Source organism: Galendromus occidentalis, unplaced genomic scaffold, assembly GCF_000255335.2.
Source record: "Galendromus occidentalis unplaced genomic scaffold, Mocc_1.1 scf7180000076525, whole genome shotgun sequence".
Lineage (NCBI taxonomy): Eukaryota > Metazoa > Arthropoda > Arachnida > Mesostigmata > Phytoseiidae > Galendromus > Galendromus occidentalis.
The window spans coordinates 1-51,033 of NW_003804514.1; the positions used below are offsets into that span (position 1 = coordinate 1).

The following is a 51,033-nucleotide window of genomic DNA, read 5'->3' on the forward strand; positions in this document are numbered from 1 at the left end:
ATGTTGGTCATGTTCTCGAATGTCGGAGGGTCAGCTACACCCATCGGAGACCCGCCAAATGTCATCATCATTTCAAACTTGAAAGTGCTGGCCAGTGAGTTCACATTTTTCTAATTCATTGGTAGGATGCAAGATGTCTGCATCGTCTGTTCCCTCGCTCGACTAGAGCAGGGAGGAATATTTTCTCCGTATGAATGACGCATAAATCATGGGTGATACGCCTCATTCCCACCAAAGTAATATTTTTCTTCTGGAACTCTGCAGGCGGAATAAGTTTCACCACATCCACTTTACACTTACTGCCTGGTGTAATCCTCAGTGCTTTCGGTGTATACTTATTCCTGAGAGTGGCGTACAGAGATCCCCGCAGTCTGCGCAAACAATCTCGACAGGTAAGAACGATGTTCCTCTCAACGGGTCCGCAGAGGTCTTCAGGCGTAGGTGGCGCGACACAAATAGAGTACGAAGGAAAATATGACTTGCATCTTCCGAAGGTCGTCGACGGACAGCGCGGAACGGACCCAGGGCATCAAGCGATCCATTCATCGCTTGGCAAGTCCCGAGGCGAATCCTTCGAGCTCTCAAATGTCGGGAGCAAGCTCTCGCAATCAGAGTCGAACGATGCATCAGACCTGGATTTCGAGCGAGTCCTTGAGGATCTTTCTTCCAAGGTGAGCATGCGCTTAGGGGATATGTTTTTCGTACGACATGGGGCCGCCAAACGGGGTAGACCGGGAATAGATGTGGCCTTGGTGTAATCTTTTTCTCGAATTGCAGTACAAGATACGGAACCGACCGTTGCTTATCAAGAGCGTGATCGACGGTGATGTTGAAGATCGCGGTGTCTCTCGGTGAGAACCAGGTCTCAGAGTTTCTCGACACTGGATATTCTCCGGCAGTCGCAGAACATGGGCAGCGAGGCGAAAATTTGTATTTGACTATACTTTCAGGCGAATCCGAGGACCTGAATATCCCCATTCAGCCTCTGATATATGCTCTCGCTTTCGGGGCTTGTTTCGGCGTCTTAGTCATAATAGTCAGATCCCCATCACTCAACATGATCGTCGGTACTGGAGTCGACAAGAAGACGGCGGAAGCCCTTGCCCGTAGCAGGGAGTTCAATCGTGGTCTCCTGGAGTACTTTTGTGAACACAAGCCCTCCGATGGAGAAAGACGACTTATGGATATCCAAAGACTCGTTGACGAACTTGAGTTCTCTGTTGGAATGAGTCATGAAGATGCTACGACCGCGGCCATGGAAAAATGGCGCACCCTCAATGAGGAAATGAAGGATGTATACCTCGAGGAAGATTTCTGCCATTGGCTTGATCTTCCATTTGGAGATGAGGAGCGCGAAGAGGAGCGCAATGTGGCGCGCCTCCACATGCTTAAACTTCTCAAGACTCGAAGGATGCACCGGATCGAGGTCAGCGTACTAAAGGGGCTTCTGAATGACGCGCAGAAGCGTGTGGCAGAACTGGAGGAGGAGAAGAGAGGACAAACAACATAGATGACACTGACTGGGAACCCTTATCGGCGCATCGGCCAACGTCGTCTGCGCCGGAGTGGCAGAACACCATGGTTACAGTATATCGTTCATGGATTTCTTCAGGTTTGTCGACTACTTGGATTATTATTGTCCAGTCAGTCGGGTCGATCACGAGAACACCCCGGTGCACCTCGCGAGAGGCAGCGGGGTTTCCTAGAATGGCCCTCCGATGATAGACTAACTTAGGTCGATCGCTCAATTCCTTTGATGTTTATTTGCAGGGTCGGGTTTCCGGTGATGGTGGTATCGACAACTCCTGCGTCGGCTTGGTTGCTTCTAACTCACATCGGTATGGGATGGTATTGAATATTATCTATCCGATTCTGTGGGCACATACCCGTGTGCTCATGAAAAGTGTAAATGATGAAGCTGTAGGTATCTGGAGTTGTGCGTCAAGGAATAAATCAGGACTGTTAGAATGAAGCAAAAGGTTATTGTATTCGAAGTTGTGTATGGAATAGTGAAATGATTGAATTTGAGATGTGTATAAAGTATTGAAGTTATTGCGTTACAATCTGAGAATGAATTATTTGAGTTTTTTTAGTAAGACTTGTGCATAAGGCAGAGCGAAGAAATGGTCTCGGAACTGTGTCTAAACTCAACAAACTCTTGTGAACAAATATTCCCGAGCCGGAGGCATCGAACTCTAACGGTCTCTAAGCAATGCAATGCCTTCTGCAATCCCGGCCTTCTGCGAGTCCTTCTGAAGCTCTTCCGAGCTGGACCTACGGAGGTATCAAGAGAGAGGTTTCCCCGCGAATGAATTTCCTCTGCTCAATTCTTGTCGTACTGTGGCGCACGATAAAACTCGGACTTGTCCGGAAATTGAAGGCGCGAAGCCACATAATCCGGTTGAGTAATGCTGTTCGAGGCTCCGCCCTCAATTGGGGAACCCGAGTCTCCTCCCTCGCTTGGGGAACCGGAGTCTCTACCCGGATATCGGAGAAGAATCCATATGGTTCATGCTCCCGATTCCTCGCCCCACGGGAAATTCAACGTTTCAAGCTCTTCGACATGGAGAACCAGGCGGTCGAATCATCGTCGAGAAAACGTCCGCCGATCAGGGGCCCCTCGCGAACCTACAGGAGAAGTAACGACTGCTCTCCGGACGGCGTAGCATGTAGGCGTGTCTCAAGTATCCTGTCCCGAATGTCTGATGGGACATTTCATCGTGAGTCTGCCGTGATGCTCGCGCCAGAGGTGACACCAGACTTGTGGTTAGCTCTGGAACAACGCGAGAGGAAGAACCGTACTCGGTGAGCAGAGACTTTGAGGTTGCTTTGTGGGGAGAGGAAGCGTTTTGTTATGTGAGTTCGATCGACGGAGCATTAATTGTGATTGGCGCTGAAGGCTCAGATCACTTGCTAGCAATTGCTTCCCGATTGGCTCTCCTCTGTTGGCTCCTCTGCAGACAGGGTTCGTCGACTGTCCAATGGGAATCTTGAAGTGATACTCTCTTCTCACTGGAACGATTCCCTACCTGAGTTAGGCGCTGCCTTTCGGAAGAACCCGTCGCATGATATGCGCAAATGAGTCATGGAAGAGGGTCCTCCGGAGTAATGATCGGGAGGACTAGGATCCTTTGCCTTCTGCCTTTCTCCAGGCGTGATTCAGCGAGAACCGTCAGGAGAACTTCCGGAGAATTGACTCTCAGGCCGGAAAGAAAATTCTGAAACGAAGGCTCCCCTCTCGGATATCGACAGAGTTTCCACATTACTTGAGCTCGTTTCACGGGTGCCGCAACAGATTCCATTCCATCGAAATGAATGAATCCTCCGTGCCGTTTTTGGCGTCACTCGGTAACTTCAGAGCGTTCGAAGGGATTCTCCGAGACATTGCTCTCTGAGACGCGCAGACAGCTCTCAAGGTTCCGCGGCTCCCATTGCAAGGAAGCGACATCAAGATCGCGAGAACGCCGTAGCTGATCCCTGAGCCTATATATACAAGATTTCTGAAGCAGGGATCCTGAGGAAGCTATGGATGAGAAGAAAAGTGGACTCGGACACAAGGCCTTATGAGTGGGATGGCAACCTCCACCTGCCGTTCGCTTGAGAAATCACGCAATCTTCTACTGCTGGATAATCACAGAACAGGCTTATGCTTCCGGTGGTCCGTATGACTTGTGATCATTTACCTACATAATTTATATTCCTTCTCGTCAGGGACGATTTCTCAACGAATCACTCCGGTTTCGTCCTCCCATGGTTGTAGCCGCGGCTGCGTTCGTTTAAAGTCTGTCAACAGCCCAGGTCTTGAAGGAGTCCTGCTTCTTCTGGTCGCCAACATCGGGAGGATTGCCCGTTGCCACCGATCCGGTCTCAAAGCACTCATCACGATGAAGTACCTGATTTTGCTTTGGGCCGCTCTCGCTCCGAACGTCTACCATCCTGGTTCGCCCATGATGGATCCGTCGGCGATTTTGCGAACCGAACACCCACCAGCCCGCGGCCATTCGAATTCTCCCAAGCTGTCTCGTGAGCTTCCTGATGACATGATTTACTGATGAGGTGTGTGTACATGGCTCCCTCCGTTCGAGGGAAGACTTGGGTTCTCTGATCACAATGCTTGCGATGCGACGTTGAGCGTGGCGCGTCCTGAGTTCCGAGATGTGGCGACTTGGGGTTTACACCGAATCACAGCGTCGGCTATAGATGCGTCTTCCGAAGCTGTCAACAGTCGAAAGATATTTCGGAGCTCTCATCCGCAGGATTGTGTCGACTCTGCTGAGTGAGACTTGATCGCCGAAGTCTCTGCGTACGCTCGTAGCACCGATCGACAGCTGATCGAGTCAAGGTGCGCGAGCTGGTATACCTGTACGTGATCCAATCGCGGAAGCGAAGACTAGGAGCTCATATCTCACGTTCCGACTCGCCGTCGGCTTCACCAGACTTGGGCTCCTCCTTCACCGAGAGCCTCGGCGAAAGCGCCAGAAACTCGCTCCGATTCCCAAGAAAGATTTACGAGCGTGCATTCGGACTTGTCGCCTGTGTCCTACCCATAACATGGCTCGTGAGCTGCGATGATTTATCGGTGTGCAACTCAATCAAGACGAAGGCGGGGCTTCTCGAAGGGTACTGGGCTTTTCCCGTGGAAACAGGGCCGTAGAGATATCAACATCATATTCGTCACGCTTTCCCGGTGGTAGGGATTTCCGTAGATTGAATTTGAGGAGATCTTCTGGAGGCCTCCGCGGGCGGCTTGGTCGTGGTGAACTCAGGTAAAGCGTCCAGTCACGAATCACCCTCGGGATCTATGCATCTTCACTATCGTTTCTGTTCTAAAACAGTCCAGGAGGGCGATGGTCAATATCACCCATATCGAGCTCATCAATCATTATTGGATCCTCGAGTATCCCTAACCGGGGCGAGGAATAATCCCGGGATATTCTTGTCCTCGGTCGTTCACTTGCTGTCTGAACAGGCTCCTTTCGGAAGGCGATCCGAGCAAGACGACGGTAGATCGCCGAGAGTTCGCGGTTTATGGTGGAAAGGCAGAGATATATAACATCCGTAGAGAAGAGCCTTGGAGAATGCCGCTTTTCAGCCCTGATTCCTTTCCCAGGTTACGATATAATTGCTGTGGATATCCAAACGTAGTTTGTTGCGGAGACTTCGAATCTCGTTGCCCCGACGGCACTGTCTGCCACGTCGAAAACAATACCTGCGTTGATACGAACGGTACGATCCTCCCCGCACTATAAATCGGCTGGGTGCGAGAGACTCGACGGAGCCCACGCATTAGATATCCGACACTGTCCGAGCAATTAGATCAGGAGCTGATAATAAATCATTGATATTAGAATGCGAACTTCATTGATGAATCATCGGCAGTGGAGGTTTCGAATACATTTCGAATCATAGTGCATTCCTCTGACTCGCGGTATTTGTTGAGCTACGGGAGGTATCACTACGATTGATGTCTATCTCGGTTCGAGGTGAAGATACCTATCATAGGACCAAACGTGCTCATCGCATTAATCCGAGTCCATTTCTTCGAGTGTACCCGAGTGAGGAAGCCACGGCACGTCTTCAGATGCACTGTCTCTGCAGGAGGATGTCGACGCTTCCGATTCGAGTGCTCCTCCTAGACCCACGCAGCTTCTGTCAGACCTCTGATGGATTCTACCGAAACCGTATGAATCATATGCATATAGTAAGAAGGTGTGGATAGGAACAGACTGAAGCTGAGCTTCTTTATTCCTCCTTCATAGATAGCTTACTCCCTACACATGTCATGTATCACCACTGTTCGTCACCGGCTCGCTGGCGGGGGAGCCTTGAGGATGCTCTGCAAGAATCGAGAGGGGTTAGTCGTTAATATAATTTCACGGGGAATAGAGACGGGATCGCTCTTGTAACGAGAAGGATCCGAAGACTCGACAGCTCGGATCACGCAGACGTCTCATCATTCGGTAATCAAGTAATCAAGACTGTAGGGGAAATCCTTTTCGTGGCGGAATAATCCGAGACATTTGTTACCTGGTACAATATCGAATGTTCGCCGGGAAATCTGCTGCTCCCAGAATACGGCCGCTTTTCTTCTGGAAACGGGAATATTCGTATCATAATACTCTGACCTCGATGTCAGGAGCTTTGTGCACCGATTAGCCCTGCGAAAAAGCTCACAGAGGAGTTTCCGGCCGCACCCCATGAAATGCTGGGGAGGGATCGCTCCCTTGGCGCACTTGATCCCCGTCGCAGTCGATTCGATTTTTGAAACGTACCATAACAGAAAATGGCGTTCGAATTACGACAGTGCGAATCAGGACCTTCGATGATCTTACCGAGCGAGAAACAGTGGTTGTTCCGATCATTCAGCTGAAGGGAGATTGCATGGACCCACTCATTCGCGAGATCCGACGGAAATCTCAAAAAACGGAAATCAATCAAGGAATCTCAATAAGATGCCCCCCCCCCACAGAAGATCGAACAATACTATCTGATTACGGAGCATCTCGCAGAGGGTGGTTTTTTCGGCTTCTCCACTAGTTTAGACATCTCTCGGCCATTCCGCACGCATCTTCTTGCCAATCGAGCCCGGCAATCCGACTGGCCCATTGTGAGCTAGTCATTTTTCCTCTCAATTACAGTCTTTTCCGTCGCTCACCTTGATTGCGGAAACAATAGCTCTCGCATATTGTGTAATTGAGCGTACGCCCATTGAGGAATTTTCTGTGATCGAGTTATAGCTCGAATAGTTGGATAGTGTGAGCACCTATCGATCCGTGATTGGTTCGGTGGTCAAGCTGGCACGCTCTTGCGCGCTGGGTAACGGTGCTCATTTGACGCAACAGACGCGTTGGACGTTCGAATCAATGAGCGTATGTTTCATTTTAGAATCTTCCGTGCCAACACCGGCACCGCCGCTCCAAAGTCAGCACCGAGCTCAATGCTTTCCGACGCGAGGGGCAGCCGCATGATTTTCTCTACGGGGCCCAGAATAATCGGCGGCAAGCAATTACCTACCATAGATGGATCGATTGTGTTCGGCAGGAGGCGTTTGAGGCATGGGAACGAGACATTACTATCAAGGGACTTACGTCGTAACTCGGCATCTCCAAAATCGATTGCTCGCCGTTTTCTGCGGTGTTTGAATTTTTTGTCTTCTGAGAAATCCAAGTCGCCTTCGACGCTCTTCTCGTACCGTCGCACTTCACGAAGCGGTGGCCTGGAAGGGAATCTCATCCTTGAAGCTTATCCGCGAGACGTCTTCGAGCCTGAGCTTCGCAACCGAGGCAGGTTTCTGAGCTCACCCGAGAGGCGCTTGTAGTTGACGAAGGCGCTCCTCGCGCAACTGTTCTTCGAGCCGGATCTCGCGGCTCGCATCTAGGGAATCGTCATCGAAGAAGACCCTCGGTGAAGTATATCTGCCCTCCTCGATTTGGAGAGCCGCTATATCGTGTCCCGGGCCCAACTGGAACGAAGTCTGTATTTCATTTTAGCATTCTGCTCTCCTTCGAGCTCCTCTCGTCTTGAATCCTATGGTCCCCTGTGCAGTAGCCCCGAAGGGACGAGCTACAAATTTGTGTCTGGATTCTCGGCAAACCAAAAAAAATTATTCCTCGTCGCAGTCGATATTTCCAAGAAAGCTAGGGAGCACATCTGCTCGAATGTTCGTGCGAACAACGCTGTGAATATGATCGTTACGAATTGAAACCTCGAACGGAGTGAGACACACTCGAGAAAAACTCTCCAATGAGCCGTGCTAGCGGTCTCTTTGAACGCGATTCGCTACGGTTCGTTTTTTTCTTCTGAATGCTAAGGACCTTGCTCTATTTATGCTATCCGAAGCAACCAGAATGTTCCCCGCGACACAGAATAATTCCACGCGCCCGTTCACGATAAACATTTTGGGCAGAGAAAAAATCCGGGCAATTACTTGATGGACGGAGGTTCTCGAGAGGCTCTACCCGCATCCGATCCCTCATCAAAGACAGCTAACACCAGAGAGTGGAAAGGCTGGCCTTGACAAGAAATTGCTCCTGAATCCTCAACGACGCGCGAAATCTCTAGAGCTGGCCGGACCACTGTTTCACTGACTGAGCGAGGATTCTCAAGAACGAGGGTCGCAACGAGGTCCGGGGAGGCTCCAATAGGTGAAGGCGTCTGATAGGCTTCGTCAAACTCGAATGAATCGCGTGTACAGAATGAAGTATTATACTCACGTCGTGCTCGCCATAAACGCTCGGACTGTGGTGGTACACGTAGTGCGGTTGAGCCACGAAGTGACTTGCGGGCGTCGTGGTAGCGTAGTGGGGATGCAAGACCTGCAGCTGTAGCAAACCCAGGGGTACCAACAGCGACATGACTCGAACAGATCCTCTGTCGAAAATGTACGGTATTACCGATGACATGTACTGGTAATCGCTTTTGGAAGAATGGAACAAAGGATGATGGACGGGTGTTGTTTCTGGCGAATCGGGGAAAACCTCAGAAAGAAGAAGTTGCCAAAGGGAGTTTTCTGTGACCATTGGATGGCAAGAAGTGTGTGAGCTCAGCGAACATCAAATTTCTCTTTCACGTGAATCTTCTTGGAGTGATGTGTTGTGCCGGTCGGAGCGACGGGGAAAAAGCAGAAGGGCCGAAGCCGCGACAAGGGCTTCGCTCGTCTCTTCGGCCAATTACCCTCTTGGAACTCATCTCTTCAAGGGAAGGGACTGAATCGTCAGGCTGAGCTCTCGGAGGTTCCCCGAGCCTCTCTGACCGGTCCCTCAACGTGCTGACTATTCATCCGTCCATGAATTACCAACAGGTCGATGGAAAATCGACGCTTCCATATTTGGAGATGGGAATTACCGGAAATACTCACGGCTAGCTCACTCTGAATGACTCCCGGACGCTCAAAGCAGCTCAATGAAGTTCACGCTCCCACTCGGTGTAACTCCCTTGCTCCCGAAGGGTCAGACATGGAAATTCTGAGCGTTCTTCCAACTGCGTCACCAGCTTCGATTTCAGTCCGAAATAGAACCGCCAATGTCCGTGTCCTCCTTAGGAAACAGATACTCCTCTAACTCTCCTCGTCCGTAGAGGGGACGTCACCGAAGTGCGTTGTATACAAGCGACAAAGTGATTCAACCATTTGCCCCGTCCTTTCCACTCGGATACCGGCGAGGGTATGTCGAGCAGCGCACGATAGCGGATAATTTCACAGACTTATTTTCATCTTCGCGGCGTCGCTTTTCCGTGCGAAGGACCGAAGCCCTATGTTTGCCACTCTACGAGTCAACAACCCACGGTCCGCTGAGATCCGCATCCGAGAGTTCCTGCTCCGGAAACATCTTCCGACGGACACGCAGGCGTTTTTCGTCGAGTTGCCGGCGACGGAAGACGTTGTTGAATAGCGCTGAGGTTTCCCCTAAGCGAGCCGGCCGTCCCCAGAAAATACAACGAGCAGCACCTCAGCGCTCGCGTCGGCAAGTCCTCGTATATAATCACGCGGTGTCATCAAGAAGAAATCGTCTCCAGAACCGAGCGCAATTCTCGACTCGTTCACAGATCCAACTCCGAAGAGGAGAACAAATCGCGACCGATTCTGAACTCCTTCCCCGCTCGGTGCGCTCTTCGTCGTCGGAGCGGAATATTCGCGATGGACGAACTTCGGTAGGAACAATGTGAGCGCTCGTTTGACGGGTACCTTCCAGATGGTGCTGCTCCAGAATTCTGATTGCATGCGCCATGTTTATTTGTCCGACCTCCAAATGAGACGCGACACGATCTGCTTATCAAGTAGCTGTCGATCGTTGAAGCTCGATTCCGGTACGAAATACAAAAGATAGGTGCAATAAGCTGGAGCTATGAGCCGTGTTGCACTACACGCTCAGACTCTCTCGCGGTGATCCCTCGTCCAACACGGAACCTTGACATGCAGGAAGACGGAATCGGAATTTTCTTTCTCTGCCAGACCGGAGTTTCCTGGTCTGACCACATGATCGACAATCAGAGACTGCTTCGTAGACGCGACTGAAGTATGTGTCAAGAATGATTCGGGGTGGCCCTTCTGCCCATTGCTGACACGAAATGGAACGAGATTGATGAAAGAGGACCGGAGCTCGCTTTGAACTAGATGCTAAGTTTCGGGCGGAGCTCCCGGCGCGACCAGATCTGGTCCCGCCGCGGCGGGACAAGATCTGGTCCCAGGTGCTCCCAATGAGCAACTCAAGTACAAGAATTGTTCCCGAAGAGGAGTCAATCAGGGCAAGCTTCGAGAGCGGATCCTCTCGGAGGCCTCGGATCAGCGAGGGAACCTCCCTAAGGCCGAGTGGTCGAACTTCAGGAGAGTGACCTATCTCTCGGACGGAACGCAGGGTACCGATACCCATTGGGACCCTCACCAATGTGTCCCAGATAAAATTATTGAGCAGATCAAGGCTGCCCAAGAATCGGGCCCTATTATCTTCTTAGAGCACGGCGAATCTCTCGTACCAGGAACGAAGGAGTATCAGGAACAGAGGTTCTTTCTGGAACCGTAGACCAGGAGGCACGGGCGACGTAGCGAATGTGCGAGTGGGTTCTGACTTGCCTAGGCGCCGGTTGTCTAAAGGAATTGAATCGGTCGGTCGAGATCCAGGCACTGGGCTGACCGGGTCAAGTGCAGGCGAAATCACGACTCTCTTCAGACCGGAATCAAGGACGCCACTCGTGTCCCCTCTATCATTCAGAGACTTCGGACATAGACGGTCCGAATCTAAAGAACTCAAGCGAACGGCGACGCCGGCGCCATGAAAGGTCACCGGTCGAGCGTCTCAAACGTATCGTAAGAGGGAAATCCGACAACTGAATTCCTTGCTCGAAGGAAGCAGTCTCCGAAGTTGGCCGTCGTCCACGCAGCTCCATCATCCGTCAGTGCGGTGGCTCTTCCCCGAAGCATCAAGCAGAACTTGGTCCGCTTTTCCTCCGCGTCGACTCATCCCACCGTTGACCAGCGCGCTGACAGCAGCGTCAGCAGGCGTGAAGCAGCCGGTCGAGACTCGTCGGAAAGCGAAAGGCGATGCTGTCAGCTCAGTCTAGACTTACTCTCCCGCAACCATTGGTGTCCTGATGACGCTAACTAATGGTTCAGGCACTTTCTAATTCGTGAGCTTTCTGAGGTCAACGTCGATGCCAATGCCCATCCGAAATGTGGAGATTCTCCGCTCCAAGTCCCGATCGACGCGCTGGCTTCGCTATCCGAGGCCTTCCTGGCATTCCACTGATCCATCAGGTTTGAAGGACTCCCAGGTCGAGGATTGTCGCCCGCGAGCTCCTCGACGACTCTGGTTCATTTCGCGTCCTAGGCGAAATGAACCCAACCTCGCCCATACCTTAAGGTGGAGCACATTCACCAATTGACAATCAGGATTGACCCTGGTCCATGCACTTGAGGATGGCGCTTCTCACCCACAAGATGACTGGTGGCCCCTAGAAATTCCTCGTACGAGCTCTCAATATATGACTACCTATGTGTGAATGTACACAGAGTGATTTCTCAGTAATTTCTGATCGGTTCATAAGAATCAATTCAATCCCCCAGAGGATGTCGGACAACGAGGTGATGATGCGGACATGTCATGGCGATGTCAAGGACGCTTGGAAGGAACAACCGGTCCCCGAGGATCTGCGTGGAGAGGCGCAACGAACATTCAGTGAAATGCAAAAAATCCGAGAATCGAGTCAGACCTGTCGAGAACCAACAAGAAGTCTTCTCTCGAGTTTGGAGGTCGGCTCCTCTCTCACTAACTTGAAATGCGACAGTGAAACGGCCGCAGATAACGCGATCCATGCTCAAGAAGTCTCACTAAGCATCATTCCCAGGAGGAGAACTCGTTCATCGAAGAAAGGCTGCGAAGCTTGAGTGCTTCCATGGACAAGGTTTTCAGGATCGGCAAAAACATTAGATCGAAACTCGCTGACGAGCGAGCTTTCTTCGAGACCCTCGCCGACTTCCCCGATCTACCGCAACAAGCTAAAGATCTCGTTTGCAGATCGTATTTCGAGCAAACCGTAATAATAATTTTAGACTTCGCCTTCATTGCGATGATCGTATCAGCGATCATTCTTCATCTGGCTCTATGAAATTCCTCTCACCAGGTGCTCGATTTCCAAAGCCGCCTACGCGACTACAGAGAGCATCTGGAGAACATCCATTCGATCTACTCGCAAACTTCCCGGAAACCTAAGAATGTGGGTGGAGTCATAGAAATTCTTGAGAAACATCAAGAATCTTTGAAAGCGGCTGCCGCAAGAGTCTACGTTCTTCATGAGAAGGTTTATTCCCTTATATTCCTCCTAGACATTAGCTGACGCCGGATAAGGCCGGCCATGTCTTCATTGTAATTTATGGCCGAGAATTCCGAGTTTCGTTAAGCTTCGATCTAGGAGATCAGAGTCAATTTGCGGATAGCAGAGCCGCCAGTCTCCAGATGGATGATGATAATCACTCGTTATGGCTTATAGGTGCTAGAGCTCGTCCAGGATACCAATCCGATGACACAATCGGCCCGGGACCCGCGGATACGACGTTGCGAAGGCACCGCAGAACCTCCGGACTTCCCTGACCTTGAGCGGTGTTCTCTGGACGACCTTCCCCCTCTCGAGACTGTTGAAAATGGACTCGACGCAGCACGTAGAAGACCGAGCGTTCAATGCTCGGACAGGACGAGACCGTTACCGGGACTCAGCTTGTTCCGGATATAACGAACTCATATCTGAAATTTGAATGTCCGGCAAGGCTTGAGCCCCGTAGGTTTTCTTTTTCTGGTGTAAGGAAGGTGGCGAATAAATTGGGCTCACATGAATCGTCCGTAAATTGTCGAGAATCAATGACTGCCCGAGGTTTTTGGGCACGCTCATCACTCCACTCAGAAGAGATGTACCATTCGAAGACTCCCGCAGAAATCTCCGCCCTCCTCCGCGGTTCTCCTTGAGGCCCTCCCCCACCTGGCGCCCTTGTCTCCCGCGTCCCTGTGAACTCTAGAGGAAAATCCATTCCCCCCAGATGACATTCACCTGACCCACAGTAATGAAGACCGTCTTCTTCGGGTTTCCAACCATGATGGGTAAATCATCTCGTGGTACTTTATACACACATCCGCTCATAATGATTACAGGTCCAAACAGATACATATTTTTTTCTCTCTATATAACGATCTCGTAACCCCTCACAGAATGATCACGCGCACAAAGGTCGTGCGAGAGCTTATCTAGTATCAAAACACATCAAATATTCCTCGTTCAGACTCCAGGCTCCCTATTCTTTCTAGTGCATATTTTCATGCCCAACACGACTCCTTCACTATGGTTCACCTCCCCAGACGGTATACGGCCGTCCTATGTACAGAATCATCATCGTGGATCGACAAAAGTGGAGGAACGGAGACAAGGACAACTGGGATCACGACAAATGATAGATTCTCGACGTGAGGTTATGCTCGCCACTGGCCTCGTAGGTAGATGACAACTCACTTTCATGGAAGAAAACTCCGTCTAGGAGAAGGTCATGAGGTCGGCGCTCCTGCGGGGCGGCGATCGCTCTTCGCCGCAGGAATCTGCAGAATCTGAAGAGATCCCCCAGGGTGCTCATAAAGTACTCCATGCCTCTCCCGGACGAACTCATCCCAGACATTTTACAACTTGAAGACTCCCACCTCGATGAGCTGCATACGGGTCGACGGATCTCGAACCGGCAGCTTGAGGTCGGTACTCGAAGACCGAGTCTCGAATATTCATAGAAATGAATACCTACTATATATAATGTGTTTATAGTCAAATCGTCACAGATGATAGCTTCAGTAATGCCCTTCGTTCCTAACGACGCACCGCACTGCCATTGTTATGCTCGTTGCCGAACAAGATTCAAAGAAAATTCTTGAGCAACGATGAAAGACGAAATCGAGGAGCGATCGGCGTTGATCGGAGGGTAAATCTGTGACACGATTCCATACTGCGAGTAGCTTATAGTACCCCCTCTACCGATCATAGCTCGAATTCTTCTCGTATCTCCCTTTCGAATTGAACCTCCAGTGATGCTTGCCGTTCTGGTGATAATTGCCGTTGTGATCGTTGTTCACGCTGTGGCTATTGCCCCACTTATGAAAACGATTCTTGAATTTCGACGGATGCTTCGAATCTTTGAATGATTTCTTATGCATGATGGAACCACCACCGTGAGCCTTATATCGCATATCCTGTTCGCGCTGGAATGGGTTCTCAGCCCTGCGGTCACCGCCCTTCCACGGATGTCTGTGCTTCATCTGGAAGGGGAAAAAAAACAGTGAGAGGATCGTCGGCAGATTCGAAAACAGAGCTGGCTATCGACAGTTCGCGAACTCGGATGTACATCTTTCAATTTGATCAAACAAAGGCCTGATTCTAGCTGCGGCTCGTCTGGGCTCGAAAAAAATACTTCGTCTTCTATTTTCCTTCCGCCCCGACAGAAATGCTTCGCGCACCTTTTTCTGGCGACCTCGGTCGAGATCCTCGTCGTATTCGTCTCTCTCCGTCCTGGATTTTGAAGAATCGATTGAAGCTCCCCAATAAGTGAAACCATTTGATGCACCGTTTTGAGGGACATCGCTGTGCTGTGTCTCGCCACCGGAGTAGTTTCCGTTGGTGGAAACATCGGAATTTCTGCTTCTATCCAACGGGTATGCCCTCTGTTGTGCGGCTACTGATGCCTTCTCAGTGAAGGATCGGGATTCGGACGTTCCATTCGTATAAGTTCTTTCCTGGGAAATTTTGCTCGATGAGCTTGTGCTGTGTTTATGTTGATTCCGAGCCGATTCGGAACCGTGCGACGAAGAGCGTGCGGCAGCCGTGGCCGGCCCCGGGGATGCGAGCCCCTTAGAACGTTGTTCCTCTTTTCTGCGAAGTTCTTCCTTCTGGAGGGCTGGGGGCATCTTCGGACAATATGACACAGTGGAAACTTTTGGGGAACGCTGAGTTTTCGCTGTGCCCTTACTGCTGCCGGCTTGCGCTGTCGGTGCTGGAGACGAAGCTCCGTGCGGACTTGTCGCTCGAGAGGGGTCGGTTGACGAGACTGTCCAACCCGGGCTCGTGCCGTGAACATTGCTGTTCTGGGACGAGTTCGAAGTGACGGATGGGGCGTCGTTGAGTTTGTCCACGACCCAGGTCAACGAGCTCGAGAAGCGTGACCCATTATTCATGGGCCCATTTTGAGGCGGAACAGTTCCTGAAAGATCGAAAGGCGGCCATTTTAGAGAAATCCTCCCCGGTTCGCGATATTCGCAGATTACTCGGGTGGGGCTACTCGCCGAATCATCTTTGCGGATTATACTCACTGTTCGACACGATTTCTTCGGCTTCATCTTCGTCGTCGTCACTGCTCTCGTAGGGAACCAAACTCTTCTGGAATTCGCTCTGATCAGGCGGCAAGTTTTTCAGCATGATCAGCTTCGACCCCAGGTTGGTGAAAATCGATTTCTTCCCATTCTTCTCCCGGTGTTTCTTATGGGAATTTCCGTTCCCATCCAAAAGAAGACTGAACGACTTCGAACGAACTGTTGTTGCTTTGTGCGGCTCGTTACTAACAATATCGGCATCCCCGACGTCCGTGCTTCTCTTAGTCGTATCCGATGTACCAGTTGCCGGAGTAGGCAGAGCTGGGGTCGACGTTGGGCTCGTCGCCGGAACAGGTGACGTGGCTGCTTTTGTCGGCAGCGTAGCTAATTGCTGCTTCCCATTTGAGAGTTCATCCTTCGCATCGGTAGCGGCACTGCTGCTGTAACCGCTGCACCCGGGCTCGTTGCCGCCGGTGGGCTCCAACCTTGGCAGTTCGAGGTCCAACTTTCGCGGCGTTCCTTTCGGGGTGCCGTTCGTCTGGTACTTCGAGATTGTAGAAGGAGGCGAGATGGTCGACAATGCTTCGGTGGATGTCTGAAAGGCAAGATGTCGGTTGCTTTAGCCGATGGAGGACTCTCACAAGGAACTCTCAAAGCTCTGCTCAAGATTTCCTCCGCAGGACACGGAACACTCAAAATACCTTTCGCATTTTGTTCTGCGGAGCACTCGCCGAAATAATCGGACTCGGGTTCGCGACCTTCGTGGGGAGTCTTATCGTTCGTATCGCTTGATTTTGTGAGGTATAGAACAGCAGATAAGCGTGCTTCTGGAGTACCTCCTTCAGGTCTATGGGTCGAACCAACGTGTCATTCAGGTAGAACCATCCCTCGGTTTTTCGCAAATTGCAATAGTTTTTGCAATACGCGACGTAATGCCCATCCGTCACCGATTTGCCCCAATGTTCGACCACACCGGTGAGCTTGTAAAGCGAGTTTTGGTTTTTCGTCAACGGATCCATACAGGGACGAAGATCTAGCGTCTCAGGGAATTGCACAAATTGGTTGATCTTATGCGAGATGCCGTCCATCACGTAGAATCGTTTCAGCATGACCACGAGAACCATTGGGAGATCTCTCAGGACGCGCTTCATCGTCGGCCGAGGCGTCTGAAGTGCATGAGGAAAATGTTAGACGCCCGCGTTCCATTCCGTGTCAGGACCAGGATCAGAGGGATGGAGAATCGACATCTGGAGATCCTTCGACTCACCCGAGCTCGCCCGCATCCATTGCACGTGTCCTTCGGCTCAGTTAACGTTTCCGCTAGTCCATACTCGACTCTGAGACGGTCTTGAACCGAGCGGCGGTCCCCATTTATCAAACCGAGAATTATCGTGGGCTCGATCATTTTGACGACAGACGCTTTCCCACACAAAGAACAAGCATACTGCTGCTCGACGACTGTTCCGAAAATGTTGAAAATTGGTGTTTGGTTTTGTTTACAAGAATAATATTGCATCTCTCGCTCCCACATGGAATCCATCATGTAGCTCATAATCTCATCGGCTGATTGTTGCGCGTGTATCTTCCAACGACGAACGGCTGTGCGGAAGACAAATCATGAATTAATGAAATCGTATGTGTAGCTTCCCGGATGCCCGCCGGCGCTCCGAGCACAGACTGCTGTATACTGCCGTGGACCTACCGCGGCAGAAAAATCGCGCAGAGAGCATCTGCGCGGATTCGATGGTTCTCACCTGTTCGCATTTTGACCAGGAGTTCCCGTAGGATTGTGCCGCTGATTACTTTTTGCGAAGGATTCACGGGGATGTGGTTCACGCAAAAGTTCTTCAAGAGACATAGCACGCAACCATCATCTGAAAATGAATATTCATGCTGACTTAGCGAGCCGCCTGAGGAATTCGCGATTGATACCATATCCTGCTGTATTCCTCGTCACAGACCAAATACTTACTCCGTCGACAAACGTTTTTATCATGAGCCTCGCTCCGGATATAGTTGTAGAAAGGCTTGCAGTTGGTCAAACACTGCAGCATGGAGTTGAAGTAACAGGTGTTTCCGACATTACTGAGACCCACCTGGGCTCTGCTGCCTGAATTCCGCAGAATCACCTACGGGAAATGTTTATCGTCATCGGGGAGATCTCCATAGAGCCCGGTCGTCCCAAGCATCGATTTCCCCAGAGCGCTCTGGATGAGGGATTGGCCATTGTTTTATAGACTCGCCTGGGGACCGTCATTCTCGTGGTCGCTGAAACGTTTCTGAGCTTTCTGTGGGACACTGAAGAAGCCGATGGAGATTTTCTCCCTTGAAATCAAATGGAAAAGTGCCGTTAGCGAACATCCTCGGGATCCCCTCTCCTCCAGAAACTTTCAATAGTGTTCGAATCACTTACGAGGAGCCATTTTTGCCGTTATTGAAGCAGTCAGCTGTACGCAGAGATTCCATCGTTTTCAACCACGGATCGCTCTGCGGTCCGCTCTTCTCGAAGACGATGTCTTCCGAAAGCAGGCCTTGAACTCTGCTAGCCGTTTCCAGCTGTGAACATCGAAGCATCGATAACTACGAGACTCGGAAACTACAGTCGGAACGGGTTTCGGACCCGAACCTTCGGGAGGATTAGGCGCAATGCAAAACATCTCGATTCGATTTCTTCCCAGGGGGATTATCAGGCTCTGTGCTCGAAAGCGTGGGCCTTCTGAAAGCTACTCACACTATCCGATAGAGACTTCTTCGATCCTGAAGGCAGCTTCTTCGACAGATAGGACGACACGAGGGTCTCCATGGCGGCGCTTAATCAAATTCCTCTAAGCTTCAACGCTCTGAAAATTGAACTCACGTTGAGAGAAGATCGTCCCGGCCTTAGAAATTACCCGACACGTCTTGGCCGGAGTTCGCTCATTCCTTGTGGTCGAATCAAGATGGAATAATCGAATTATATGAAAATGAGGAGCTCTATGTTCACACGCGGGGTCTGATGTCGGATATACCTTCCGACTCCATATCGACCGACGCTCACTGTAATCCATGATCGAGCATTCCACTGGTCGGCACCGGAGCGCTCGAAGGACTTCCGCGGATCACAAAACACTGCGGAACGGTTTTCATGGCGTGTGCGGTATACTTCTGTGCAAGAGCAGCGTGACCTTCGCTTGGTGGCCATTTAAAATTCAGCGCTTAAGGGAATACTGTATTTCACCGGGACTTCTTTATAAGCAATCAGAGGAACTCGGCGCTCATCGACCGGCGAGACGGAATCTCGACGAATTGCTTTGGGCTGTGATGGTCGAACGCATTCCATAGCTACCAGCTGCGCGCTCCACGAACGCGCGCACCGAAAAGAGCAACAAGTCCGACGATCCGGCACCCGAAAATCGGGCGTTCGCCGGATCGCTGTTGCTTGCGTACGAAAACGGAATCGGGCATGCTTACCGCCGGAAGGCATGCTTCTGCTGACGGAAGATTCACTTCCCAGGATCATTCAGTTCTGACCGGTGACTCTACGATCAAATATTGGAGCTCATAATCAATGGAGTGGTACCGAGATCCGGCCTTCGGAAGCAGTACCGCGCCAAGTTCTCTGTACGGAGGTTTATTTACCTCGATGACGGTATCGAACATGCGCGTGGCTCCGACGGCTTCGAACGCCATGCCCGAGTCGAATTATCTTGAGGCTTCTCGTAACAGAGCGAACAACAGCGGATCGATCGACGATCCAAAACTTAGTATCGATGCGGGGAAAGTGATTTAGATACTTTGTCCGTCGACAACACCAAAACGTCTCGAATCACACATGGGATTCTTGTAATATCCGTGACCGAAATCCCATGCTGTGATCATTTATTTATGACCAGCGCACATCTCAGGAGTTCTTCGAGCCAGGTGGAGAAGAACACACGTGAATGCCTCTCTGTCTCTTGTTAGACAACAGTTGGCCTTCGAAAGGGAAGAACCTTACCTCTGGAGCACACGCTTCACCTCTCGGCCATCGACAATGTTCTTTCTCAGCGGACAAATCACACCGCACGGTGGCCGCCGCCTCCGAGGATCCCGTGTGACGACACTTTGACACGGTCCGAACGCAGAGCGATGACGACGAGAAAAACCACGACTAACCGCCAAGTTCTCACTCCTCGCCGTGTGGGTATGAGTGCGTTCAACAACACCACCACCACCACCACCGCTGCTGCTGCTAGCACCTCCGCTAGAGGCGGCTGCTGCCGCTGCGGCTGGCAGGGAACATGCTGTTGAACGGATCCGGAACCCGGTCTCTGATCTTCTGAGCCAAAGTCCGAGTCCGACGACACGAAAGATGAAGATTGCGTACCATTCACCGCGAGTCAAGTCTTAGGGAAACCCTTACAAGGGGTGTTGAACACAAAATTCATTAGGAGCGGAATGTGTTGCTGTGAGAGGTATGGCATTGATCCCGATGATCTTTGCTGAAACTGCAAGCGCCGTGGGGCGGTCCATCGCATTTCTCCGTCAGGCTTTCTGATTACGTTGTTGAATATGTCTTGGGTCTGGAGCCATGGCCTACGACGGGGATCATAGCCCGGTGGGGCGCTTCCGAACTCGCTCTATGCTTCCGCTCGACGACGAATCATCGGGAATTTCTTGATTGCGAGGGATTGGATTCAGGGACGCCTAGGAGCATCCTTTGGAGTCAGAAGCAGTGCATTAGGCTCAGAACTTCGGACGTGCAATGACAGTGGCTCTTCACTCGATCGAAAACGAGAAGCGATCTGCGCGCTTATCTCATGTTGCTGGGTGGATGCTGCATAGAGCAGCGCTGCCGAATTGATGGCAAGGTCTCGAAGGACAGACCGATCTAAAATCTGTGCCCCGAGAGCGTGACACTTGGGCCCGAAGAAACATGGAAGCAACGCCGACCCGTGGACCCCGTACCGCTCCCCATGCATTTCGGATCGGAGTTTTGCTGATCTCGGACAGCTGAGCTCGATCGGAGGGTTCCGCCGGAGATCGCTTTCTTCCGGAATAATACTTCGAAGAATGCTCAAGCTTCGCTGTCGGATCTGACGGAATTGTTCCACTCGGAACTCCCCGAAATATCCGGAGATGCAGGAGATCTTCGGGAGCTTCGTCCCGAGCTTGTCGGATAGAAACCGCCTGATGTTAGGATTATGCAGGCGGGATCAAGAAGAGGGAGAAAGCAGAGAATGATGCTGGGAGAGTTTCTCTAGCTCGGAGGGGACGGACAGCCTCGGGTCTCGGTACAGGGGGCAACCTGCATCCCGGGATTGATTTCCGGGCCCCTGGATAAGAGATCCGCGAATGATGAAGGCCTGGTGAGAGGAGCATGCTTTCTGTGGATATGAAGGCGTCTGGGGCTGAAAGAGCCGTTTCCGAACCCATGGGCTCGAGGGCTCCTACCGGGCTCCTCAATGCATCAGGAGAATGGAAAGAAATGGCCTGGTTCTTACCCACGAAGAGCAAATATAAACGATAGCAACAGGAGACTCTGGAAAAACTCATGCGAGATGTCAGCCCGTCGCTGACTTCCAGCAAGAGGTGCTCACTCCTCATTCATGGGCGCACTCGGAGCGCGTCAGACCGCCCCTGTCCGAAACTTTCGCAATGCATTCATCCGACGCGCTCCAGAAACCGCGGTGTTGCTGCTGCTACCGCTCGTTCTTCGCTACTTGAGTTCCTCGAACACCGAGCTTCGAGAAAAGTGAGAGCTCATTCCCTTCGGTCGCTCTCCGGAAGACTTCCCTGCTCGTTCTCGCGTCCCGAGTGGGCCACTCTTGGGAGGAAGAGAATACAGCCCGTTGAAACTCAGAGGAGCTCGGAACTAGACGTTCACCGGCCTCGCGACTGATCGTTGTCAGCAACAGCAGAGCTGTCGAGCTCTTCCGTATCGGAAGTTGCTCCCTCGCTCGTGAACCTTACCCGAGTAGCTGACTCTTCTCGAACACACGAGAGCGAGTGTCCGAGCCCTGTCATCGTAGCTGCACCTCGACCCGCACTCCGGTATTCGAGATCAGCGGCGATCGACTGTCGCTCATCGAGCTCCGAGATTCGGAACTTTCCGCCGAAGTGTCTCAACCGATCTTCGAGGCAACCCGACCGGTGAGTAAGCTGCGAATGGAACCAAACTAAGTGAGAATGACGCGAAAAAGTGGGTGCTGTCCGTTGTCCGCAAAACCCAACAGTTGAGTAGTCGCCGGTGCGGCGACGTAGCGCTACGCTCCGGGTTCGTGTTTCTCGTTCGTTGGTGGGCAAGCGATCTGGATATGTGGACAGGGGGGCGTTGCAAGAGCTACGAAATTCGGAGAAGGTGAACATGCTTCCGGAGGTAGTCCGCGCTCCCGCCGGATCAGGATGAGCATGAGACGAGGCAGGGTATTGACGACGGGAGGCCGCTGCAGTTGGACGGATCCTGTTTATCGTGAGGATGGAAAATTCGATGCCGTTCGATGTGGAAAGTTCGATCCGAATCGACGTCGTCATCATGCTATGGAAACGCTGATGATTCTCGTTCTCTTCCAGAATGGCCGCAACGGCCGACTCTCAAGACTGCGCCGAGGTGGGAGACGACCTTATCGACGAGCAAGTTGTCGAGACCAGCCAGCTCGAAGATGAAGTCGTCATAGGAACCAAAGGTCAGTCCCGATGAGGAGTCTTCCCGGAACAGAAGTTTCTTCCGCGGGAGTTCACTCCCCACGAGAGATCCCATCTCCCGGAGGAGAATGCTCGATTCCGAGATGAACTGACAACTGGCACAATACTACCTCGCCGAAATCCGGCGACGCAACCAGACGAGCTTCAGGACCAGGACGAAGTCCATCAGACGAGGAGCTCATTCGTACGATCTGAGCAGCGAGATAATACGTGAGCTCTAACTCTTCTTTCCGTTGCTTTCCGCAGAAGCGGTGATCGACGAGTCTCCGCTGGATGAAGACGAAGATGAGGAAGTGCAGCCGGTGTTGATCCTTGTAAAAGACTCGAGTCGAGCAGAAACTCCGGAGGGAGATGCCGTCTCAGAAGACAACGAGGACTCGATGGATGTTTCTCAGGTGGGCCCCATTCTTTCGGTCTCCGCAGTCGAAGCAGCTCTGTATCCAATGAACGTGTCCATGGCTCATCCGGTCGCGTCTGGATTTCAGGTAGCGGATAATGTCCTGCCCGATAGGAGCAATTCGAGAGCTGAAAGCGCGAAGAAGAAAAGAGGTCGATCAAAGAAATCACGAGAGGCTTTAGACTCCGAGAAACCGAGGAAGAAGTCGAAAAAGTCCCTGGACGCCGCCGAGGTACGTGCGGCCCTCCATGAATCCGATCCGTTCGACGTATTGCCGGCTTTGTCATCGGCTTTGCGTTCCTCTCGTGCCGGTCAAGACCGAGAATTCGAGATTGGGCGGTGCTGAAGATTAACGGAAATTTCCGGGTTGCAGATCCGGAGATCCGCTCGAGAGAGGCATGTTAAAGTGTACAAAGACTTCCTCGACGACGACGATGATGAAAACGATGAGGGTGACGGACTCACCGTCGACCAACGCGCGAGTCTCGACCGCCGATTAAAGGCAATCGGCACGACGAAGACCTGGCGAAAGCAGATCAGAGGTAGATACGCTACGAGTCGGCATGGATATTCAAGTACACTACGTGGGGTCCTCCCAGCTCAGCCGACTTCCGGATTATTCTCTCAGTAGAGAAGAACGCCTCTGCCGCGATGATTTCTCGCGAAAATATTCCTGAGTCTGCGCCTCGTTGAGAGAGGTCTCCTGGACTCGCCCGAGCTAAGGGGCTGATAGCATGGTGGGGAATAATCTGAAATCCGATTCCGCCCCGTAGTTATCGTTGGTGAAACCGCTAAAGGGAGGAGAGATTACGTTCGGAGACTTCAGGCTGTGCCCGTGCTCGAAATTGATGTCGAGCCCTCGCGACCTTCTCAGGCGATCATCAAACGTTTCGTGCCGCTCCGAGAGCTGGGAACTGCTCCAGTTGAGGGCTGTAAATTCCTATTCCGGTGAGTGATGAAATCTCTCGGACTCTCTCTTGTCGATCGCTCCGTGTGAATTCCCGCGTCAGAAAACCTCAAATTCGTCCCCGCCAGAATCGCCGTTTTAAATCATGCTCCTTTAATTGACAAAATAGTCCTCGGAAAAGTTCCCCCCGCAGGCGGGACTCATCTGATTCCTTTCGTGTTGCTGCTCACGAATTCTCTCTTTCGACACCAGATGAAGCATCCGAATATTTTCTTCCAGTCCGCAGGACACCTTCGGGGTCGATATGGCTGACAAGGGTGGATGCGACGATTACACTTGCGATAAGTGCCAATTCACAACGAGCCGCATCAACAACATGATTCGTCACCAGACGAAAGACTGTGTCTTCAATAAGGATTTCTTCTCGTGGGAGGAAGATTCTCTGTTTGAGGTAAGTCTGCGGCGTCACGATTTCCGCATGCCGTGGGTGAGCTCAGTTCGCCCTCCCTAGATAGAAGCTCAAATTTCTTCATCAAGCTCTCACATTCGTAATCGAAATCGCTCGAATACATCGTGTTATTGTGGCGAATCGAGCCGACTGAGCGGAAGCCCGGGCACTCGTCGATTGAACAGCACCCACTAGGACGTTCGGCGAAGATTTGTTCGACCTACGAGGAGAGAGAAGGCTGTGGACTATTTTGTGGAGTTTCTTTATTCCGAAATATTATTCTGTTGCCACATCGTGTGCGCACCATTCTTCTAAAGAGAGCTATCTCCGGAAGTTGAATCAGCCCAATGCCGAACATGGATTCAGTATCGTCATCATTACTCCCGGAGACAACAATCGAATTTCACACCACCGAGGTCAGATCCCGTCGGTTGCTCCGATTTCTGACAGATAAATTCCGAATCCGCGTTTCGGCGCTACACTCTTGATTCAGCTAGACCTAGTATACACAATGAAATGAAACTTCCGTATCGGACGCCACGCTGTGTCCGTCCCATCGATTTTCACGGAGAGCGGCTTTCCATTATCTTTAGTGCTCCGTAATCAATTTCACCGATTAGAGTGAGGGCGGGATGCAGGTGTCGCATACTTCGGCGAACTGAGTCTGAACACTCTCCGCGTCAGAATTGAAACAGAAGCAATACGTAGACCGGTTCATATTCACACGAAAGACGAGAACCTATTCGACATTGAGGAGCCGCCGAACTTGTTCACAATGAGGCGTCTCGTCAGTGTATTGGTTTTACAATTCGGGGAGGTCAGGGCTTGCCGGGCTGGCGTCGAGAAGCTCCTCGTCAGACCGTGAAAGAACTTTCTGATTTACATCATGGACTACGAATAATATCCAGCACGGTTATTTCCTAATCGCAATACACAAGAGATGACTTCTGGAAATGACCGAAGCACTCCGCATTCGTCCTCATGTAAAACATTTTTTGGAGTCTGGACGTTCGGAAACCTTGTCGAGGACGGCGGCGTTTCCGGTTTATCGGCATTCGAACGGTCGTGAGTTCAGTATGCGAGAACGAAGACCGGGCTCCTAAAGAGCCATCGAGAGCCAGCCGAGGATCATCAACATGCCTCCGTACGGGGTCAGATGACGAACCCGATTGTCGTTCGTCAACGCGCGGTAGTAACAAGTTCCGCAGAAGACAAGCGTTCCGACAGAGAGCAGGGAACCAGTCTATAGATTGGAGAGACTTCGATTAGTTCTCGAGCCGCAGTCGCGCCGAGGGAGGACGCGTAACCTCCGACCGTATTTCTTAATATTCCGCCGGGACAAAATTCAAGTGAACTCACCACTACTGGCCTTCTGCATAGCGGTACTCCCAGGAGAGCGAGGCTATGAATGAAGTGATAGTTGTTGGTCCTGTCGTAGATTTCTTTACGCTGCTCCTCGATTTCTTCATTGCGATACACAACTGTCAGCATCACAAGCAGAAAAAAAATGTTATTGGGAGTCTCTATGCCGAGACGCCTCCATCCCTCCCAGCTTGACGACGTATCCCCACGACCAAGACAACGAATCCTAACGACCAAGACAACGGCAGAGAATCGCAGCGGATTTCTACTCACCGTGAGCACCGTATGCTCCCAGGGCAACGGCTAGCGCACCCGAGAGCCCCGCGATCCCGATGAAAGGGCTACCAGTTTTCGCGAGGCCTCGCATCGCTTTACTGATTGCGCGGTCGACTTCCGTCGTGATGGTCTCAGCTCCCGATGAGGAATTGCCTGTAACGGCGGGGAAACCACTCAATCCACGAGCTCCTTAGCAGTTTAGAAATCATGGACGAGGAAAAAGAGGCAGGTGGTTGACGCTCTGAGATGGCCGTCGTCGGCGGAACGTGGCCTGATTGATCTCGCTCTGACCGACCGACCGACTGAGAGAGCGGAGCTCCCGCTCGCGAACTCGGTCGGATCCACTTACCGGGAACGCCGCCCTTGAAGAAGCCGTAAACGCTCCGCGACACGACGTTCTCAGTCAGCGCGTCCTGCAGCTGAGAAAGGATCGACATGAAGGTTTCTCGAGCAGCGCAGAACACGTCTTGCTCTTCAGAGATTTCTGGAATCAACACCGTCCCGATTGACATGGAGGCCCGTTTCGGTGTCGGACGCGGATCACAGGGTCGTTAGTTTGGATCGAAAGCCGGAGTTTAAGGCACGGCAGACGGCGCTGACTGTTCCCGCTGAGAGAAGTTGATTCGCTCGAGTCGCAGCCGCGGTTCTCACTTACACACATATAGGGAGGTACTTCACCACCAACAGCAGCAGGCAACAACCACACACACACAGTCGTCGCATACAGCAGCTGATGATGACGAGTGATCCCTGGGGTCTTCTCTCTCAGCATGGGCACGACGACAGCGCCCGCGCCACTGGGAGGTCTTTAGCTGAGACGCTCGAAAGAAGCGCGAGGGTCCTTTTACAAAATCGATCTCAATCAATTTGCTCTTTGTGGTCGCTGGGAAAATGATTCAGCTCGTGCTGGCTGTTGCAATTGAATAATCCGGACGGTCTGCTCCGCTGATCTTCGAGGATTTCAAGGATCCGAGATCCGCTATCCGATTGAAGGAGCCGTCGACGCAGAGCTCGAACCGCTGGAAGCTTGAGCGAGAGTGCAGCGTGTGTGGGATCCAGGCCCTTCGTGCTCACTTGACCAGTTGCTGCTGCTCCGTCAGTCGGATTGGGTTTGACTCTGATTGCTCTGTGTGTTCGACTCCTCGGAATCAGTGCTTTGGTTCGACCGATCCGATTCGGCTCGCTTCGAAAATTCTCATCGAGCTGATACTGGAATCAGCTCGTACACTCCGACGTTCTGTCACATACGGAACGCCTTTGACGCGCGGGGACCGTGTCAGTCTCGACCAGGCCCCGGGTAGGGGCCCCGAGCTCGCGAACCTTCTGTGCTCAGAATTGAGGTGTCTACGAGTAGAGCTCAGCCCCTTGATCTTCCCGGAGTCTCCCGATGAGAGTTATTCAGAACATTCACGGGATGTCTGGTGCGCGAATCCTCCCCCGACACTGACAGGAAGTCGTTTCGTGTTCGTATCGTGTCGTAGGACTTGAGAGACCCCGAAGGCTGACGCGGGAATCGCTTTCCGCATCAGGCCGGTCCTCGGAACCAGTCGGGCGAGGATGTTTCCGATCCTTTTGCCCGGAAGTTCTTCCGCGAAACTCCTGTGAAATCCAGAGTGGAATCGAGTCCCACTCGATTTAGTCGTGATCTTTATCGAGTAGGCTTTTTCGGATTTCCCCAAAGCCGATGCGGCGCCCCATGCTTTTTGTGGCGGATAATTCCGCCGGAGTCGAATCGAATTCCCTCTGATCTCGAGTTACTCAATTCCCGGACATCCACAAGTGCTACCGAGTGAACAGCAGGGCTTCTCCTCCTTCCCCCCTTCAATCGCTCTTCTTCTCCCACACTCTCTTCTCGCTCCGCCGAGCCTTAATGGCCCTCCAACGGTTCTCCGAGTTCTCGGATTGTTCTCGCATCTCGTGAAGTTTCCCGGTTTTCGCCGAGCGCCAGGTTGAATGCCGTATTTTATCATGGCGGCGTGTGGATCTGCGTGCGCATCTAAAACCTGTTGCAGCAGCACCACGACCTCAATACGGCAGCAAGCCCTCTCTCAATGCGCTCCTGAGAACCGCTCCCGGGCTTCGGAAGCTAGAGGAGTCTCGCGCAAGTTCGCGAGACTTCTTCTTCCCTGGAAGTTCTAATTTTAGCAGCGGTAGTAGCAGCTGGACATCAGGAGATTCACTTTCGTGGCTGATTTCATTGAGTCGCTGTCCCGCTCCGACGCTCAGAGGAGCGCCGAGTTCCTGCCCGGGAGTCGAGGGCCGTCACTCGTCCATATTCCATGTACACACTTAGGTCCTTCCGTCCACATGTTCAACAGTCGTTGAAGTCGAATGAACTTGATTTTGCTCCGGGAGATCCGGGGGAGGACTCCGGTGCAGTCTCCGATTTCGTCCGTCGTCTGACGATCATCTCGGGTGCTCCTCCTCTGTCTCGGAATCGCTCCGATCGGAATCCTGATATTTACTTGGGATAATGCGGGGCTCTCCTCTCGATGCTGGGGAGGACTGAAAATCCGGGCCTCCATACTTGCGGTATTTCCCGATTGTCGAACTTTCCAACTTTGACGCTTCCTGTCCGGACCCCTCCAATTCTGACGGTATGACAAACCGTGTCTCACCATCACGGGAACTGCCGCAATCGGAGGGAGGTTGTAGGTATTGAATCGCATGGAACCCCGTGAGTCTCGCTCGGCAGCAAGAGAGCGGCTCGATGACGATTTATCTATTGCACAAGCCTACAGTAATGAGCGTGTGCGTGGCATAAATCGTAATTGAGCTGTTCCCGATCAACGAACCGAGCTCCAGACTCCGTGTCCTCGGCTACGATGAAGCTGCGAGAATAAGAGGCCACATTCTTGAATGGAACGCAATGTCCAGAAGATCTGCTTCGCACAAGCCCATGTCTTATTCTTGGCGAACCTCTGGTCGAGAAACGTGGGACGCTCGACCCCTACCCGAACCCTAATTGCCGATACTTTCACGCTTCACACACAGCACAGGCTCGATATGAGGTGCGTGTGCGTGTGACAAGCGTGAGTGTGAGGTGTTTTCTCAATCTGGGTAGAGAGTCCCGAGTAGCTCGAGCTGTATGAGGTCCAATTCAGATGTCGCGAGCGGTAAATGACAAGGTACCGAGTTGTGAGTCTCCAACGATCGACCATCTAGTTAGAGGCTTGCCTGCATGTAATGGTGATGTGTGAGCGGGGATTTATCGCGTTGACCTCTGCACAGTCCCAACCAACTCCCCGGTATTCGATCGCCTAGGCTATACGTCTTTCGAGAATGCGATACGCTTCGGTATGGCTCGCGGTTTCGATTGGACTTGCGTGCTCATCTCAAAATTGCCTCTGCTGCTTTTGAGTCATACATATTTAGAAACCGCCACTTCAGCTTCGCGTGCACCTTCACATAAGGCCGCTTTTCCTCCGAGAAAGGCTTTCGGTTTCTCTTCCGTATGTATCGGAGAAGGCACTCCCGCGGCTCGCCCGATTCCTGATTCCTTTCCCCTACACGTGCATGGTTCGAAGTATTTTAGTAATTTCCTCTGATTCGGATTCGCTTCCTCAGGCGACGAATTCGATTCTTTCTTGATTGAAATATGAGCTATCGCTCTTTGAGTGCTTCTGCTGCTGCTCTTTCGAACCAGGGAGGCTTGAGTTCTCTCACCCGATCCTCGACTTTCTGTCTCGATCTGTTCTTTTTTCTAACAAGCATGCTTCTACGATACGCTACCGCCCTAAGCATTGCACAAGCTTGAATTTCTAAATCGCGTGTGCGTGTCTTAAGGTGGAACTGTATCGCACATTTCAGCGACTAATCGAGCGCGGCGCGAATGCATGGCGATAAGCTGATCGGAAACTTCAGAATCCTCTACCTCTGATCCCTCGGGCTTCTCGGAGGTCCTCTGAGGTCTGCACCCCTCGAACTACCGGTGCCTTTCGATTCCCCGTCTCTTTGAATCCGAGAAAACACGGTGTTGCGTGAGTTGGAGAGCCTCTGCCACTATGATTGTCGTCCTGAACCTCCCCGTTGTGTCATATGGAACTTCCACATTATCGTCTTTTGCTCCAATACGGTGCAGCGATCGCTGAACCTTTATTATCCTTGAGTCCGCACACTCTTCCCGCTCCCTGCATCCGCAGGTCTCCCGTGAAATGCCCACCTTCAATGTTAAAATTTGATCGTAAAGCCCCGTTTTTAAGCTATGTATATTTATCGTTTGCTCCCCGGAGCATTCCTCTTTCTTATGACTCAGGCGATACACCACGCTTTAAGCATTGCACAGGCTTATCGTGATACTGCGTGTGCGTGCCTTAAGTGTCGCTGTGTCGCTTCATATCAACTAACACCGGGAGAAAAATCAATGAATAACCATATCTGTTCTGTATCCGGTGATTGTCGGACGTATGAGGCTGTCTCACGCCCCATGGCCGACGAACACACGCGAGAACTATTTCTGTGTATGACGCGGAGGAGGCTTTTTCAGCGTAGACTCTTACGCCGACGCTTTATGCATTGCACAAGCTTACCAATGGCATTGCGTGTGCGTGCTATACCAGGGGTGTAAATATGAAACGAGAAAATTTTTCAGAAAAGGAAAATTTTTTAAAAAAAAAGTACAACTCGTAATTTATTCGAAGTAGGCTCCCTGATTAGATATACACTTCGACCACCTTTCTGGCAGGTTGTGGATGCCCTTGTGATAAAAGGCTTCATTTTTCGAATCGAACCATCCGACCACCCATTTTTCGACTTCTTCAAAATCGGTGAACCGCTGATTATTCAAAGCGTGGCTCATTGATGCGAAGAGATAATAATCTGAGGGGGCCAAGTCTGGAGAATAGGCAGGGTGTGTCAGAACTTCCCAGTTCAAAGCGCTCAAAGTTTCCTGCGTCGGCTTCGAGGTGTGACACGGAGCGTTGTCGTGGAGCAAAATGACGCGATTCCGAACTTGGTCCCAATTTGGTCGTTTTTCTTTGACCGCACGGTTCAGATCGATTAACTGCTGTTGGTAACGGGCAGTATCAACAGTTTCACCGGGTTTTAGCAGCTCATGATAGATCACTCCTCTTTGACCCCACCACACACAGAGCATGGTCTTCTTTCCGAAGCGATTCCTTCTCACTGACTTCTCTGCTGGTTCTCCGGGACTGACCCACGATCTTTTGCGTCCAGGATTATCGTAGTATATCCATTTTTCATCACTAGTGATGATACGATACAGAAACGACTTGTTTTTGTATCTCGAGAGCAGTTCCCGACAGACTGTCAATCGCACCTCTTTCTGTCGTTCACTGAGTTCGTGTGGCACCCATCTGCCGAGCTTTGAGATCTTCCCCATTTTCTTGAGTCTTATGGAAATCGCTTCACGAGTAACTTTCAGCTGTTCTGCGAGTTCACTTTGAGTTCGCGTGTTGTTCTGATCGAGAAGAACTTGCAAATCTTGATCCTGGAACTTTTTTGGAGGTCTCCCCCGGGGTTCGTTCTTCAAATCGAAGTTTCCCTTCGAAAAGTTCTCATACCACGCGTAGCAACGAGATTTGCTAAGCGCATGATCACCGAACGCTTCCACAAGCAGAGAATGTGCCTCTGATGCACTCTTCTTCAAGTGAAAGCAGAAAACCAGCGAGGCCCTGAGAATCTGATTTTCGGGCTCGTAGAGGGACATTTTTGGCAGGGTGTCAAAAAATTTAGAAACACAATTTTCGAACTCTATCGACCATTTCGTGTGACCGCGAATGCGATGTAAACAACGCAATTGATCGGGCGCGAAAATTCAAACTGCAGCTTGAGCTAACGCCCTCTATCGGATTTTCTCGTTTCATAGTTACACCCCTGGTAAGTGTCACTGTGGGGTGTCACCTCGGCTGGTGATGCCTTTCCACGTGACAGCGCCTTCCCTTCCCGAATGTGTGTGGAAGCATGTCGTCTCAAGCCCGTAGCCAATTCTCTTCGTAGTACCTACCGATCCTGATTCGTAGCGGCAGGACTCGGGGGAGTCTCGACCGGAGTCTCGACTTCGAGTTGACAAAAATTGCTCGGAATTTCTTTCTGCGCTGGAAACCCGGCCACCGCCTGGCTCGTGAGAATCGTCGACCTCATTCCTTAGTCATACCCTTGATCCTTCAATAAAACATAAATCGTTTATACGTTGTACAAAAAGCCCTAGCCTTTATTTCCTAGGCTGCGCATAATTTATTGAGTAGTCTCTGACGACTGAATGAGGAAAGATCGGGACAGAACGTTAAGATGGAAGATACGGTCGTCCAGATAGGAGCGCAATTATTCACCGCCGTAGAGATCCTATGAATGAATGAGCTTCTCAGCGCGGAACGATTAGAAGCTCTCGGAATCCGGGCGCGGAAAATCGATAAGGTAGAATGGGTCTGTCAAGGAGCAGAAACGAAAGACAGACTACCACGGTCTGATTCCCTTGTTTCCAGGCTACTTCGAAAAAGAAGAAAACCGTGAAAGCCAAGACCGAGATTGCAATTGAGCTCGATGAGAAGTCTGAGCTCTCCAAAACAAAGGAAAAGTCCCCGCTACCTGGACCCTCCAGCGCCAGCGAAGCAACGGCAACGGTAAGATATGATTTTGTTCCCGGAATTCCTCGCAATAATTCGCTGCAGAAGTCTCTTCGACGATATCCGTTTGCTTTATTCACGGCATCCACGCTTTGCAGAAGACTCTCGAGCCCCAGCTCAGCTCCGAAGAGGAAGACGAGGAGGACGAGGCTCTCAGTGAGAGACTCGGCATCAAACGCAATGACATCGTCTGGGTGAAGCAGGGTCAGAATGTATTCTGGCCCGGACTGGTCCTGAAGGTGAGTTCTCCTCTTGCAGTCTGGACGCTGTTGAGGAGCCAATGAGCTGAATTTGAGGGAGAAAACCTTAGGAGCTCATTTCTTGGCATACAGCATGTCCGCAATCGCCGCTTCTAATCTCTATTTCGATACGTGCAGATATTGAACCGGGGTCTGCGAGGCAAAGCGAGGACCAATACCATTCAAATGCGAGTTTTCCTCATACACAACGGCGTGAGTATTCTTTGAGCCCTGTTGCGACCTCTGGAGGCAATGGCCACCGAGAGGACGCATATCCCTCTCGAACGCGGGGGTAGAGGGCAGAAATGAGCCTACTCCGGGGTCGTGGAAGTATCTTGCGGCAAATATCCCTTCTAAAGCGGAGTCACATTACTCCACAGTCAAAGCTCACCGTACAATCCACTAAAGTGGAGAGTTTCGATTCGCCGAATCGCAAAGAGTTCCTCGAGACCGGCCAGAAACAAAAGGCCGCGTTGGCTACCGAGCACGCCCGAGCTGCTCAGAAAGCTGACAAGTTCCTACGCGAGAGAGTCTTGGGTGTCAATATCGACCCAGTGCGTTTCTTCTGTCTCGGGGAAACGAAGGTCATCCAGGAACACGAGAGCTCTTCATCCGAGGACGACGAACCACCGGAAGAGCAAGTCGGAATTCCTCAGTGGGAATTACCCTCAATTGAAGATCTCTCGGCGGCCGAAAAGAAATCGTGAGTAATTTTCGAGGCCCGCCGCGGCAGCCCATCCTGGCGTTCACGATCCTCCTCTTCACAATGAGTTTTTGCCGATTGCAGGAGTGCCGCGCGACAAGCCTGGATAAAGAATTCGAAGGATTCTCGTAGAGCTTCCAACCAAGCGTTGGTAGAGTTCATCACCGGAGGCAAAGTTGGAGCCCATCTTGTAGGCCTCTACCGAGGAACCGTCCCGTCTCGGAGGCACGACCATTACACGAGTGAGGACAATGATCTCCGTCAAAAACTCAAACGTAGCTCCTGGTGGGGTCCGATCGATGATCAGCTGCAACAGGTGGGTTCCGACTGAGGGACATTCTGGGCAAGCCCTCTCACTCAGGCTCATTGCTCAGGATTCAAGGAGGACATGAAGTAGGTTCTTCGGCTCGAATAGAATCCTCAACGTCAAATTGAGGAGCCAGCCGCGAGACAAAAATTAAGTCGCCGTATCGTTTCTCTCCCGAAATTCAGGAAGCCATTTTCGAGTACTGCCACGATGTGATCGAACGTTCTAAGGAGGTTGGAGTAGTCAAAGGGTTGGACACGATCAAATACGCTTTCGAGGTTTTCTGTCCTGAGGCCATTACCAAGGCGATCTGCAAGCTTGCCATGGTCGATATGGAGACGGCTGCAGAAATCTTCGAAAAAGGTGGGTCTAAGCAAAATTCCTCGCTCTAGCGATGCAGGATCCCGTTGAATTACCTCTGAGATCCCCCCGAGACATGCATCCACCAGAAAAAAATGCAAGCATTCCTTACAGGTGCCCAAATCGTGAGGGCATGCGAAGCTCTCGAACAGCCTGAAGCCGAGGCTGTCGAACCCGTCGAAGAGGAGAGTCTTGAGCGAGAAAAAGCCATTGTTGAAACTGAGGAGGAAGTTCCGGGACGAGAGACACCGGCCGCCGAGGAAGCTGTCGTCGATGAAGTCCTCGAAGGAACGGTCGAAGCCGAAGAGACCGTGAAAGCGGAGACCGAGGAGAAGATGACCGCTGAGCCTGAGCCAGATGTTGTCCCAGCAGAAGCCGAGGAGGGACCATCAGAGAACCTCGATACAGGCGAAGTTGTTCGAGAAGAGCTAGAGAGACTGGGTGTGGACAGTGATTTGCTCAAGGAGATCGAACAGACATAATCAACGCGCTTCCCCCTGACCGGAAGCACACGGAGCGATCGAGCGGAGTAATGTTGTTGTAGATTTATACGTTGTGTGACATCCCAAAGTCGTGAACGAGGCATTCGCTCTGTCCTCGACCGATTCGAATGAGCAACTATAAGATCGGCTGAACTCGGAATCTGTTTTGCGAAGTCGACTGTAAATTGATGATGGGGAGTTAAATATGTAATCCAGCGCACAGGGAGATCTCTCGAGACAACGGTGATCATGAAAAAATATCGCTGATCCGGGAGGTCATCCGAGACCCTGAAGGCAAGGCATCTCGAGGATATTCGAAAGCTATAGAGGAGCATTATGTCGGCGCGGTTGTTGAGTGTGACCGGATTCAACCGACGGAATCATACTCCATCCACTCGGATATGAGAAAGGTTTCCTTTTCTCGGACTGTGGGGGCTTCCAAAGTGACGGCCCGTCGACAATAGGAGGAGGGAGCTATTTGCGCGAGAAAAAATCGTCGCATTCAGATAAGCAGGCAAGGCATACGTTAAACCGGCCGAGCGGACGCGAAATTTCTCTGAAATGTCTTTATCCCATGTATTCGAGGTCTGGGAGAGATACCGGCAGGAGCGAAGTGCAGACAGCACTAATGTCTTCAGAACGGCGGACTTATGATATGACTTATTAATGATTCTGGAAACCTTTATACCCATTTATCTTCGGACACTGCTAGAAGGGTCCTGTCGCGTCTATTATTATTGGAAATCCACATGTGTATCGAGAGGACTATTTTTGGTTCAATCTCTCCGACGAGTGGCATCAAGTAAACTACATACATATATTGTGCAAAGCCATCCTAAAATGCAAGCAAAATGTTTTCCCGAACGAGATGCAGAGTGTTGTCAGAGAATAAAAATATAGAATTCTCCAGACTGCTGTGATCTGTTCATCTCACACCCCACTCGTCCCCACTCCCACGATCAACAGGTAGAGTAGCAAGTCTGGTTGTTTCTCCCGGGATTTTTTTGGTGCAGTTTGGAACGCATATCAACCAAGAGCGTAACCATCCCAAGAACCATAAAGCGCTTCTCGGAGTTGAACCAGTGAATCTCAACTCCAAGCGTACATTCAAGTGATGAATGGATTACAGTTCTCATTTATGAGCTCATTTAGCATATGGAAGGAATCGGACGGCGGTCCGCAATCGATCTAATCATTTCGTGTCTGCTCGAAGGGGTGCCTCGTTCTCCGAACTCTCATAATGACTTCTGAAAACAGCGGGGATTTCGATGAGGGTCAGGAAAATCCAGGAGCCGGGGACGAAATTCATTTTCGCAACACGGTTTACCACGGAGGGTCTTGAACCCATGGAAGCGCCCCCTGAAAGATCCTGGAAGTATTCATACTTGCAGCAATACACATGCGAGCCGCGACACAGTACCCTCGATCGCGACCATGTGAACGCGATCGCCCGCTCGCGAGTCCCATTATGAGCATGAGGAGTCCGTCTGATCGAGCTGTTTTGTTTGATGAAGGCTGGGGTCTTTCCGGCTCCCAACGGACAGCTTAATGAGCGCAGGGTCCGCTCAAGCGCCCGCCTCATCAGGAGCTCGATCCAAGAGTCATGAGGATCGTGCCGTAGCATAAATGCGTACCATGTGCATTTCGGCACGCAGCAAAGTCGAGATCTCGACGGCAGGGTCTTTCGATCTTTCGCAGTAACTTTGCGCTTGAGTTTCTAAATTACGAATTTCCGTCCAAAAGAGACTTCCCCGGTCACGAGGCTCAAATCATATTCGAGTTGCGAGTAAGCCGGGAACGAGATGGGAGTGCGAATTCGACTGCTACTACATGCATTCGGCTCGGACCAGATCAAACCCCACCCCGAAAGCGTTTTCTTTTGAACTCTTGCCGACAAACTCGAATCTGAGATTTGCACCAGGACACTTCCCGCTGACCCGATCGAGGGGATCCCTCTATCAAATGAAAGGGCCCACAGCTACAAGGAGAGTATGCCTCGCCTACTACACTCTACAGGATAAACAGATGGATGGATAGACGAACGGGCGGATTCATCGACCTACTGGCCGACCGCCGATGGACCAGGAGCTGAACACTCTTGCGAGGTCTGTCTAGACAACAGAGCGAGAGCCACACCCGTCAAACAGTTTTTGCGAATTATTCTCAAGGAGAGAGAAGTGTGCTGTCTGGCCGCGAAAAAAACTTCATCCACAGACCTGGCGACTCGCTCTGGCTCTGCACTCGGGTAGCGAGCGGTGGTGGGCATTGCTCCGATGTGTGGATCCGGCATCCGTTAGCTCTACAGCCGTTTTCTTAGCGAGGACATATCTCGCCGTCGACACGATACGAGTTTACATCCGGCTCATTGATAGCCACATGAGTGGCAGCACATTGAAACCACATGACGTAGTCAGGGCAACCCGAGACTCCGAACGGAGACATTAAATGATTAATCTGTGCTGCATGTGGGGGTTCACCGTCCTTACTTCACTTCCATGCAATCCGGCGACTGCGCCAGAAGGGTACCGAGACTGGTTCTGGGGGACGCCCTGATCACTGATGTGTCCATATGCGTGCGGGGGGGACCGATGCTTAACCTTATGCCGGAAATTATCCTCCCCGGCAGTCGATACCGGTCTTGCGACATCGTTGCCTCGTCTCTGTGAATCCTTGAGGACATCTTGCTCGAGCTCCAGCTGCTGAAGCTACCTGCCCCCAGCAAAGAGGTTCTCGTCGCGGGCGCATCGTGCGATATCCGTCGCTTCTCTTTCGACAGAGGGTGACCAAGCAGGCCTGGTTGACGCGCACCGTTCCATTATTGATCGACTTCGAATCCGATTCTCTCGGAAATCCCTTTCATCGCTGGTAGAGCCGTATTTCGCCCAGAGATTCGAAAAGTGGAACAGGTGAGACCAATATGATGGCTTTACAAGGATACCCGTCGATGCGAGCGACAGCGGACCAGGAATAGGTCCGGAACGGATCACCCCTAAAACGCGGGGGGAGTGCACTCAATGAAGTGATGACGATCAGAGGCCTACGAGTCTTCGGGCTTTGCGCGCTGCAAGAATTGGTTCTCCCAGACGACTTCTGTGTTTGAAGCAGACGACTTTGTTTACGATACCGCGCTCGGATCTCTATTCGCTCGATTGTCTGAATATTCAAACTTCAATCGGGATCGAGGTGGAGCAGCGATGAGAAACGGAACCCGGACGAACGGGTTGAGATCGTTTGAAACCCCTCCGCATAGTAGAGATCGTCAATGGAAAAACAGAATCGCACTCGAATCTCAGTACTGTCTGCTCATGGTATAGAAATTGACCGACTCATTTCTCATGAAGGAATGGAAGGATATCTGAGGGCTCCGAAGGTCGGGAAAGGTCTCGCACGGCGAATGTTCTTCACGGAAGCTTATCGCAAGCACAGCGACACAATGCCCGTATCTCCTGACAAGCGAGTCCCGGGCCTAGTCTCTCGGCTCTGTAAATGGAATGAATAGTTTGCCTTCGATTTCGCGATCCTGAGATGGAAGCTCGAAGAATTTCCCTAATTTATCAAGAAAGCCGACTCCGGCATGCTGAGTTACAGATCCTCCTAACGAGAATCTGGTCTAGGATCTCGAGCGGGGAGACTTCACCGAATGATTCCGACGAGCTCCGAGAAGGCGCTCTCTGCGAATTCGAGCATCTGTTGTCAGGATCAACGAATGCTCCAGAACGATTCTCTTCCCCACCAGGACCCTCGTTGGGATCAGGATGACTCGGTCGGAATGCCGAGTCTCTCACGACTCGTCGACCCTTTTCCCACCGATTGTCGATCGAACCGCGCAAAATAGATGCTCTCGCTAGAATTCAATCTTATCAATCACCAATTGAGTAGATCGTCTGAAGGAGAATCCCGAGAAGAAATCGTCATATACTTCGGAAGATTCGAGCCGTTGAGAGGAAACTTGAGAGCCGACGGAATCGCTATATCTATCTAAGTAAGATCTTCCCAGTCTTGAACTTCGTTCCGTGATCGATCGCCGCACGATGCGGTCACCACGGCTGGTGGATGGTGGATGGCGGACGCCGGTTGAGTTTCGGTGGATCGTAGAGAAGCGCGTCGAGCACGAGCCCTTTCCTACTCGAGCGTCGCGCGGAAAGTGGTGCTGATGGCGATCGCGGTGGTGGTGATGTCGGTGGATGGTGGTGGTGATGGTGCTTTCTATATCAACTGGAGACAATACACCGCATTCGACACAGTCCCCCTCAACTAACGTCGGTGGTGGCGCACTTCTACGAGCTGTATCTCAAAAACGGCGGTGCGATCATAAACGCGCTCTCGAACGGTTCGCAAACTCGCCGGTGTATGTCGATCCCGCCATTACTACATACGGGGTGATCCACGTTGGATCGCACGCACAAAACGGGCATTACGTGCGTTTTGTTCTATTTTGAAAGCTGTCTGTTACCCGAGAGGAGGTGAGCGGGTTCGCGCGCGCTTGTTCGCTCGTTGCTCCGACAGCGGCGATTGATTCTGTGGACGCCGAGCGGGAACGGTCTAGCGTGTGCTTTCAAGTTTTGTGCCGAGAAACGGAGTATGACGAGTTCGAGTGACATCTTCAGACCATCGACCGATCTGAGGTTCTGTTTCCCGCATTAAAGGTGCTTTCTTCCAACCTCGCCGACGAGCGGAACCAACAGAGGAAAACTCGTTCAATCGCTCGCTCGCTCGATCGATCGAACGAACGGGTGATTACGGGAATCGCGCTCTTTTCCATCGAAACCGTTGGAACGGACATTTCTTCGCCGGAAGTTCGCTCGCCTCTGGAGCGTTGTTTGACACAGAGGAAAGGTAAGATATGCGAGCGCTTGAAGGTGCATGAAAACGAAAGCGTGAGACCCACCTCCACTTGTCACCCGGCTTACGGGGACGGGAGTTCACGTCTTTCTGGCTATCCTGCCATGGAGCCAGCCTGACGATCCGGCGAGCCGTTCCGTCAAGCCGAGCGTGTTCGAATATTCTTTCGAGTATTCCTCGGTTCGGATACTTTTCCCTGTCTGAATCGCGGGATTCTGCCGGAGACCGATTCGGGAAGCGACTCTCTGTCTCTCGGTGGCTCACAAATTATTCCTATCTGGTTATATCTATGGGATCATCGGCCGGTACCAGACGCACGAGCAGCGTTTCGAGGCCGACAAATCATGAAATCGGACTCCGCGTTAAGCTTTGACCAGAGATTAGATATCGAGAAGCTGTAGTCAGTTTCTCTTCACCGGGCGTTTATCTTCACCTCCATGAGTAGACCACACGGAGCGGCTGCTCGGAAACCCCGTTTGCGAAATCGCAGAAGAGCTCTTGGTTGAAATGAGCTTTATCCCGGCGGACTCGGGCTGCTCAATTTCTCCCGGGCACACTCCATCCCGCAACCGATTGGGAGCCGAAAGGTGTAGGCTCAGAGACAAGAGGATGACGGCCGGTATGTTGCTGGCGCTGCTCACAAGGCAAGAGCAACAAGCTTCGTGGATATCCTCCCGGGGAAACATCACGCTCTATGGGATTAACATTCAAGAGCTGTTCTTGAAAACTTTCTCTAAATAAACAATCAGCTGAGCGTCTTAATCTCGCTCGGTTGCGCATGTGAATCTTTCGCGATCGCGTTTCTCGAAGTTTCTGAGGAGTCACGGACGATCGGTGTGCAATCACTCTCGAAATCGAGGAAGTCTCTCAATTCCTGATCGATTCTCGGGTTCTCTCTCGGGAGCTCTGAAGAGAAGCTGGAGCCAAAATCCGACTCGTTTGACCGCCACTCGAAACCGGAGAATCTCATATGACTCGTACGTCCCGTTCCATGCAGTGCTCTCGTGATTTCTCATTCGCCGGTTCGGGTTTTCCGCCGATCTCCTCGAGGATCAGATGGGAGGAACCAGTTTATTCTTTACAGAAGAGCGCTGGGACCAACGCTCATGACAAGCACATCTGGATCTGCCATCGCCGAGACAAAAAGCTCTTTATACTCGAGAGATCCACCGAATTCGAGTCCGACCGAGGGAGATCCCTCCCAATGACCGGTAACTTCACCTGATCCCCCTCAAACGACCACAAGAAGAAGACCTCACCATCGAATCAGTGCGGCTCGATGCCCCTGGCGAAGAGTCGTGCCTTCTCTCTCTTCTCGAGAATTTCTCGAGTTCGCGACGCCTATCTGCCGTTGCTGTTGCTGTAGGCCATCAACTCCTATAGGTCGCATAGCTGCCCATCTCGGACCGGAGAAATCCATGATGGATATTACGGCTCCAGCGCGTGATGTTGTGTCGTCTTCTGCGGTCTGACGCATTTTCGATTTACTCGACTGACGCATGCCTCGGGAAGGAATCGGTAGATCGACCGACCGACCGAATCTGTCAGCCAACGGACAGCAAGTTCGACCACGCTCGTTCTCTGACTCATGTTTTCCTTCATCACGCGTCTCGAAACGATGATGCTACAAGATGTGAAATCTGATAGCGAGCGAGATAATGATAATAATAATAATAACAGTCCTGAAATAACAGACCTCATCGATATAGCAATCCGCGGAACGTTTTAGAACGGGACAAACTCTGCAATACTCGTCCTCGGCCGCATCGGACGGAGTCTATTCGCCATACCGAAGGTTCAGTCCTGTTTGGTTTTCGAAAGATTCGTTCGGTCCGCTCCCCGATAGCCGGAACGGAAGGCGCTTCGATCCGAAGTTCTTCAAGAGACGAGCACCGGACGGGCTCAGAAATTCCCCGAGCGTTTTCGTATGCTGTCGCGCTTTGTGGCGAACATTCGCCCCGACGAACTCCACAAGTTCCCCGGCGCGCATTTAAGCGAATCCCGAGTCACATAGGCCGCTCGTTTGTTCGGGTGCTCGGCGGTTCGTTTGGCGCCCCGCCTGCCCCGATACGCTCGCTAACGATAAAATGAAGAGGGCGTCCAACACCGGGCATGAACTTGTTCGTGGAGCTCGGAACCATCGCTTCACAAAGGGAGATTTCATGCATCCAACGCCTCCAACGCCTATTTCTACCCACGGATGCAGCCTGATGATGAGCTCGATCCGTGAGTCTTGGAAGCGCTTCGAGATTCCCAAGGCAGACAAGCTGTGTTTACAGCGTGTTGTCAGGGACCTCCGATCTACGGGCCCGTGACTCAGCTCCTCGAAGAGCGAACATTCGGTACGCGTTGAACATAAATTCAACAGGTGGGTTCGCCCAGGCTGGAGCCAGAATGTTCGATGCGCGGAAGGTTCCGAGCATGAATGAGTCGAGCCCTCCATGGCGCGAAGTCCGATCGAAGCCTTCTCTCGCCTTGAAGGCTTTGATCCGATGATTTCGGTCCGATCGCTCGTTTCCTCCGGCAGGGAAGCCGCTGATGGTCCCTGAACGATGATGGTCCCCCGCGGACGAGACCACATGTTGATGTGGTCTCGTCCGCGGACCAACGATTTCCACTTGACCGTTGGAGATGTCGATCTCTCAGTGAAGCGATGAGTGGAGTTCAAGCTGGTTAGCGAAATCCGCCCGCTTGGGAGTTGAGACCGATTTCTACACGCTCCTGCTCCATCGCAAACCCTTCCCTTTGGTCTGGATGAGGCCGCCGGGCATCCGAGCGTTCTCGACTCCGGATAGTCCAGCTTCATCGGGTCGATTCGCGGACATTGTTAGAGCGCTCGGAAATGTTCCTTTAGTACTTAACGGCGAACGGTATAGGCGATGAGATTGTTGTATGATGAAGAGGTGCGGTCGATCCACAGAGGCGGATCGTTACAGTTCGGAATTTATTGACCGGGTACTTTTTTCAGGAGGTGAGGCTGCACGATGACAGACGCACACGACGGCCAAAGTACCCTGGACATGAATGAAATTCGTCAGCGAATGCTCGCTCTCCAGAAATCGGCTTCGAACTTGGCTCAACTGGACCTGGGTGACCTGGCATCTCTCCTGCCGCCCGGCACCTCTAGAGAACGCCTGATCGAGATCAAAACGAAACTCGTCCAATTGCACAATCTTCAGAACAGGTCAGTCGAGACCACAGAATTCTGAGAAGCACAGAAATTCATTTCTTTCACGAGCGTAGGCCTCGGGCTCAAATGATCGGGATTGCTCAAGATAAGGCTAACTCAGTCTTCATCTCCATGCAGACGCAACAACATGTCCGACAATGCTGACGACAATCTGAATACTACGGCCGACGGCGTTAGCAATCGAAGTTCTCGCTACAAAACCGAGCTGTGCCGACCTTTCGAAGAGAACGGAATGTGCAAGTACGGAGCTCGATGTCAGTTTGCGCACGGAGCCGCCGAACTGAGAACCTTGGCCCGCCATCCGAAGTACAAGAGCCAACTCTGTCGAACTTTCCACTCGAACGGACTCTGTCCGTACGGCCACCGATGCCATTTTATCCACAACCAGGATGAGATCCGCCCTGTTGTTCCGCTGTCTCCGACGATGCATACGAACCAGAGTTTCAATGATGCCAGCAACATCCGTGGAAACGAGTCTCATTACCCCGAATACCCTTACAACGACTGGGGACGTCAGGCAACGTTCCCTCATCTTTCCAACGAAACCTTCCAAAAAGCTTTCTCGAACCCCTCGATAAAGTCTTCGATGCCCAGATTCGGACCTGTTAACGCGAATGACCTCTCGATGATCCCGAACGCGAATTCTTCACTGAGAAATTTAAATACGCTGTCGACAGGATTGAGCCTCGGATCGGCCGGGGAACTGTCGCCGCCGGTCAGTCCGATAGTTTTCGGGGCTGATGACCCGTTCACTTCTCAGACATCATTTCGCCCCGGATATGTCAACGCGAATCTCCTGAGCGAAATACCGGAGTTGAATTTCAACCAAATGATGGCTCTCTCGAAACTAAGTGCTCCAGCGACTGCGTTCGCAAGCCCGACTCCGGCTCATTCCAACTCCTTCTCAAGCTTGACGCCCTCTCCCGAACACTCTAAAACGAGCTCCTCGCAAAATCTCCTCTCCCCCTTCTGGTGGAAGACAGATTAGACGGGCTTCCTTTCAATTTCAACGTACAATTGTGAGAGAAATAGTATTGCTAGAGTCAATAGGACGTAGAATAGTCAGAATAGTGCACGAGATCCAACGATGCTCGGAGCTGTGTGAAAACGTAGCGCGAGCATCCCTGGTATTGTCGGCAAGTTCCTGAAATGATCTCTTTTGGTGTCTCTATGTAGTATTTTCGTAAGTGATGACAATGTTGGTAATATTGATATGTCGGTTATATCTCATATCCCTGGTATGGATATGTTGTGAGTAGGTTGTTGATATTCGATGGTCATGACCGCGATAGCGATTGACAGACACCGACGTTTTAATCCACTAGTTGACAGGACACCGTGGAGAAAGCGGATCCATTGTTATAATATTTGCCATCGCCCGCCATCCGGGGTCGTTGACTCATAATATATTCCGCTAAGGGGTACTTTGCTCTCGTCATGCCGCCCTCTAAGCTATCGCCTCCATCTACTCGCCCGATCGTTTCCGCTCAGAGCAGAACTCACTCCAGAATCTCATGCAACAATGCGGAAAGGGTCGCAGTGTGGCACTCGCTCGAAACGCAATAACTTCCGTAAATTATTAATTTATTCAAGACTATAATTATCGGAATCGAAAGCTCTCGCGGGATTGCTGTCGGAAATTCTCGTTTGAGTGTCATGTCATGAGAGCGAGGTGTAGTGAGGAATCGAGTAAGAGAACAGAGGAGGCCTCTTGTGAGATTCCGTCCCGTATCTGCGACACGGATTCTATGAGCTACTCACTACGAGCTGAAATGTCCGGGCCAACAACCATAGGAGCAGTGTTTTCAATCCCATACAACTTTACGAGATGATAGCGACGCCCATATCATGTGAAATGCTGGAACCACATTACATTCTGTATCGGACACTTGTGTGTCGACGATGTGACATGTGCCAATATTCAGCGAAAAAGCCTACATATTTATAGGGAGGAGAGCATTCGGGGGTAGGGCTTCGGAGTGATTCGGTGAAAGTCAGTTGTGTCCTAGCATGAAGCGAGCCGTCGAAATTCAAAGTTCTGAAATAATTACCCCCTTCCGGCTGCCAATTAGTTTTGAATCCGCTCTGAATGGTGGAAGTGCAAATAACGACGAGGATCTGAGCCCTGGCTCTGGTCGATCAGATCATTCAAAGACTTTAGGTACATTCTAGCCATGTGGAGGTCGGAGATGGATGTTGTGGAACCTATGTGAAAGAGAATCAGCTTCAATGCAGTCTGTGCGGCTCGAGATCCTCCCTTCACCTGATATTGTTCCTGATACTTTTATCTGTGACGTACTTTTTATTTTCGTATTTTATCCATGAATAATTCCGAGTATGGCGACTCACTCCTGCCGCTGCCGCTCATCGCAGGAGTCGCGGTCGTCAGCTTTCTCAGGTATGGCCTAGTTCGGAAACACGAGCTACCGCCTTTTTAGAAATCAAAAGTATTCTTTCTATTTATTGTAAAGAATGTGAACTCTATAATAGAAGAAAGTAAAAAAGTACGGCATAATGACGCCAAAGAGATCATGCGTCTTCTGCAGGCTAGATTTCCAGGTTCCAAGACCCCGTCAGTGAGCCTTAGCGTTTCGCATCCGACGCTTCAGCCATCAGCTCGAACACACAGTCCACCCTTGAGAGCTCGGACGAGGCGTTTCAACCCTACAGGAGGGAGTCGACGGCCCCTTGAATCGAGATTGCTCATTAGGACTCAGGAGAGTACCGGCATCCAGATCGGACGGCAGTACAGAAGCAAGCCGGTCCGCACGCATTTACCGGGTCCAAAAAGAATTCCCTGGAGAGAACATCAAGGGTTCGGTGATCCTTCAGATCGTATCGAGGCCCTAGTCAATCTTGTGAGGACATATCTCCGAATCTCTCGAGAAATCGTATTCACCCAACAGCTGTAGCCCGGTGGTAGCGAGACGGCTCTACGTTTGATCGGTGGGCCGTTGCAAACGGCAACGCAGGCGACTTTGTAAGCGATTCCGGCGCTCCCGCAAGGCTCTGAGAGAGGATCAGTGGTCAAAAGATTCGGCCTGGGGCTACCTGTTTTAGTCCGATCCGGGACGCGTAAGACTCACCAGGAGGAGGCGCTTCGGTGCTTTGCTCTGTTGAGCTCGTCGAGGCGTACGTGGACGCACTGGGTGCTCTCTCCTCAGGAGCTGCAAGCGTCAATCATATCTCAAAGTCGGCACTCCGATCCAAGGGAGAATCAGGACTGCGCAGAATTTTGACGAGCTCCGAAGATTGCCGCCAATGAGTTAGAGAAGCTGTAGGACTCACACCCGTCATCCTGAGCGACGGAGATGCTGGACAGCAGCAGTACAGCGAAGATCGAGATGAGTGACATCGTCCTCATGCTGATCGAACAGGCAATGATTGAAATATTGTCACTCCCTTCCTGACTCCTTCCTTACTTTTATAGATGGCAAGGGAGACTTGTGCTCATCTCGCTAGTGCCAATCAAAAATCAGGTGATCGAGGTCGCCAAACAGACGGCAGTCACATTGGGGACCCGCTGTAAAGTTCACGACATCTGAAGGTCGCTCCTATGGGTTTCCGACTCCGGCTCAGGAGCCTCACGGCATTGCGCTAGCGTGAAGTACAAGTGCTTATTGTTCTCCGGTGGAATCCGTCATTCATCGGATCCTGTGGTCGTTTCTATTGGGTAGAAGGCTTGAAGTGAGCTTTTCGAATGACAGCTCGTTGAAATTAAGTTCGGCATCGCATCGTTCAAGCGATACGGATGTGATTCGTTCGCACAAGTGAAAGCGCTATAATCAGAAAGTGTTTGACGCGGAGAACATTCTAATCCTTGCTAGATCCCATCTACGAACGGGGTCTCCGACGAGTCCTCTCACTCGGCGCGTGAGAAGCGGCGGGCAGCCGGCCGGCGGATTCGAGTGCCGCTCGGGGCGGTGTTCGATAGTTCTCGTACTTCCAAATGCAATTCATCGAAACGCTGTCCGCTGACGGGGATTTCACCGGATAATGTTCGAATAGCGTTTTTTCGACTATCAAGGTTGAAATCGCCGCCTCGTAAGGGTGGGGCTCGTCCTCATAGACCCTACCCACTGAAAAAGCCTCTCATGTAAGCGTATCCGCTCGCCACATGTCTTTACGGGTTTCCATCTGTGCGGCAGTTCCGTGTGCTGGGAGATTTTCCCCGCTGAGATTCCGTGGGAGCGAGAACGTGAATCGTCGGAGGGGTTCTCTCCCCGGTGGAGGCTCTGGAGTTTTACCGGAGGAGCCTAGAATCGAAGTTTCTTCAGGCGAGCTTCTCCGCTTGAAGGAATTCGCGCTCTCGAGGAAGGTTGAAGCGAGAATCTATCTATCATACGGTAAGGCGTTCTTTCCTCGGCTGTCTGAGCTTTTTCCACGAATCGCTCCTCCGAGTGAAGGATTCAGCTGTTCCGAGAGGATTCTTGCTATCCGCCGGTCCCTCGGTTTAGGAGTCCACATGAATCCCGGAGCTCGAAAATAAGTTCCCGAAAAAAAAATCCCCGGAGCAAATGCGGAGCGTGTCCGTCTGGACTGACGAGTCTATCACAGAGATTGATGTCATATCGCTATCGCGATTCTTCCGAACACCAATAAGATGGCCGCCGGTGTACATATTAAATAGATTTATTTCATCGTCCCACGTCTTACAGGTCGGCGAGCTCTCAGCGCAATGCCACGATTCGGAACAATTGAGAAAACCATTGGAATGAAGAGGAAACGACTCGGATGTCGGGGAGTCAGGGGAGAAATATATGTTCCTTGACTGCATCGACCAACATGGAGACTTGCTTTCGTACGGTAGATCCCATTATTACCCATCTGACTCTCCTCTGTGCGCACAGACTCTTCTGCACCGATACTTATTTATGCAACAAATTTCCATTCGCTCTCCCTTTCTCTCGAACTTTGGGTCGCTTGCTTGGTCTCGGTGTTGACTCGTATGAATTGTGAAGCTAATCACTCTTTCTTATGTTTCGAAGCCGGCTCTTTATGGTGGATGAAAACAAAGCTAAAAACAAATAATCCGAGCATCATCGAAAACGCCGACCAGTAGTAGGGCTTGGCCGCAGGGATGAAACGTTCGTACATCGTGTGTTGGAGCGGATGCACGGAGACCTGACTAGCGACGACCAAGTTGTCGTATCCGCGACGTCGATGGTCGACCTTGAAGCGGTAAACTCCGTACACGTCGGGAACCTTGAAGGTCACTCCGTATGTCCCATCGTTGGCCTCGCGCTTCATCTCGGTGCGGACGAAAGGATCGATCCGAACGAATTCGAGCTGGATCGACGGGGCGTCGTACGGGATCCACTTCCCGGCGTTATCCAACATCTCGACCTTCATCGAGAAGCTCGCATTGTCCATGACGGTGTAAGGACCGCCGTGTTTCACGTCCGAGTATCTCAGAACGCCGGTCTCCTTGAAAACCCAACGCGCCAGAGACTCGACGAGATCCTTATTCCCGCTCTTGACAGCCATCAGGTCACCGTTGGTTTTAACGACGGCATCGAGATATTCATTGCTGAACATGGACAATGAACCGGAAAAGAGAACCCTGGCGTTGTTGCGAGCCTGTAGGGATGCGACGAGAGCACCTTTCTCCCCAGCAACCAAGGGTGTCGATGTGACCGCCTTCGATGCGGGTGCACTGTAAGCAGTGGCAGAGCTCCGGATCACGGTGGTCACAAGCGGATTCTTCCGGTCGGTTATCAAACCGATGCCGCTGAAGAGCATGGGTTCGAGTTTCTTGGTGCCGATCATCGCAGGAACATCGATGACTTGAGAACTGTCGAAAGCAATTACGGTGTGATCTCCCTTGTCAAGGTAGACATCGTAGTTGTGATGGTCAAACATTTGGTTCCCCTCGGAGTCGACTTCGAATCCGCATTCCGCGGCCAGTTCCTTCATGACATTTCCTACGCGCGAATTCACGGCTGCCAACACGTTCCCGCCGTTGTCGATGAACTCCGTGAGCGCCTGGACATTGATGGTCCCACCGAATTCTGGAATCAGGAACGCAATTCTGTGTTTATAGAAATGCCCAATGGCGGGTTAGATTACTTCTCGAACAAAACTCGACGGAGACTCGACCAGGTGCCTGAGCTTCCCCGGATAAATTGCTCGCTCCGAACATACCTTCTGTTGTTGGTGTGAAGAGTATCAAATGTTTGTAGAGGAACTCGCCGTATTTCTTCAGCGTGAGAGTCGAGTCATCTGCCTGTTTGAATGTCAACTTGTAGCCTCGCTCTGGAAGGAACAGTGCCGGTGAAACCCCTTCGGATGTCGAATAATCGATAACCAGATCGATCGACGCGAAACTATTCCCAGGAGCCGTCAGGAGAGAACTTAGCGACTCCGACTCCAGCGGGTCAGCTCGAAAAAATCTCTCCTCCTACATACTGGACAGCTCTCGAATCTGATGACGTGCGCTTGCGGCGCGTCTTCTCCACGCCGGAGTCAGCCATCTCAAGCTCAATGATCGACTGGACCAGCGAAAATGGACCCGAGCTGATACCAGGCGAGGCCCACATATATCGATGCCTGACGGTTCAGTACTTTCACTCACCTTCCAGAAAGTTGAAGAACTGCGAGTGCGTGTCTCTGAACGACAGGCTATCCACCAGAACCAGAGTCTCGCCCGGCACAGCAGACGCAAGAGCGAATAAGCTCAATGAGATCGCGAGTAGCAACTTCATAACGCTCTCTAGAATCGTCTCTCAGATTTAAACACCCAGCCGATGGCGACGATTTCTTCTAAAAACTTCCGTCGCCAACAACAAAGGAACGCCGGCTGTGGCAAAAGTCTGTGTCGTGTTGGCCGCGGAGCAAGATGGCGGATGGTACGATTCCGAGGCCGAGTCGGCATGCAATTCGGCCCGTACGCTTGAATGCAGTGTATGGTGTACTTCTGTACGCTTGTACGTATCTTAAGTCTATGGCGAAAGCGTACAAGATGAACGGGGGGTAAAACTGCACAGAAATGGAATCTGTCTATGGGAGAGGGTAGACAATGATGCCGATGATCTTCGTAGGAATTCCGAGCGGAATCGGGCGGAACCACAGAGCACCGTATCGGGGGACTCGGGACCACGGAAGATTACACTGGAGTTACAGAGCATCACACCTGGATCATCGAGGACCACATCAGGTCACGGAGGACGGAACCGGGTTCACGGAGGACCACACCGGTACCATGGAGGACAACACCAGGACCTTGATGGACAACCCCGGGACCGCAGAGGACAACACTCTCTGAAGCTCGGGCGGCGGGGGAGGGGGGGTGCTAAATTTTACAGCTCGTCGATTTCCGCTTTTTGACTATTCAGCCAGTACACATAGGGAGATAACGAAGTTCACTCGACCTTAAGATTTTGGATCGAGGAATTATACCAAATATCTCTCCAGATTTCTTGAAGCGTCTCCTTTATCCGGGTGGGCATCGAGTCTGGATAGGACTAAATGCGTAACAAATGCTCAATGGCTTGATTTCATCGACATAAAACAAACGGTTCTCGAAACAGGGTGGGTCGCCGGTCGCCGTCTACGGCGAATATAGTACAAAATCCTTTCTCGAGCCAGTTCTCATCGGAAGTCAATGCGGAGACATATGTTTCAGGGAAATACTCATCGATGACGAATGGGTCAATCTCGTAAAAAGCCTATATTTCCTGTGAGACTTCGTTAAAGGATATTACGGCATTTTCCATTCATCATCGGAATATTTTGTCAAGCGAGTATAATATCCGGGATCGGGTCGGGAACCCATGATACTATGCGGAGATTTCAATGTTTACATGAGATGAGAGAAGGCAAAGGTATCTCCATTATTTCTAGAATCTGGATAAGGATTCGAACTCGAAACAGTTCAAACGATCTTCACAACAAGAAATTAAACATGCTCGAATTTGATCCCCACCCGCCCAAGTTTGGAAACCGTCGCCAACATCACCTACTCCGGTTACCATAAACCTATCTTCAATATTCTATGGTCTTCATGAACAATGATCACGGCTGAAACTTGCTGTCAGGCCACATCGGGAACCAAGAAACCGGATATGAAACACCGTTCTGAGCTTTTAGGTATTTCAGACGGCTTGCTCATATGTGATAATGGTCATCGAGTCATTTAATAATAATAATAAATCATCGAGTCATTTCAGATAGAGATGATTCTGTCCGTCATCCCGAAATAGTGAGAGAGCTTTGTGTTCGATCCAAAGCTATTTGAGGAATTTGAGTTCGATCACGATACGATCAGACCTTCGGAAAACCTTCGTGGGGGACTCTGGAGGAATGAGAGGACGAAATCATGATTTATTGTCAAAAGGGGGTCAGTATGAGGAGTTAAAGAATTGGAACTCCCATCGATGAACCCAATGAATGAATCATGTAATTCGAATGATTGTTCATCATTCGATATCAAAATATTGATGACATTCATTACAAATTACAATAAACGAGAAATGTGAACAACAATGCAAACACAGAATGAACTAAATATTTTCATCTGTCGTGGTCAAAATGTGGTGTAGATGGACTTTGGACGAGTCCGGTGTAAGACGGATGTTCAGATGTGCGAGGTGTACAGTGTGCGAGAAGCAGTCGGAGAGGACGGTCGCACAGCGACGAGAGGTCGGCTGTGGCGGTTATTGAGAGTGTGAAATAAACTAGAGGTATCACAAGTTGGTTCGATATTACCGAGGTCTTCACTTGCCGTATCCCAGAAAGACAGCCCCGATATTTGCAGCGATGGGATTTGCGGCGAAGATCTTGGGAAGCAGAGCTAACGAAGCTAATGTCGTATCAGGGTTCGGACGGAACCAAACGAGAAGTTGGTGCGATGGATGCGAGAATGCTTGGAGAAGTTGTGGCCCAAGTGATGCAAGCGATTAAAAGGGAAGATGCGACGGAAATTAGGTCGGTGGAGTCATACCCGGACACG

At 51.3% G+C, this 51,033-nt stretch overlaps 6 protein-coding genes across 6 annotated transcripts; 2 read left to right on the top strand and 4 right to left on the bottom strand.

Annotated features, from left to right (window-relative positions):
- Positions 1 to 6,788: 6,788 nt before the first annotated feature.
- LOC100902109 (uncharacterized) lies at positions 6,789 to 8,402 on the bottom strand. The gene is made up of 3 exons (XM_003739442.1): positions 8,214 to 8,402; positions 7,302 to 7,462; positions 6,789 to 7,216 (listed from the first exon to the last, which is right to left on the bottom strand). The coding sequence occupies exons 1-3, from the start codon at positions 8,400 to 8,402 to the stop codon at positions 6,877 to 6,879; spliced, it is 690 nt and encodes a 229-aa protein (XP_003739490.1). The 3' UTR covers positions 6,789 to 6,876.
- Positions 8,403 to 13,991: 5,589 nt separating this feature from the next.
- LOC108865249 (ubiquitin carboxyl-terminal hydrolase 36) lies at positions 13,992 to 18,126 on the bottom strand. The gene is made up of 10 exons (XM_018642100.1): positions 18,055 to 18,126; positions 17,737 to 17,879; positions 17,567 to 17,648; positions 17,296 to 17,452; positions 17,078 to 17,197; positions 16,591 to 16,922; positions 16,025 to 16,489; positions 15,324 to 15,918; positions 14,475 to 15,214; positions 13,992 to 14,276 (listed from the first exon to the last, which is right to left on the bottom strand). The coding sequence occupies exons 1-10, from the start codon at positions 18,124 to 18,126 to the stop codon at positions 13,992 to 13,994; spliced, it is 2,991 nt and encodes a 996-aa protein (XP_018497616.1).
- A 5,918-nt stretch (positions 18,127 to 24,044) lies between these two features.
- On the bottom strand, positions 24,045 to 26,080 carry LOC100901104 (transmembrane protein 256 homolog). The gene is made up of 4 exons (XM_003739435.2): positions 25,726 to 26,080; positions 25,374 to 25,529; positions 25,098 to 25,219; positions 24,045 to 24,981 (listed from the first exon to the last, which is right to left on the bottom strand). Exons 1-4 carry the CDS (start codon positions 25,886 to 25,888, stop codon positions 24,838 to 24,840), a joined length of 585 nt encoding a protein of 194 aa, XP_003739483.1. The 5' UTR covers positions 25,889 to 26,080; the 3' UTR covers positions 24,045 to 24,837.
- A 5,545-nt stretch (positions 26,081 to 31,625) lies between these two features.
- Positions 31,626 to 34,051, top strand: LOC108865250 (uncharacterized). Its single transcript, XM_018642101.1, has 8 exons — positions 31,626 to 31,670; positions 31,820 to 31,957; positions 32,059 to 32,199; positions 32,338 to 32,412; positions 32,580 to 32,902; positions 32,987 to 33,218; positions 33,395 to 33,572; positions 33,684 to 34,051. Exons 1-8 carry the CDS (start codon positions 31,626 to 31,628, stop codon positions 34,049 to 34,051), a joined length of 1,500 nt encoding a protein of 499 aa, XP_018497617.1.
- Positions 34,052 to 41,877: 7,826 nt separating this feature from the next.
- Positions 41,878 to 43,763, top strand: LOC100902394 (protein TIS11). The gene is made up of 2 exons (XM_018642102.1): positions 41,878 to 42,077; positions 42,201 to 43,763. The coding sequence occupies exons 1-2, from the start codon at positions 41,878 to 41,880 to the stop codon at positions 43,069 to 43,071; spliced, it is 1,071 nt and encodes a 356-aa protein (XP_018497618.1). The 3' UTR covers positions 43,072 to 43,763.
- A 2,934-nt stretch (positions 43,764 to 46,697) lies between these two features.
- Positions 46,698 to 49,080, bottom strand: Ost48 (dolichyl-diphosphooligosaccharide--protein glycosyltransferase non-catalytic subunit Ost48). The gene is made up of 3 exons (XM_003739436.2): positions 48,658 to 49,080; positions 48,228 to 48,338; positions 46,698 to 48,094 (listed from the first exon to the last, which is right to left on the bottom strand). Exons 1-3 carry the CDS (start codon positions 48,785 to 48,787, stop codon positions 47,049 to 47,051), a joined length of 1,287 nt encoding a protein of 428 aa, XP_003739484.1. The 5' UTR covers positions 48,788 to 49,080; the 3' UTR covers positions 46,698 to 47,048.
- Between the last annotated feature and the right edge of the window lie 1,953 nt (positions 49,081 to 51,033).

What these genes read in the sequence shown, in the direction of transcription:
- LOC100902109 (XM_003739442.1), bottom strand. Translation starts at nt 8,402, where the DNA reads ATGTCATCGGTAATACCGTACATTTTCGACAGAGGATCTGTTCGAGTC. An exon ending in GCGTTTATGGCGAGCACGAC is followed by an intron (nt 7,463 to 8,213) that starts GTGAGTATAATA and finishes ACTTCGTTCCAG; the next exon opens with TTGGGCCCGGGACACGATAT. An exon ending in CAACTACAAGCGCCTCTCGG is followed by an intron (nt 7,217 to 7,301) that starts GTGAGCTCAGAA and finishes ATTCCCTTCCAG; the next exon opens with GCCACCGCTTCGTGAAGTGC.
- LOC108865249 (XM_018642100.1), bottom strand. Translation starts at nt 18,126, where the DNA reads ATGGAGACCCTCGTGTCGTCCTATCTGTCGAAGAAGCTGCCTTCAGGA. An exon ending in ATGGATGCGGGCGAGCTCGG is followed by an intron (nt 16,490 to 16,590) that starts GTGAGTCGAAGG and finishes CATGCACTTCAG; the next exon opens with ACGCCTCGGCCGACGATGAA. An exon ending in ACCGAGGTCGCCAGAAAAAG is followed by an intron (nt 14,277 to 14,474) that starts GTGCGCGAAGCA and finishes TTCCCCTTCCAG; the next exon opens with ATGAAGCACAGACATCCGTG.
- LOC100901104 (XM_003739435.2), bottom strand. Translation starts at nt 25,888, where the DNA reads ATGTCAATCGGGACGGTGTTGATTCCAGAAATCTCTGAAGAGCAAGAC. An exon ending in CTTCAAGGGCGGCGTTCCCG is followed by an intron (nt 25,530 to 25,725) that starts GTAAGTGGATCC and finishes CCGCCGTTACAG; the next exon opens with GCAATTCCTCATCGGGAGCT. An exon ending in TATGCAGAAGGCCAGTAGTG is followed by an intron (nt 24,982 to 25,097) that starts GTGAGTTCACTT and finishes TCCAATCTATAG; the next exon opens with ACTGGTTCCCTGCTCTCTGT.
- LOC108865250 (XM_018642101.1), top strand. Translation starts at nt 31,626, where the DNA reads ATGGAAGATACGGTCGTCCAGATAGGAGCGCAATTATTCACCGCC. An exon ending in CCAGCGAAGCAACGGCAACG is followed by an intron (nt 31,958 to 32,058) that starts GTAAGATATGAT and finishes CACGCTTTGCAG; the next exon opens with AAGACTCTCGAGCCCCAGCT. An exon ending in TTTTCCTCATACACAACGGC is followed by an intron (nt 32,413 to 32,579) that starts GTGAGTATTCTT and finishes ATTACTCCACAG; the next exon opens with TCAAAGCTCACCGTACAATC.
- LOC100902394 (XM_018642102.1), top strand. Translation starts at nt 41,878, where the DNA reads ATGACAGACGCACACGACGGCCAAAGTACCCTGGACATGAATGAAATT. An exon ending in TTGCACAATCTTCAGAACAG is followed by an intron (nt 42,078 to 42,200) that starts GTCAGTCGAGAC and finishes ATCTCCATGCAG; the next exon opens with ACGCAACAACATGTCCGACA.
- Ost48 (XM_003739436.2), bottom strand. Translation starts at nt 48,787, where the DNA reads ATGAAGTTGCTACTCGCGATCTCATTGAGCTTATTCGCTCTTGCGTCT. An exon ending in GTTCTTCAACTTTCTGGAAG is followed by an intron (nt 48,339 to 48,657) that starts GTGAGTGAAAGT and finishes TGTTCCTTCCAG; the next exon opens with AGCGAGGCTACAAGTTGACA. An exon ending in CTTCACACCAACAACAGAAG is followed by an intron (nt 48,095 to 48,227) that starts GTATGTTCGGAG and finishes TCCTGATTCCAG; the next exon opens with AATTCGGTGGGACCATCAAT.